The sequence below is a fragment of the Mauremys mutica genome, chromosome 6 (assembly GCF_020497125.1).
Source record: "Mauremys mutica isolate MM-2020 ecotype Southern chromosome 6, ASM2049712v1, whole genome shotgun sequence".
Taxonomy (NCBI): domain Eukaryota; kingdom Metazoa; phylum Chordata; order Testudines; family Geoemydidae; genus Mauremys; species Mauremys mutica.
Genome location: NC_059077.1, coordinates 26,540,359 through 26,612,447, shown reverse-complemented (window position 1 = coordinate 26,612,447; position 72,089 = coordinate 26,540,359).

Sequence of the window (72,089 nt, the reverse complement as noted above, 5' to 3'; positions counted from 1 at the left end):
TCCATTTCACAGCGTGCTGAACTCACAATGGCAAGAAACGTGGACGGCGAAACTGAGATTGCTGGGAAGTGAAGCGATGCACCACGGGGCGTTGGAACAGGAAGCGGAATGACCCACACACTTCCTTCCCCTTCCCACAATACTGAGCGCCAAAACGGCGCCAAAACGGGATGAGGTGCTCTGTGGGATAGCTGCCCACAATGCACCTCTCAGTACAGCGCTGGAAATGCTGCCAATGTGGCCACACTGCAGCGCTGGTAGCTGTCAGTGTGGCCACACTGCAGCGCTGGCCCTGCACAGCTGGATGACCAGCGCTGCAAACTACCAGCGCTGCAAACCGTAAGTGTAGCCATACCCTCAGTGCTATTGTCTGAGTCAGCCTACAGACTCCAGCAGATGTGCAAGCCGCATCACTCACACCCACTTCTCACTTTCAAGCTTTTTGTCCCAACCAGCAGGGCTAGAAATGTCCTTTTTTAAAAAAAATGAAAGCTGATACTCTGATGTCATGACATGACTCTAGAATCCAGGGCCTTACACAAAAGACTAACCTCTATGCCTTAATCCAGACCTGGTTCCGATGCTTTTTCCAGAAAGGAGTTGCTGTTTTGCAAATATGAGAAAATAAATGAAATCCTTCACCCTTGAACTTGTATGCCTGAAGTTACAGCCAGAAAACATTTAACAGGCTTCCAACATCAGAACACTTGACCCACACAATTATCCTTAACACCTGTGCTGGCACTGGTCCTTTTTCTCGCCCAGTTTTCCAGGCCTAAGCCATAGAAAATACATCAACATTATACCTATATGCAGATACTTCTAGTGATTATGCCTATGTGACATGACTTGCACAGCCGAATGGGAGAGGTGCCTCTGATCCCTCCCATTATCTGGGGAATCGTATGAGCTAGTTCAAAAGAAAGCTCTCACCATATTTTTTAAAAACTGAAATGGCTGATCCACCCAGCTGGCCATCTGCTCATGAGGTGTGCAAGCCTCACTATGGGACAATTCATAGCACCTTGCTTATTTCCCCCTTTTTTAAGGTGAGAAATACACACACCAATCTAAACAGCTCTAAAACCAGCAGTAAAATAACTACCATCATTTGCAAGAGCAAGTTGATATTCATGTATATGTATACATATGTACGTGTATATACATGATAGGGAATTTTGCCTGTGTAGAAAGCAGAGTACTGGGGCACATACATGGTGACCTGTGTTTTTAAGAAGAAAGGGTTGCTGCTTTTTGTATCAGTTAGAACTTTTCTATGTGTCTTCATTCCTAGATATAGCAAGGGATGTGACTGCAACTTATTCTGGAGGGCATCTGCCCACATACAATTAGGTGGATGATCAAATAGCCATGGCACAAGAAAGCCCATTTATTTCCATCTGAGACTAGTCAAAAGATTGGTGAGCCCACATAATAGATAGTGTCATAATGATCCATTTATCTTGGACCTCTAGGCTTCATTAATGTGAATGGGTAAACCTGTGCGGTGGCATATCAAAGTTAGGCATAGTGACTAAGCCCCCTCAGTATGAGTCAATGTGATCAGCTTTTCAGAAGGAATATAAATATTTTGCAGACCAGTCAAAAGGTTAACAAGATTCTCTTTTCCTTCATCTCTTCCAGTCACCCACTCTCTATTCTAATGGGAGCATTTTGTATGGTGCCTGGAAGCAAAACAAAAGATATAATGATGAAACCATTGGCCTTTTTCCTCTGTTATTTATCCGGGCTAAAGCAAAGAAAATTCAATATTGCTCTGTTAAAACAACATGATGGTTCTGGTGCAAACTATCAAAAACAAGAAAATGTGATGACTTCTGTTCACTCACCCTGTTGTTGTGAACATGTTAACTTTGTGTTCTGTTCTCTGCAGTGGCTGACACCGAATGCAAAGTCCAAATCCAAGTCTCTGTCCTATTATTCAATGCCCTCCATGGTGTTGGCCCTAGCTACCTGAGAGCTTGCCTTTCCCTCTCATGAGTCATGGTTCATGACCTCCCATCCACTGGAACTGTAACAGGATGGCTTGCTGGGGCTAGCTAACCCTGATTACAGTATGAGCTACACCTGGCAGAGGTCAAGATGATTGCTCTGTAAAGAGCAGTAGTTCAGCAAATGGTAGATTGCCAAGAAAATGAAAGGATTCTGCAGGGAAAACCCTGAGACCAAGGAAGCTGCAACAATGAGGACCCTCAGTTAGCAGAAGGCTCCTGGCAGAGGCCCTGATTGAGAGAAGGGTTTGGGCCTGAAAACCAGAATCACAGGGCTGAGGAAGGCTGAGCTTCAGCCCAATCAAGCCTGGGAGTTGTGGGGCCCATATCCTGCTAGAGACCCTGACAGGGAGAAGGGTTTGGGGGCCTGTAAAACAGATTGCTGTGCTCCAGACAGGTAAAGCCTGAGTGACTTTGAACTGGGACTGGTAAGGAGTGCTGGGATCTCCCTGGTTAAAGGGAGAAACTGAATGGGGCCTGTATGTAAGGACTCAATAAATGGGAACTAGGAGGGGAATGTTTTAATTATCTATGGACTGTGAATCACTAAGGGGCCCTGCAGAAGGGAAAAATTGGTATCAAGGCACCACAGAGTGACCTGTGGCCTTAAGGGGATGCTCAGGCAGCAGAGAACTTCTATAGGCACTGCTCTAAACTATACAATTCACTCCCTCAAGAGATAAGAGTGGCCTTAAAACTCACCATGTCCAGAACTAATCCAAAACCCATCTCTTGACCAGATTTTCCTCAACTTCTACACACAAGGACAAAAAGAAGCCTGAAAAATCAAAGTATTTATCAGGGGTGGGGAAGATACATTGTTATTTCTATTTTAAAAGAGAAGGAATAGGGGGTTCTCAGATATTACAGTAATAGGGGCAATATACATACCTAGTTAGAGTAGGAATATGGATAACCGGGTGCACTAGGCTGCTGGAGATTCAAAATGTAAAGACAAGTTCCTGACTGTTAGTGGTCACTAAAAATCCCCTGGCATATTGCATGGCAGTAGCTATGGTGCCTTGCCTAAATCCCTATAGGTTATCTGCCCAGACTTGTGCATAGTGGTGTTGTATACTGATTAAAGGGGATGCCTTCCAACTCAGATGTCTGCCTCTTCATGGTGTGAAGTGATCCTTACAAAGTCAAGCACTTGAAAGATAAGAAGTGTAAGAATTAAGGTTGCTCTTGCAACTAGCAACTATACTAATTTTTCTACAGGCTGGATGGTTCTCAGTGAATGAAACAGCTGCTGAATATTTCTTTTTATCTTTGTTGTTCAATGTGTGGCACTAAGCTGTATTTATTACCTACCATCCAAACCCTGCACTAAATACAGAATTATTTATTTCCCCCATGTGCTTTCCTACAATGCCTTGCGTGGTAACAACTAATTTATACCCCATCATTTAGTATGTATAGTTGGGATTATTTTCTCCAATGTGTATTACTTTCCACTTACCACTGAATTTCCTCTGCCATTTTATTGCCCAGTCACCCAGTTTTGTGAGATCTCTTTGTAACTCTTCACAGTCAACTTCAGACGCAAGTAATTTTGTGCCATCTGCAAATTTTGCCACCTCACTATTCACACCCCTTTTCCAGATCATTTATGAATATGTTGAACAGCTCAGGTCACAGTACAAATCTTTGTGGGACCCCACTATTTACCTCTCTCCATTGTGAAAACTGACATTTATTTACGGTCTTTGTTTCCTATCTTAACTAGATACTGATCCATGAGAGAACCTTCCCTCTTATCCTATGACTGCTTCATTTGCTTAAGAGCTGTTGGCAAGGGACCTTGTCAAAGGCTTTCTGAAAGTTCAAGTACACTGTATTGACTGGATCACCCTTTTCTGCATGCTTGTTGACTCCCACAAAGAATTCTAATAGATTGGTGAGGCCTGATTTCACTTTACAAAAGCTATGTTGATTCTTACGCAACATATCTTTTTTGGGTCTGTCTGATATTTCTGTTCTTTGCTATACTTTCAACCAATTTGCCTGACACTGAAAATACCTGTAATTGCCAGAATAACCTCTGGAGCCATTTTTTTAAAATAGCCCTATATTAGCCACCTGTCAGTCACTGGTACAGATTTAAGTGATACGTTATAGACCATAGTGAGTTGCTCTGCAATTTCAAATTTGAGTTCCTTCAGAACTCTTGGGTGAATATGCTCTGGTTCTGGTGACTTACTACAGTTTACTTTATCAATTTGTTCCAAAACCTTCGCAACTGATCTCTCAAACTAGGGCACTACCTCAGATTTGTCATCACCTAGAAAGAATGATTTGGATGTGTGGGTCTCCCCCATAGCTTCTGCAGGGAAGACTGGTGCAAACAATTCATTTAGCGTCTCTGCAAGGGCCTTGTCTTCCTTGAGTGCTCCTTTAGCACTTCAAATTGCCCAGTGGCCCCACTAACTGTTCGGCAGACTTCCTGCTTCTGATATTCTTTTAAAAAAATGTTGTTACATTGTTTGTCCTTAGCTAGTTGCTCTTCAAATTCTTTCTTCAGGTGCCTTATCACACTTTTCCACTTGACTTGCCAGAGTTTATGCCCCTTTCTATTTTCCTCACTAGGATTTGACTTCCAATTTTTAAATGATTTCTTTTTGCCTCTAACCACCATTTTTATTCTCTTGTTTAGCTGTGATGACTTTATTGGTCCTCTTACTGTTTTTATTTGGAGTATACATTTAGTTGAAACCTCCATGGCATTTTTAAATAGCCTCCATGCAGTTTGCAGGCATTTCACCCTTGTTTCTGTTCCATTTAATTAGCTTCCCCCTTTTGAAGTTAAATGTTACTGTGGTAGGTTTCTTTGGCACTTTTTCCCCTAGCAGGATGTTAAATTTAATTAGATTATGGTCACTATTACCAAGCACTTCAGCTATATTCACCTCCTGAACCAGATCTTGTATTCCACTTAGTATTAAATCAAGAATATCTCTCCCCTGGTGGGTTACAGGACAAGCTTAGTTACAGGACTCTTAAAAGAAGTCATTCAATGTGTCTAGAAATTTTCTCTCTACATCTCTTCCTTAGGTGACATATACCAGTCAATATGAGGATAGTTTAAATCCCCTATTATTGAGTTTTCTCCCTTTGCAGCCTCTCTATTCTCCCTGAGCATTTCACAATCACAGTCACCATCTGGGTAGTATAATTAGTAGTATATTTCTATGCTAATTATGGACCATCACAAACCTCCCCACCTTCCACTTCAATTGCAAGGTGCACTTCTTTGACCTGCCTTCTCTAATATAAACATAGAAAAATATACTTTAAAAAAAAACCTACCAAAACAAAATGCTCTACTGCATCCACAATTCTTCCCCTGAGGAGAGCATGACAGAAAGAATAACCACAAATGACCGACGTTAGTCATATCACTTAATGCATGACTGGAAGGTGCTCAGATATAGCAGTGATTTAAGAAACTTTATAGAATAAAATACAGTTCTCTAAGGTCACTAAAGTCAACTGATTTAACCACAAGGCCAAACTTTCTCTTCCCACAATCTCCTGCCTCATTTACTCCTCACCTTCTGACTTCTACAACTTTGATTATGAGCCAAATCAGCTGGGAGGAAGCATTCAGTCAAAAAATGTGAATGATAGTTAGGAGCCATTTAAGAACACTTACTACATGCTCAAAAAGCCACTGTCCCACAATTGAGGAAGAAGGCCATACTAGTTTAAAATAAAAATCAGTCTGGACTAAAGGCAGCTCTAAAATATAACAAATGGAAGAAAGAGAATGTTGATAATAATGAACATAAATCATATTCATCAAATGAATATAAATAAGTTAGGAATTGTAGAAAATTGACAAGGGAAACAAAGGGACACAAGGAGAAACCTATGGCCAGTGAGTGAAGAACAATAAGGAGGAGTTTTTTAAATATATTAGGAACAAAAAGAATCCTGACAATGGTATTTGTCCATTGCTAGGTAGAAAAGGCAGAGGTGTGCAATAAATATTTTTGTTCTGTATTTGCAGAAATAAATAGATGATCTAGTCTCATCATATGGGGATAATACTCTCTCCATCACACTAGTATCTCCTGGAGGATGTTAAACAGAAGCTAATAAAAAGCTAAATTTTTTAAAATCAGTAAGTACAGTTAGCGCCTTTAAAACTCTTGGATAAAAGCTGACTGAGGAGCTCACTGGATCATTAATGTTGATTTTCAATAACTCTAGGAGCACTGGGGAAATTCCAGAAGACTAAAAGAATGTGTTTAGGGTAAACCAGATGACACATGTAATTATAAACCTGATAGATAGCTTAACAGCAGTCCTGGTCAAGATAATGCAGCAACTGATATGGGACTTAACCTAACTAATGCAAATCAACATGGGTTTATGGAAAACAGATCCTGTCAAATTAACTTTTTGGGGGGGGCTAAGATTACAAGTTTCGTTGATAAATGTAATAGCATTGATATAATATACTTAGATTTCTGTAAGGTTTTTGATTTGGTACCACATTTTGATTAAAATACTAGAATGCTATAAAATTAACAAGACACATACTACATGGATTACTAGATAACTGAAAGGTCTCAAAAATGTAACTGTAAACAGGGAATCAAATGGGTGTGTTTCCAGTGGGGTCCCACAGGGATCAGTCCTTGGCCCTTAACATTTTTATCAATGACCTGGAAGAAAACTAAATCACTGAAAGTTTGCACATGACACAGAAATTGGGGGAGTATAAAAAAAGAGGACAGATCACTGATTCAGAGCAATCTGGATTGCTTAGTAAAGTGGGTACAAGCAAACAATACACATTTTATTATGGCTAAATGCATACAACTGGGAACATAGAATGTAGGCCATACTTACAGGATGGAGGACCCTATCCTGGGAAGCAGTGACTTTGAAAAAGATTTTGCTGTTGTGGTGGATAATTAGCTGAACATGAACTCCCACTGTGACGTTATGGCCAAAAGAGCTAAGGTGATCTTGGGAGAATCAAGGGAACCTCAACTAGGAGTAGAGAGGTTATTTTACCTCTGTATTTGGTACTGTGGGACCTCTGCCAGAATACTGTGTCCAGTTCTGCATATTACATTTCAAGAAGGATGCTGAAAAATTGGAGAGAGTTCAGAGGAGAGCTAAAAGAATGATTAAAAGATTACAAAACATAAATATAGTGATAGACACAAATACCTCAATCTATTTAGCTTAACAAAGAGAAGGGTAAGGGTTGATTTGATTACAGTTTATTAGTATCTATACGGGGAACAAATATTTGATAATGGGCTCTTCAATCTACTGGAGAACGGTAAAACACAATCCAATGGCTGAAATTTGAAGCTAGAGAAATTCAAACTAGAAATAAAGTGTCTATTTTTCACTGACAGAGTAATTAACCAATGGAACAATTTATTAATGGTGATGGTGGGTTCTCCATCACTGACAATTTTTAAAATCAAGATTGGATGTTTTTCTAAAAGATGCACTCTAGGAATTATTTTGGAGAAGTTCTAGGGCCACAAAGGTTAGATCAGATTATCACAATCGTTCCATCTGGCCTTGGAATCTATGCATCAGCAGGGTGAGAACCCAAGAACTTCATCACTGCAGCACAGACCTGTGTCACTTGAGCTAAAGTACACCTCCATCAGCTGGTGTCAGAAGTATGTTAATCTCTGCTGATCAGACATTAACGGGGGAATGTGTTACATGCTGAAATGTGAAATTAGGCCTCATGGTCTCCTGGCTGCCAGACAAGTGTGCCTTCCTACCCTGAACCATGGGTTATCATCAGGAATAGGATTCATTTTGTCTGTGCTCCTAAAGTGCTGGAGCTCCTTTGAAAAAGTTAACATTGGCAATACCTTCTCTTTTCCTTTGACCTCATTCTGAAAAACAAAAACAAAAAGTGGCACTATTCATTGGAACAGTTAAAAATATCCACTGTGAGAGAGCAACCTTGGAAAATGCCCTCCAAACAGTTATAGCTTGGAACCAGGGAACGAGGCAACCTTAAACTAGGGGTTACTACCAATTTTCCTCTAATATTAATTACCATTAATACTATGCATTATATGGAGATATATACACACACTATATTAAACCTGAAAATTTGATCTGATATTCATACATATATTGGCTAACTTCTCTTTTTCCCTCTTGTCATAATCATGAAATAAGTGACTTTTGGATGGGAAATGGGGCACAAGTGAAACTTGACATTAAAAGGGGATAATTAACATATTAAATGATTTTTCCCACTCTGTTCACAATGGAAAGAATGAGAACTAACAGGGAAAATATATCATTGTCATGGCTCATTTCAAGGGCAGGAAAGCAGAAGTCCTCACTAAACAGAAATAAATCATTAGGACCAGTTGGAATTTCTCTCTAGTTTTATCTTTTGGGAAGACCAGAGAAGAAATTTATGAGACAGCCGAAAGTGAAGAGTCCATAAGTGTAAGCAAAATGCAGGCAGATTTAAAATGAGTAGACGCACCAATACATTGAATTATGGAGCCATCATCTAAATAATATCGATAAACCAATAAAGGGACTAATCACAGGACTTTGATTGCTATAGAAATAGAAGACCTGTAACTGCTTAGCTAATGTTGGCCCAACCCAAAACCCTGAGGGTTCCTTAATGCCCAGCCTGGATGAAATTTGGGAAAGTTCAGATCTTGATCCACGTCTAAACTTTGCAGATCTCATCTCTGTACTTGCAATCAGAAAAAAAAAATCTCATCTCATCTCTCTGCCTCACCAAAAAAAGCCTATAAAAAGAAAAAAAACCCTGGCTAATGATTCTATGTACAGCTGTGTGCTTGGTCTGACTGCATTGCAATGCAATCTTCAAAAATGATTCAGAGAGATAGGGAGGCTGAGTTTGAGGTTAGATCAAACCATTTCTGAATTTCTTCATCTGTCTCTGATTACAGTTGTAAATCCTTTTATCTCCATAAAACACGCACGCTAAACCCATAAACAAACTAAGTTGTGTGAAAGGAAGGATGGGATATGTATTTCCGGTTCACTGACCAGATGCCAAGTAGAAAAAACTATTTCCTCTGCAATTTCAAATAGAGACAGGTTTTTTTTCCTTCACCTCTTTCCCTAGGCTGATGAGTAACATGCACTGTTAAATATTGTCATTTCCCACTGCAGAGTTAGTCGTACTTTGTTGGCTGATGAAACAACTAACAAAATAGCCCAACAAAGAGCAAGAGTCTTGTTGTCTGTCAGATGGTAATGACTTCAGTCCTTTACCAACCTGGGCTGAACCAGTGACCTAGGTGTGAATAATGTACACCTTCCTGTGCTCAGGCAATTCACCCACAGGGCAACAACTGGCAGTGTCACCCCACTCTTTGGGGACATTGCCACTGTCACCCCGCTCTGCCCCTGAAGGGGTTAAATCAGCCCTGGAGAGGGCTGTGGTGGGGAAAAGCTAGGCTGATTGGGGGAAGCAGCTACAGCTGGGGCCATGCCCCAATCAGGCCACAGCTGGCCCTCTAAGAGGGCTGAGGAGACACTTTCTCCAGCTCCTTAGAGAGCGAAGGACCTGGCTGCCAGGGAAGCTGAGGAGGGCAGTGCTGGGGAAGAGCAGAGGGAGCTGGAGAGCTCCAGCCTAACAAAGCCCCAGGCTGCAGGCCAAGCTAAAGGCCCACAAGAGGGTACTAGGGCTGCAGAGGGGCAGCCCAGAGATAGGCAAAGGCAGCTGGTCCTAACCCCTTTGCCGATGATGAGTGGTTTACAGACTGCCGTCTGCCCCAGTGAGTAGGGGCTAGATGATGACTGGCAGTAGCCACTGAGGCAAGGTGGGTTTAGATGGTTGGGGGTCCCCCTGGGAGGGGAGACCCAGAGCGAGGGGGTATTGTGGTGGGCAAACCCCTGGTAGGGACATGGGGCTAGCAGAAGGTGAGACAGCAGCCTGCAGAGGGCGCTGTGGGCTGGAAAGAGCTAATTCCTGAGATGACTAGCAGGAGGCACCATGCCAGTGGATCCTTACAGGGGTAGCAAATGTAAGTGATAAGTGGGTTCCACAGCATCTGGTATGACACATTGTCTACAGGAGATATGCTGAATCAGAACATCCCTCGTTTGCCATGACCACATCCTCTTCCTTACCAGCATTGCCAACTTTGGCGGCAACGCTGGCTTCTGAAGACACCCTAGTTGAGGAGAGGAAGTAGCAGGATTCCACTAGTCCCTTCTTGGAGGACTTTACAACACTGGGCTCAGTGCTTGTCTACAGAGTTGCAGAAGTGGACATAGACCTCAGAAGGCATCAGTGCTGGAGATTACATTACTGTGGGTACAGAAAGACAGACCACAACTGTAAGGATCATAACACAAAATGAATTAAACAGATGGACTGTCCTAAAACTTAAGTGTCTTAATTGAAACTAAGCCTGGTAAATTGAGCAGTGCAGTAACTGACGGGCTGATTAGGCAAAGCATGTAAACAGGACTGGATGAAAACAGGAGTTTTCCAAAACATTTGTCCGATTGTTGTAAAATTTCAAAAAACAAAAAAAAATTTAATAGCTCTACATTTAAACAAAGGATGTGTTTTGAACTTCCCTGGACAGTTTAAAGGATTCTGTAATTGCAGACATGTATTTGAGTTTCCATACACATATGTAATTACTGTTTAATGTAATGGATAATGATCAAGTCCCTCCTGTAAATTTCAGTCCAGAAAAAGGTGACAAATTCAAGATCATTTTGGTTTCCTGAAAAAAAATAAGTTACTGGCAAGTGTTTCCCATGCAAGAGAAATTTCACCATTTATATCCCTGTAAAAATGTCAGGTAATTTAAAAAAACCAACGTACACACACACACACACACAACCAAGTATCCAGATTTAAGTATCTAGTAATATTTTGACATGCATCCGATGAAGTGGGTATTCACCCACGAAAGCTCATGCTCCAATACATCTGTTAGTCTATAAGGTGCCACAGGACTCTGCTGCTTTTAGTAATATTTTGTGTCATGGGTACTATTTTTTTAATCAAATGACAAAAAGTATGGTTAAAGTTAGAGCCTGATGAGGCATAGACAATTTACTTGATGCCCTCAAATTGGGCAAAAAAGAGATGGCATGTCCGTCTTCTGGCTTTATGGTGAAGTAGGGAAGTGTGATTACTGCATACTACCTACCTACTCCAAAAACTTCAACACAGGGAAAGTTGCCTATGTACATTCTCTATTAATCATTGAAAATCCAGCAAGTCACCCTTAAACCAACATTCACATCCACAGCAACTTAGACTCATATGCCGTAGCACCCAACACACACAAATTCCTCCGCTCTACAGCTAAATCCTGTGATTGTTTGGATTGGAGTGCAGGAAAGGGGAGCTTGGCTCAGGTACAGGGATGGGCAGCGGAACTCCTCACTGCCTCCCTGACCCCAGCTGCCAGCTACACAGAGCCCTGCTGCCTAGAGAAGGTCCCAAAGCCCAGCTCATCTCTCCGTTTTTATGTCCTCCCTTTCCTCTACCCTACCTATTCTCTCCATCCCCCCCCCATCATTTGTACCAACCCCCCATCTTTATTAACTCATTTATATTGCGCTAGTGCCCAGAGGCCCCAATCTGATCAGGGCTCCACTGTGATATGCTCTGGATAAACAGAGAGATATAAACTCTTTGGAAAGGGGTTGTAACATAATTTAATTCAAGACACAAGTGGGCATAATGAACAAGGAGTGGGAAGTAATAGCAACATGTATTCTGTGAGCAGTTCATTATGGTTTTTATGAATTGTAGGCACTATGAATAGACCTGAGAAGAAAAGAAGACTTTGGGCTATATTAACATGGCAAAGGGCTCTATGCAAGTCTCGGAAAGATAAATCAGGATTTGATCTGGCTCCCATTCACAGCAATGGAGAAACTTGAATGATGGAGGATCAAATCCCTAGTGCATTTCTCAATGTTTGAATTTCCAAGAGAGATTACAGGGTAGGCTCATGGAGTATTTATACACGATCTAAGATTCATTTCTTTTTCCAGATGGAACCAAGAACTAGTATTTAGCTCAGCCGTTGGTATAAACCACAAAGTGCTGTGTACACTATTGGTGAAGAAACTTTAATTACATTACTTTTTTAAATTAATGTTATGAAAACAGCCACACTTGTGAAGTTCACATTGCAAAAGCAATGGGAGATTGTGTGAAATGAGGAAAAAGTGTAAATAAAGAGCAGGGGCGGCTCTAGCCATTTCGCTGCCCCAAGCACGGAGGCACGCCGCGGGGGGTGCTCTGCCGGTCGCCGGTCCCGCGGCTCCGGTGGACCTCCCGCAGACGTGCCTGCGGAGGGTCCGCTGATCCCGTGGCTCCGGTGGACCTCCCACAGAGCGCCCCCCACAGCATGCCGCCCCAAGCACGTGCTTGGTGTGCTGGGACCTAGAGCCACCCCTGATAAAGAGATTCATTTAATGTTTAATTTCAGCACAAAGGTTTGTGATGGAGTTGTTTCATTTTGTATTTTTACACCGTTAAGACTAATTAAGTGAGCTGGGTTTGAATCATGTGAGGATAAAAATTTATATTTTAAAATAGAAAGTGTTTCCATTTTTTAAATGCATGGGTAACTCAGATGTCTTGATTTTAAAATAAACTTGCCCTGGACTTTAGTTCCTGGTAAGGTAAGGGAAAGTATTTGAAATTGAAAGAAGAAACTTACAGATGTCTGAAATCATAACTTTTTTTTAATTATGCCAACTTTGACTAATTGCAATAGCAGATCAAATATGTTCATGCATCTCCTAATGCTCCTAGCACAGGTGTATACATACAACCATTCTCACATTCTTTACTGAGCTTTACTGGAGTTGTGGACTAATTCAAAGCATGATCCTGCAGTTGGAACTATCTTATGCACACACAGTCTCATTGACTTCCAAGAGGCGCCACAGTTTGCAAGGGTCTCACCAGGCAGATCCAGCAACAGGATCACAGTTGATTCAAGGACATAGGAGAATTACTGAACTTCTTTTTCACATTCTAAAAGCACAAGCCCTTTCCACTTTGCGTACTCTCAAAGAAAATTATTTCAGCACCAACAAATATATTATGCATGAGAGTCTATATGAAATACAATGCTATTACTGACAACAGGAGTGAATAAAACAGACTGGATTTAACACTTTTACTTTCTGCGGGTGAAATGAGTTGTAGTTGCCTTGTTTATTTGTAAGAGCTTTACTATCCTCCAGAAAGAAAGATACTAGGACTCCATTCTGCTAGGATTTACACATGTTCTTAACTTTATACAAAGAGTGTAGTTCCATTGACTTCAAGGCATCTACTCATAAGGTAAAATCCTGACCCCTTTGAAGTCAATGACAAAACAAGCACAACTTTGCAAGATTAGGGCATATAATTAATGCTAACTGGCTGCTTATTCCCAACACCATCCTCACTATGCAGAATCCAAACCAAAATGTGGATAAAAGTGAGTGAATTTGTGAATTCAAAGTTATAGCACAGAACAGGATTGCCAAGTATCTACAATGACAACGACACCATCTAGTGGACTCACAAGAGCTATACAATTTGAGTACCAACTGAAATTATTAAAGGAATCTACAGGTCACCTGGAAAAAGAAAATAGAAAAAGCTGTATCCTTTCCTCTTTATCTACTCAGTCTGTGGTTTGGGAGTGTTTTCCTACTGGTTTTGGCTGCTCTTTGCTGAATAAAGGAGGATACACAACAAAAGAAGTACGTTTCAGAGACTGTCTTCCAGTTCTACTATGCAGACACCTGCACAGCAAAACAAAACAGAAAAAAGCAAGATCACACTTACCCAAGAATTCCCCAAAAGGGGATGATCACTCAATCTTGCAATACAGTGTTGTTCTGATGATAGCAAAGTTTTCAAAAAGTTTCCTAAACTGCACTTTTGTTATGCAAAATATTCAGAGACTCCCAAGTTAACTAGACAGATTAAAAATGAAGTTTCAATATTACCTGTGATAATCACAGATGCCAGAAATCACTGTGCAAAACATGCAACTGATAGCATTTGTGATGGTATAAAAAAAGATTTGAGGACATCTTCTGTAAGTGCCATGATAACGTGAGAGAGGGAAAAGGAAATAAAAACTAGGTTTGTTAAAACTTATTGCTATGCTGAAAACATCCCATGGTTGATCAATAAGGGCATGCAGCATATGAATCAGTGCTTGACTCCATTTTAGTTTTGCAGTTTGCCTTTAAGCAAGCCTTGGGGAGAGGAAACTCCCATTATTGAAACACTCTCTTCCTGGCCCCTACAATAAGCATGAAACTTGACTTCCATCTATTCATCCATTTGTTTTACTACATTTGACTCCACCATCTCAACTGCAAACGTGTTCCAATTCTTCATCTCTCTCATATTATATATATATATATTACATTACACGCGCATCTCCCTGGAAAGATGGTGGAGAGAGGAGAGAGAGAGTGTGTATTATTTTGCTGGATTAACACCATCTTTCCAGGGAGATGCATTTTAATCATTTAGGCAAGGAGTGGCCTTAGAAGAACTAGCTTGATAGTTCTTATTTGGGATTTAAAGGATTGCTATAAATAGTATGTCTGGATAGGGTAGAAGCAAATGGGACTGAAAACACAGATTTCTGCTGGCAGGTGACTGGGATTCTCTCTCTTGTCTGGCCAGCAGATTTTTCTTTTGCTCAGGCATGAATTGGGTTCATCCTGAAAAATTCAACTTTTACTATGAAAGAAAAAAGTGCCTTGAAAAAAGAAGAATGTTTAATTGGCTCTGACCCTTTAAAATTATTTGATTATATAAGGAGAAAAGTAAATATTGTGGAGAGATCTGTTATACAGTCCAGAGAAGAAGGTGAAATATACATTTTGATAGTTAAAATGTACCTTTTGTTACAAGTATAAAGCATATTTTGTATAAAGCATAATCAGTGACAGCCTGAACACTGGAACATGCTCTCCTGGCACTTACACATCCTCTTTATTATAACAGAGGTATGCTGAACCTGGGACTTTTTCTACTTTGGAAGTTTGGTGAACCTTGACCTTAGACTTGTGGTGTTCTCAGAAATGTAGCTTAGCAATCAGATGGCCATTTTGTTACAGGCACTTTTGTTTATAAGTAGGTTAATTTGTGGACATGTTCTTTAATAGTTTGCACTATAAGATATTGATACCTGGTTAGTTTTTAATCACATGTAAATTATCTGACTGGTTTGGCTTGGTTTTTGATAAAAATAGAAGAGAATTGAATAGCTAAATAGACATCTCCCATTGGGCAGCCTGGTGGTAGTATGAGAATCTAGATGCAGGTGTGAGCTAAAGCCTAATATTGTTTGTTTATTATTTGTACTATAAAGGTGCCTAGAGGCCTAGCCAAAAATCAGAGCCCTATCATGCCAAGTGGCTGCCTGTGTTCTGAACAGTTTGTAATTTAGTAGGCAAGACAGAAAAAAGGTAGGGGAAAGTAAGCATAATCCTAAAAGGAAATTAAGGCACAGGGATTATGCACACTGAAGGTCTGTGGCAGAGCTGGGAATTAAATCCAGATTTCCTAGTCCCACTCCAGTCCCTTAAACATGGAGGAGGCAAGGGGGTTTTTTTGGTTGGTATTTTTTTCCCATTTTTTACATCATTTCTAGTTTTGATTCAGTCCCATCCATTGATTAATGTGCATAGGCTGATATTGAAAGCAAACAACTCAGGGGGAGTCATTTGTATGAAAAATTATTGCACATGAGATGAACTAATCTGTAAAACAAAAAAATAAGGCAAGATGTTACTCCCCACCACACACACCTACCCTATTTCAAAATTAAAGCTGTGAGGTTCTAAGATGTTCTAGAAACTTCATCTTGGAAAATCTGTGCATTTCTAGGTAGGCCTATTTTATTTAGGTTCTTCTACTGCCCTCATCCACTATGGTATGAGAATACCTTCTAGTCATGCATTAAGTGATGTATCCAGTTTTGAGCCCCACACTACAAAAAGGATGTGGAAAAACTGGAAAGAATCCAGCAGAGGGCAACAAAAATGATTAGGGGGCTGGAGCACATGATTTATGAGGATAGTCTGAGGGAACTGGGATTATCTAGTCTGTAGAAGAGAAGAATGAGGGGGGATTTGATAGCTGCTTTCAATTACCTGAAAAGGGGGGTTCCAAAGAGGATGGAGCTAGACTGTTCTCAGTGGTAGCAGATGACAGAACAAGGAGTAATGGTCTCAAGTTGCAGTGGGGGAGGTTTAGGTTGGATATTAGGAAACACTATTTCACTAGGAGGGTGGTAAAGCGCTGGAATGGGTTACCTAGGGAGGTGGTGGAATCTCCTACCTTAGAAGTTTTTAAGGCCCAGCTTGACAAAGCCCTGGCTGGGATGATTTAGTTGGGGATTGGTCCTGTTTTGAGCTGGGGGTTGGACTAGATGACCTTCTGAGGTCCCTTCCAACCCTGAGATTCTATCATTCTATGGCTAATGTCTGTTTGTGGTTTGTTTTCTCTCTAACCCTCTCCCCCATGAGGAGAATTGTGTGCGCATTGTTTTGTTTTGGTTGCAGTTTTTAAATATCTATGCTGCTGTAAGTTTGTTAGAAGGCAGTACAAAGAAGTGTGTCTTGCATTTGGAGCAGAAGGCGGTAAAAGTTTAGTTCCTGGGTAGCACTAAAAGAGTGCATCAGATAAGGTGTTGTGACTGTATTTCTAGCCAGGACTAGGCCCAGATCATTAGAGATTCTGTTCTTGTAAAATTTCCACTTAGTTTTATAGACTCAAGAGGGTCAGATAGTTCATACAAGCAGCCAAACTGAACTCTTAATAACTTGAGTCTTTCCTATCACTATATAAACAATGGGCCACTATCTACTCTCAGCTGTCTTCTATCTAAGCATTGATAAAAGTCTGTTGACTTTTGCATATAAGCATTTACTCTGCCTGTAGCATGCACCTCTACTGCATAAGAAATGAGGTTGTGTGGGTATGGATGAGCAGAATCTATCAAAATCTGGCCCTGGCATTTGCCAGTGGTGATAATGTTTGAATTTCTGGAGTATGACTGGCTGGAATTCTTTTCTTGTGTAACTAGCTAACTTACAGCCACCAAGTGCTGCCACTAATTGTCAATTAGCTTTGTATGCAATGTATAAAAGGTTAATATTTTACAGTACCAAATGAAACCCCTAGGTGGTATCTTTGGATAACCATGATTCAGATTGCAGTTTAAAAACATCATCATGATGCTATAATTTATCTGCTCTTTTTATAGCAAGTAGAATATACTTACTGTAATTCTACTTCATTCTGTGTTGTTTGCTTAAAAATAGGTCATAAAACATGGAGTTATTGAAAGTGCTGTACCTGAAAGAACAGAAACCCATTTATAATTCCAGATCAACAGAAATCTACAATGTTTCTTAAAGATTTGCATTGATACTTTTAAAACAACGAGGAGTCCTTCTGGCATCTTAGAGACTAACAAACTTATGTGAGCATAAGCTTTCGTGGGATATAACCCACTTCATCTGATGCATGGAGTGGAAAATACAGTAAGCAGGTATAAATATACAGCACATGAAAAGATGGGAGTTGCAACACACACCAAGTGGGAGGTGTGACGTTGCTCCCCATGATGCTTTATAGAAATATGTTTCTGAGTGTAAATATGACATAACTGGAATATGTTTTATGCTAGATATGCCATGCAACATATCTTTGCAAAGGTTATGATCCACTGAATATATTCATCCTATTTGTATGCATATATCATTTTTTATCTGAAGTTATGAGTGTTAGCTTTATGCTCGTATTTAAAGTGTTTGCTGTAGGAAGCACATAAGGCAGATTTGGTCAACATAGTGTAAAGGGGTTATTCAAGTAATTGGGACCACTTAACTAGCAACGGACTTTGGGAGCTATTTGAGCTTTCCTGGGAACGGTCAAACTAACATGTAAACAATGGCATCGGCCTGCAAAAAGCTGAATCACTCATAAACATGTGACTTGCCCAGGTGGCTACATATGCCATCTTGTTGCTGTGATTTTGCACAGGAGAACACAGTGGTTTCCACCCTGAAGAGAAAGAATATAAAAGACCCTGGAAACCCCTCCATTTTGTCTTCAGCTGGCTCCACCCCAAAGAGATGCCTGAAAGAAACTGGAACAAAGGACAGTAACTACAGGGCTGTGAGTGATTGCTCAACCCAGACTAGGAAGGAGTCTAGTCTGTGAAATAAGCTTATTGGAACATCTGAGGGTGAGATTTGCTTGCATTTAGTTTCCTACTGTATTAGGCTTAGACTTGTGTGTTTTTGTTCAGTAATTTACTTTGTTCTGTCTGTTATTACTTGGAACCACTTAAATCCTACTTTTTATACTTAATAAAATCATGTTTTGCTTATTAATTGACCCAGAGTTAGTAATTAATTCCTGGGGGAGCAAACAGCTGTGCATCTCTCTCTATCAGTGTTATAGAGGGTGAACAATTTATGAGTTTATCCTGTATAAGATTTATACTGATATATATGCAACATGAAGGTTATCATGGGCATACAGTAGCCTACTTGATGACTGTCAGGCTGGCTGTGGTTCATGAAGTTAAAATGGTTTGAAAAGATGTAGAATATAAGTAGGTAATTGTGAAATATGCAGGAAGAAGAGATGTACGTGTATGATCATGAGGAATATATAACCACAGCAAGCCGAATACACTGATGAGATGAGAACCCAAAAATAAGTAGGGGGAGCCAGACCATCTCTTACTGCTTAAACAGTAACATAAACATGCACATGGCTAGGCTTGATCCTGCATCCAGATCTGCTAGAATGGAGCCCTTGCCCTGTGGAGTTCAAACACTCTCCTCTAGCAGATCCACATGTAGGAGTAGGTCCCTAAGCTTCACTTCTGCCACTGGCTCTATGCTGGTTAATGTCTGTGTAGGATGGAAGAAAACACTGAAGGCAACAGGGCTCCATGCAGGTGCAGAGATCACCCTCCATGGCTGTATTAGCAGAAGAGGGGCCCTGGCTAGTAACTGTAAATAGTACATACCATGATTTTCATACATAACTGTATAATGCACCATACAGGCACCAAATAGTTACCTGTGCCTAAAGCATACAGTTTAATCCAAAACAAATTTCCATTACAAAACAGTAAATATATAAGAATAAGCAATTCACAGTAAGAGACATTTTATATATATATTTTTACTGATGTTATCAAATAACTTTTCTACCATACATCAGTTATTAAAATGTAACTAATCCAATGGTCACTTACATTTAACACCACAATAGTGTATATTGTTCAAAGCATAAAGGAACTTGCTGACTGTTTTGGCACCAAAGTGATGGGGACAAAGTTCAGCTAAATTAACAAAAGAAACTCAATCTTTTCTTAATCCTTTTAAAACCCAGAATCCTTTAAAGCCATAGCTGTTCCTTTCTGAAGTTGTTGAAGGCTGTTGTAAACGTTGACCATATAAAGGATCTCTTCTATAGGTCAGAAATGCAGGCTCAGAAATAAGGGCTCTCAGTAGGCCTCTGCAGATGCTCAACACCTTCCAAGATCAGGCCCTTTGTCCTCTTATATCTTTCCAGTGTCAAAAATCCACCAATTAAGTTCAGTAAAACCCATTTGGACTTTGTATTTTAGCTGTCAGATAATGAGGAGATTCTTGGACTGCAGTCTGAAGGAGACAACCACCACCAGAAGAATGAGAGACTGATCCTCCAACCTTCATTTTGTATCTTAAGTTGCACACCCAAAGACGAGACAACCAAAATCAGAGGCCATGTCTGAAAGTTTGAGATTAAGATTAGTCCAAAGTCATAGATGATTTGACAGAGCCAGGGAGAGAGCTCAGGTCCTCACTGCCAGTCCAGTGCTATACCCCAAATATTAGATACAGATGTACACTGCCCATTGCCCCCTTCAGATTCTGCAGAAACAGAAATGTTATGATTTATTTGGGCTAGATGCTGTAGCCCTTACAGTGAACACTTCTTGAATAAACTCATTGGGCCCCAAGTCTGATACTTATTCAAACTGAGTACCAACTTACTCTGAGCAGTGCTGTTGGTTTCAGTAAGGATATTCATAGAGAAAAATACCATTCAATAAGAGTTAGGGTATTGGAATCTGACCTTTGATTTTTAAATAACATATTGAGGTCTCTTTTTTATAAAGAACCAAGAGCAAGAACAAATTTTATGAGCTCTTTCAATAATATGTACATGGAGGAAGTACATAGCTCAATTAAATCCATTGGAGTGTACAGAGTTTCAGCTTATTGCCTAGTTTAATTTTGATCAAATACAACTACTATTCAACTAAATTAAAGGGTAAATCCAAATTCACATTTCTTAGAAATTATTTGCTCAGACTGTAATAAAGAGGCCTTGTTGAAGAACGTTAGGGACACATACAATGGTTATATCTAAATAGCAGGGAAAATACTAACTTGGAAAACAAACACATTACTTCAAAAGGGATATTGCAGATGCACAGAGGAAAAGGAGAGAGAGATGACTCAAAACAACCAGCTCAGTACAAACTGCGGACTAAACTGTACCGCTACCCCAAAACAACAGAATGACGATGCGGACTCTATGACAATGTTCCCCTCAGTTTCTTACAAATTCTTCCCCAAGGGAAATGTTTTGTCCCTCATGAAAGGAAATAGAAAGCCATAGGAGTCCAGCCCCCAAATCCTGAGATCTTTTGGGATACACCGGAAGTGTAAGGCCATCCACTCTGAGGTCCTGATCCTCCACAATAGCTCCCACTGTGGCTCTGCTCTGACTTCCTGGGTGTGCAGTCCACTACAGCTATGGTTTCCACCCCAAGAGAGTTCCTGTCTGTGGGGCTCCACTTTGAGAAGCCTCCACAGGAAATTTAATGCTTTCCTCTGTATGCACCATAGGGAATGATGCATACATCTCTAGCCTTGCTCCTGCTCCTTTCCATTGGTGGAAAGCTCTCTGCAAGGCACAGAGGCTGGACGGACACATGGACTCCTACCCCCTTTCATGCATGGAGCCTGGGATCCATGCATGGAGGGATCCCTCTGCCTGCAGACTTAACAAGGTTTCAGCATAAGATAGGGGTATTTTCTACCCACACACTGAATAATCTTTAAGGTTCATAACCTTCATAAGTGTGCTAGAACTGATTCTGCATTCCTATTGAAGGTAGTGCTGTTAATACACAGATCATATCAAAGATTGCAATGCATCTAAACAACATTCATGATGTTTCAAATCATCCCCTACATGAAGAGAATCGGCATAATGGACACAAAAGTCAGTGACAGCTTTCACCGAATTGTTCCACCTGGTGGAAAATGGATTCCCCAGCCCTAGAATTGGCAAGGTGTTCAGCCATCCTAGCCCAACAATTCCCCTATCCACGGAAGCTCTATGTTTTTAGATCCACCCCCTATGGCAACATATTTTTCTGCTCTAGTCACATTCCTATAGCCTCCACCACTGGTGTCAGCAGATACTTGTAGGAGTGCAGCAACTGCAGATCCCGGTATCCTCTGCTCAAGGAGGGGACAATACAATGCTTCCGTAGGGCTTAGTTATTCTGTGGGGGCAGAAATCAAGTTTAAGGCATTGCTAGAGACTTGCACTAAAACAGAGATAATGTACAGGGACTGATGAACCACTGATCTGTCAGGTTTCTGGGAGCTTCAGCAATCAAGATCCTTCTCCAGCTCTCCATGAAGAATCCAGCTCATTCCCTGCTCTGATATGCTCAAACATTTGAGCTGTTAACTGTGTGCCTGATTCAGAGTGAGTTTTGAAAGTGTTAATTATGTGGTCAGAAAGACTAGAGCACAGCTCACCAGGATGGCTGAGAGCTGCCTACATTTTAGTTGCTTTTTTCTGAAAACCAGGTAGGAAAAGAATATTGTTAAGCTCCAATTCAGTCTGGCAGCTCCCAAGCACACGTGTCCTGGTTACTGTAATAATATTTTGCTTTTTCATGGGCACACTGTTAACATATTCTATCCATAATTTGAAACACCTGGGAATCCCAATTTAGTACCTGATCTTATCCAGGAGAGAAGCTTCAGTTCCTCATTCCAGATGAATACTATAATAAAGAGGGCAAGTTGTAACTTCATTGAGGATAAGGACAAAGGATCTGTTCCTATGTTTTTCCCAGTTCCTGTAACCCTTTGTCTGCTACAGACATCAGTAGATTAATGTCCAAACGGAAAGTTCTACTCTATTACTTGAATGTAAACCTGGAAAAACTGCATTTATTCTAATGACATTACCCCAGCTTTACACTGGTATAAGCAAGAGCAACATGTAGCCTGAAATACACCCTTTGTAGCCCCACTGAATTCAAGACATGGCAGGATTTGACCCAGGGAGGTACAATTTTGGGCTTTTTCTCCTTTACTCAAAGTGAGCAAGTACCAGACAGTGAACAATGCTATTTTTATGGTAGGGCACATAGTACTACAAGTTTTTTCTTAGTGACCAAATCTTTAGTCTTCAGGAATCTGATCACAGCAATTTCTCTGAAGAGTGACTGCCTGCATACTGTTTGTGACCACCACTGTTCCAGGACTCATGTGAACAGTGTAAAATAAACAAGTTGCACTAAGAATATACCCAGACTCTGCACCACTGATTTCTCCTCCAATCAGGGGCGGCTCTACAAATTTGGCCGCCCCAAGCAGTCATGCCCGGGAGGCGCCCCCGAGCCGCAGGAGCAGCAGACCTCCCACGGGCATGACTGCGGAGGGTCTGCTGGTCGTGCAGCTCGGCTGGACCTCCCGGGTCCGGTGGCTCCGGTTGAGCTGCCGCAGGCATGCCCGCGGGAGGTCCAGCCGAGCTGCCGGACCAGCGAACCGTCCGCAGTCATGCCCGCGGGAGGTCCGCTGGGGCCGCCGGCCGAGCGTCCCCTCCGCAGTCATGCCTGCGGCAGGTCCGCTGCTCCCGGGGCTCTGGTGGACCTCCCGCAGGCATGACTGCGGCCCAGCCTGCCGCCCCCCCGGGAAAGGGCCGCCCCAGGCGGGTGCTTGCCCCGCTGGGCTCCGGAGCCGGCCCTGCCTCCAATAGGAAGCAGACCTGCAAGGCCTGACATTCCCTCTTACTCAGTTGAGGGACAATTTCATATTACTGTAGTACTGTGATGAGGAGACTCTCCTCTCGTGAGCACTTCCTGACAACTGGGTGTGAACTCATTCACTCTCCCTCCCTCCCTCCTGTGGGCTGTTGCCATCATCAGGCAGGTCTTCAGTGGCTCAGCTCTCTGGCCGAGTTTCACATAGTCTAAACACATGAAGGAACCCCTTCCGGGAGGAAGATCCAACAGGGCCTGTGCCCTTGTTACCATCTTTAGCCCTGTCTCTGGGCTCAGCCCTCAGCCCCTTCTGGGCTAGCTTTAAGTCAGTGTCTGCCCTATAGAGCAGTACCTCCTGGGCTTTCCCCCAGAGACTCTAAATCCTACCCTTCACTTGGGCCTCTAAATAAGCCTTATCCCCTTTTCAGGGCTTATGCCACCCTGCCAGTGGGAGAACCCAGGCTTGCCCACTATTATGAGTGCCAACCCAGGGACCCTATAAATAGCAGCAACACACTGCTTCCTGTAGTAGTTGCTGATACTATTCCCTGGGCCACTTTCCACATAGCTCCTTCCTTTTCACCGTTACCGGAGGGCTCTCTGTCTGTTCCCTGCTTGAACAGGGTCTCTTCCAGGCCTCTTTACCTGTGGAGTTTGGTAGCCTTTCAGTCCTTCTTCCCCCTTCTGGTCCCAGCCAGCAACTGATGTGCTCAGCCTCCGCAGCACCTTTTATCTGAGCCTGCTGTGCTCCAATTGGCTGCTTCCCTGCAGCCTTTTTAGGCAGGCCTGGAGGACCCACCTTCACTGCTCCTTTTCCTGGGGCAGGGTGTGGTAAGATTGCGAGGCCTCCAGCAGGGAGCCTAAAAGGGCCTGGTGCACCCCATCACAAGCACCTAGAGTCCTCAACCAAGATTGGGGCTCCATTGCACTAGGTGCAGTACAGATACATAGTGAATCCCAGATTTAAGTAGTGTACGGTGTAAAAATAAATATTAATTTATGAAAGGAAATTTGAGATCATTGGCATTTTACTAAAACCTAGTGGCATGAGTCACATGACTGTAATGTTAAATAGGGTGCATCCAGTGATTTTAAATAAGATAGAAGAGCAGAGGGATGGCATTCTACATTAAAGCAGGTAAGGGTACCTTTAGAGTTACTGATAGGTCAGGGGGACTGGACCTGGAATGTTTATGGATCAATGTACTAAGTGATAAATCACAAGAAGGTGTACTGCTGGGGATCTGCTATAGACTCCTAAATGAGACAAGGGAACAGGGTTAGTAAGCTGCTCATCTCTAGGTATAGAAAGAAAAAACTGCATTAACAGGGGGTTTCACTCTGGGATACACATGCTGAAGTTTCTATATTGCTACTAGATCATCATCTTTGGAGTTTCTAAAAATTATAGGTAACTTTCTAAAACCAGAAGTGTTGTAATAGTTTTATATTAGCCCTCTGCTGGAAAAGGTGAATTGATCACTGAGTTACAAGTTGATGGTTGCCTAAATGCAAGATTACAATATAATCTCCTTTGCTATGTACAAACAAAATATAGTTCTTGCTAGTATTATATTATACACACACAGCACTTTATAAAGGGCCTATGTGCAAACTATTATAAGCATAATTGAGTGGGAGGAAGTATTTAAACAAAAATGTGAATAATTGGAAATTGTTTAAGAATGCTTAAACACAATTCCACAGTTACAGAAGGCAGCTTTCCTTAAAAGTCATCTTGATTAGGAAGGGAAGGAAAGGCTGTATCAACACACTCAGAAATATGGGGAAGCTGATAGCAATGAGTACAAACTGGTAGGAAATAAAGACATATAATAAGGAAACTTAAAAGGTACCGGGTATTAATAAAAAAATTATTCAGTTGAATTAAGAACAATAAGGAGGAATTCTGTAAACACATCAAGAATATATGAAATACTAGAAATGGTATAGGTCTCATACTAGACAAGGATGGTAAAATTATCAAGTATGATATTTGACAGCTAAGATGCAAAAAGTATTTAATAAATATTTCTGTATTGGACTTGGAAAGAAGCAGGATATTGCATTCATATCTCACAGTGAAAATGAAATTGGTTCTGTTCCATCAGTAATGAGGGAGGATCTGAAACAGCAACGATTAAAGTTAAACATTTTGAAACTTGCGTCCAAGAGTATTACAAAAATAGACTTAGGAGCTCTTTGAATCATTAAGGTTGATTTTTAACAAATCTTGGCACACTTGGAAAGTTTCAGAGAGCTGGAGAAAAGCTAATGTTGTGCCAATATTTAAATAGGGTAAACAGGATGATGTGGGAAAATAGGCCAGTTAGCCTGACAGATTCCAGGTACAAGTCACGGAAAGGCAGATATGGGATGCAGTTAGTAAGTAATTAAGAAATGGTGGCATAGCTAATACCAACCAACATGGTTTTATGGAATATAAATCTTGGCAAACAACCTAGTGATTGTTTTTTTTTTTTTAATGAGATGATAAATTTGATTGAAAAAAAATCTGGCATTTGACATGATCCCACATGGCATTCTGATTTTTAAAAAGTAGCACTATACAAAAATCAAGGCAGCCCACATTAAGTGTATTAAAAACTGGTTAACTCAGATTGCAAAAATTAATTGTAACTGGGGAATAGCCATCCAGAGGGGGTGTTTCTACAGGGGTCCAGCAGGAACCTGTTCTTGGCCCAATGCTACTCAATATATTTATCAATGAGCTGGAAGAAAATATAAGTCAGTATCGTCTGCAAATTTTATCAGTAAATCTTGGAATAGTTAAACTTGGACACATGGGGATGGGTCAGTTATACAGATAGAATTGGATCACATGGAAGGGTGGGCAGTCACGTTAACAGAACCAAATGCAAGGTCATACATGTAAGAACAAAGAATGCAGGTCACACTTAACCTGGGGACTGTACCCTGGAATGTAGTGACACTGAAAAAGGGTATAATAGCTGGCCAACTGAATGTGAGCTCCCAGCAAAATGTGGTAGCTAAGCGGACAAACAATCTTCATATGTTTAAGTTTTACCTCTGTATACAACATTAGTGAGACAATTACTGGCATACTGTGTTCAGCTTTGGTTTCAGCTCTTCAAAAGGGAAATTGAAAATCAGAAAGTGTTCAGAAAAGACTAGAAGAAAAATTCAAGGTCTGGAAAACAAGCCTTGTAGTAAGAGATTAATGAAGCTCAATCTATTTAGTTATCCACGAGATGATTAAGAGTAAGTCTGCTCCAAAAAACTTCCATCAAAATGTTTTTCACTTTGGCCACGGACTCATGTGGGAGACTGTGGTGCGTCATGGGTGTAGTCTAAGTAGGGATCCCGACCTATATTTAATGGGAACTCAAGGCACCTGAACTACAACTCCTGTGAGGAACCACAGCAGCATTTCCAAAGCAAAGTTTGTTTTGGAATTTCCACTGAAAAAAAATCCAAAGCTTCTGTGAAAGAAAAAAAAAAGTTTTTTTCTATCAGCTCTAGTTAAGAGGTAACATGATCACAGTCTAGAAATACCTGGGGAGAGGGAAGAGGGGAGGGAAAGAGATTTCTGATAGTAGGTGGCTCTTTAACTTTGCAGAAAAAGGCATAACAAAATCCAAAAATAAAGGATTTCTCCCTTTTGTGGCCTAGTTGTAAAAATGACAGCAAGTATCACCAAGTTCACTTTGTGGACCGCTCAAGGAGAAATTGCAGAAATGTTAGTGCAACTGCTGCTCTACTTATACCCCATGCACACCCATAGAATTTGTTTTTACTATAGATTTTACATACATACCCTTGAAAATCCCTTTAAAGAAAACGTAGAGGACTTGGAAAGTCAAACATAACCTAAGAGGTGCAATAAAGAGGGTGACTACGCTCTATGAATTATTTCAGGAATGTCCTATACACCCTGCATTATACAGGAGGTCAGATTAGATGATCACAGTGATCCTTTCTGGTCTTGGAGTCTAGGAATCCCTCTGTATAGGCAGCTACTTCCTCTGCACCTCACCCAGGTCTGCCCCTTATCCTGCCCCCCAGTGTGTAGTTCCTCTTCTGTGTTCTCCAGCATGCACCTTTCCTCGGCCACCTGAAAACAGAATATTCTAAACTGCCTGACAGCCAATCCGTTGCTCTAATTTCTAGGCAGAGTCACTGTTTCTATCACCTCTCCAATGCTGTCCTGCCCACTCCTTCTTTCAGGAATCTTTCCCACTCTTGGTTACTGGGAGAAAAATTCAGAAGTGAAGGATTTAAAGTGACATATTCATAATATGCGAGCAGGTACTCATGTGGCAATCCTTTCTGCAGGGACTAAAGGCGTGGTAGGTGCTTTTCAGACCTCCAAGACAGACTAAAATAGAACTTTGTTTTCTTCAGGGCCTTTGCTACTCAAGATCCACAACAATTTAGCTCATTTATATGATTAAGTCCACATAGGGCAAATGCACCTCACAATAAGCAAATGTAACATAATTAGTGTTAAATAGGCCAAGTTGTTGTATATTAAAAAGTTATCCAGTGTGTTATTCAAAGGATTTGAAGGGTTATTGAAGTCCAGTCATTGATACCAGTCCACCAAAGTTTAAACAAAAAAATAATGTTGGGTTTGTACTCTGGTGAGCTCCCTTCCCAGGCAGGATGAATTCAGGTCCCACCCAAGCCCCTCTTGGGTCCTTCCCAGAAGGCATAATTTACTAATTCCAGCACAAAACAAAGCTATGCCCCAGAGCAAAACAGGCTTCGGGGGGCCTTTCTTCTGTACTCCCTGAACCACACCCTTTTCTATAAAACTCTGCTGAATCATTGTCAAGATCACAGTGGCACACAGACCAAATGCAAAACAGAAGAGGTGGTGTAGAGCTAAAGTCTGCTCTCGGTGTACAGATGTAAATCCAAAGTTACATTGATTTACATCCAGGGTAACAGAGAAGAATTTGGTTCAGTGTGTTCAAGCACCAAAAGTAAGTATTTTATTAAGAACAGATACTACGGGGGGAAAAATAATCTTGGCAGCAGTAGCACCATCTGCTAGCAGCTTTGGAAAATGTATTAAATTGAGATGAAGGAGGTCTTTCAGCTAACAAGAGTTGGAGGACCTTAAGTAAGTCACTTAGACCCACATCCTCAAAGGTATTTAGGTGTTTCTCTGAACCTAAAATACAGGTAAGACTTCTTTGCCTCCAGGGGGTGCTGTGAGGCCTTGTACATTAGTACAGCAAACAGAAATTCTTGAGTAGCAGGTGCAAAAGAAAGACTCAGACTTTAAGGTCAGAAGGGACCATTATGATCATCTAGTCTGACCTCCTGCACAATGCAGGCCACAGAATCCCACCCATCCACTTCTATAACAAACCCCTAGCCTATGTCTGAGTTATCGAAGTCCCCAAGTTGCGGTTTGAAGACCTCAAGCTGCAGAGAATCCTCCAAAAAGTGACCCGTGCCCCATGCTGCAGAGGAAGGCAAAAAATCTCCAGGGCCTCTGCCAATCTGCCCTGGAGGAAAATTCCTTCCTGACCCCAAATATGGCGATCAGTTAAACCCTGAGCATGTGGGCAAGACTCACCAGCCAGCACCCAGGAAAGAATTCTCTGTAGTAACTCAGATCCCAACCCATCTAACATCCCATCACAGACCACTGGGCATACTTACCTGCTGATAATCAAAGATCAATTGCCAAATTAATTGCCAAAACTAGGCTATCCCATCATACCATCCCCTCCATAAATTTATCAAGCTTAGTCTTAATGCAGGGCAGGAGAATGAAATCAGGTATAATGCTAACTGAGACATAACATAAAACATATTACAGTAGTCACTGTCACGGTTCAGGGCAATTGCACCTCTATCCCCCATCCATGGTCCAGCAAGGGCACCCACCCTCAGGTTTCTGGCTTCCCAGCTGTCACCTCTCTCAGGTGGGGAGACACATCTCTCTCCCTCCTGACGGAGTTATTTCCAGGCTGCACATTTCCCTGTTTACACTGTGAATTCCCTAGTAAGACAGCCTGGCTAGACAGGCCTGTTTTACCTTCTCCTCAGAAACTACAAACGGTGTAACTGCCGAGTTAAGATACCACACAACTCTTTCTACACAAGCACATTTACTCTTAAGGAAAGAGCATTACAGAGAAAACATACTAAGAACAAGGAAAAAATCTGCATGCATGCTAATAATCTTACCAGCAATCACCCCTTCCCCTTCCTTCTCCATAAGGGCTGTGCATGGTGGCCATCCTTCCAACCCTTCCCTAAGGACTGATGGGCCCCGCCTTGGACAGATCGTCCACTTGCTGGGTCAGAAAGAAGGCCCATAATCAGCTTAATCTCCGTCTATGAATCCAAAAGTGCTTTCTTTGTCCGCTGGTCTTTAGAGTATCCAGTTTGAACCAGCATATGCATGTCCCTCTAGGTATTGGTAGGAGGTGTTAAACCTGAGTGAATTTGCCTACTTACCACCCACTGTTCTTAGTTCCTGGAGCTATGGTAATTACATACAATCCCTGGCCCACAGTGATACATAAACTTAATACAGTAAGACTGCATTTAATTCAATAAGGTTTCCTCCAAGGAACTGCAGGAACTTGCCATACCTGTCACAGTTGCTAACAGAGCAAATGCAATTACAGTAAGTATCTAGCAACGTGTGTGTTAATTAAAAGTCTGATCAATAAAAAATTGTCACAATATTTTAAAGATACAAACTATAAATGTAAATGATTAATACATTTAAGTGTTTTTATAAATGGCTTAAATTGTAGTGAGTCTAAGTGCCTAATAGGTTGCTTATATCTATATTATGTAACAGTGATGTGCATTAAATTGCTGCAAGTACAACTCCTCCTTCCAACGTGTATTAATCATTTATTAACCCTTTATAAACTATTATAAATGTACCCTTACCACTGACTGTAACACATGTTTGGCACCAATTTATTGGTGTTATCGGTTTTATGGTGTTTCCCTTAGTGTATTTGTAGGTGTGGCAAAAAAATATATATTTTTTTTAAGTTTTCATGGTTACTATCAATGTTTATTTAAGCATTTTTTTCAGTTCTTATAAATTTACATTTTCACTATTGTGGGAATGTGTCTGACACTAATTTGATGACAGTAGACACAGATTCAAAAAAGTTATAAAGCTTTGTAACTGTTCAATTGCAAGTTGTCAACATCGCATGCCAAAATATACAAAGTAAATATCCTTAAATCAAGCTCTAATAAGCTCTCAAGCAGCATTTTTCTTACTTCACCTATGTGTAAATTGTAATGATCATCAGTGGAAATATTTTTCATCAGTTTGTGTATATGTGGTGAAATCGACGTTTACAGACATTTGCTGATAAAACGCTAACCTTTCCATGTCTATGTATATGGTATCTGCTACCTATGCTCACGGCTCAGAGTGAGGTAAAGATGAGAACATACGGAAGCATCAATTCTACTAGTGTGAGGCTGGAACAAACAAAGTAACATGAGTTGCCCCTTCCAAATGTTCCATACTCTAACTTGCTGTCTGAGACTATTATGTGCAATATTGCAGTGATTTTCTATGATGAGTTTAAACTGTGGGTTCTTCATGCTGGGATTTGGAATGCCAGTGGCATTTTCATTGCTTACATTTAAAAAACAAAAAACAAAAACAAAAAAGGCAAAAACAAAAACACAAAAACCACAACACTAACGCCACAGAATTACGATTGCCTGCTACATACTCTTGCTTATCACTTCTAAATCTCTTCTCTGTGAGACAAGAACATGAGTGCATGCTTTTCACATATCTTTTAAAACAAATGGATTTTCAGATTAACAAAAAAATGGAAGAGAACATATATTTTAAAAAAAAATGTGAAAAGGCTCGTTAGTGAACCTTCAGAGGGAGATAACAGGAAGGTTTTCCTATCCAGGAAAAATTATCTGCTGAGAGTATACTCACGTGATTCTCAAGAGGAAGGAAAAACACTATTTGTTTAAGGTCACAATTCAAGAAATAAAGCAGCTGATGTCTGTACTTAGAGATTCTCTATTTCACACACACAGTTTCAGCTAGTGGCCCACAAAAACAAGTTGCATTGAGCTCTTGAGGTAAGCGTAATTACGTATAACTGCATGTGTGTGTCACAAGGATATGAAAAGCCACACTTAAATGTCAAGTCAGATTGTTCCTTGAGGCAGTGAACTGTTAGCTATGCAACACTGGGTGTCATAAGGTAGGGATTCAAGTTTAACATTAGCCATTGTATTTATTAATGAATTAACACACACAAGGAGTAACATTATTGGAACTGGATTGTGAAAGAGAACTATAAAAGCTAGGAAATTCACCTTGAGGGCACTGTTGGGCCATATGTCTCCTCACATAATGGCACAATGGGTAACATTAGGGAAATAGTTCTAATCTCACAAGTCACAGTTATACTTTGGAACTTAAAGAATTGTTATATTTAAAAATAGCTGCAAACTGTTTGAGGAACTTGCCTGGAAACATTTTGGTTTATATTTTACACTGTGTCTCATGTATGGATTTTAGACAGTTAATATATATTCCCTTGATGGAAGCAAAGCTTCATTCAGTTGCATATAATTCTTCTTATACAATATAATTCTTCTGCATATATTAGTTCTTAAGTCCATCAAGGATGCTCTGGTGACATCATGGACTGCTTGAGAGATTTAGTAACAGCACCAGAACGTAAAGTAGAATTAGCACTTTATGCCGTATATGGAGTTTTGGTGGATGCTGCACTGTTTGGTAAATAAGGACTAAATGTTTTCATTGGTAATACACCAATTAAACATTGAGCCAGATCCTCAGCTAGTGTAAATAAGCATAGCTTCCCTGAAGTCACCAGCTTAGCTTTACACTGGCCCAGTATATCACGATCAATTTGAGGACTCTGCAAGAATGACAAAAGTACAGGAGAACTAGGCTGACGATGTTGATTAAAAAAATAAACTGCTATCTTTAAAAGTGTGCTCCTCACTTCATCCCAAAGCCAACTGAGGTGTTAATACTGTTCCTAAGCCACAGGCCCAATTTGATGCCTTTGATTCCTGCTCTTCTTGCAACACTGTGCAGTGACTAAAACAATATTCAGTGGAGAGGGTGGAATGTGGGACAAAGTCAGTGTAGTAATGTGGTCCATAAGGCAGTGTAGGAACATCCTCGGCACTTCAAATATCTGTAACCTCGTGACATTCTTCACATTTCCATTCTTGATTATCTGTCTCATTGCTAAGTGTCTCTTCCTCTGGATTCTCACTTTGTAAGAATCATTTGTCATAAGGAGGGCATCAGCATCCATAGCCATATGTTCTCCAATCCTGCTTCAATTTCATTTGAAGAGAGAATGGGAACCAATAAAGTGATTGAAGGAGGAAAGTGACATGATTGCAACAATGAAATCAGGGTCTCTGGAGGGACCAGAGAAGAGAAGCCAGAGAAAAGTTTTGAAGCAAGAAATGACCAAAGCCTACACAAGGGTTTTAGTACAGGGAATAGGGAGAAAGTGCAGTTTTTGTTTTAAGCAGCAGTAAGCAACAGTTCTTATCAAGGAACTCAATATGTGGATACAAGAAGAGAGAAAAGTCAAAGATGGCACAGGTTGCAAGCCTGGGAGACAAGAAGGACAGATGAGTTGTCAAAAAAGGAAGGCAGAGGAGATAGAGATGAAGATAAGACATTTAGAGGTTGAGTTTGAGAAAGCAGAAGGGCAACGAATATAGAGAAGAAGATGGAAATGCAAGATTGAAGAGAAGGGAGATATTGTGCCAGGTCTTCAGCTGATGTAAATTCATATCACTCTATTGCCTTCAATTGCACTAGCCATGTTTATACAACTGAAGATCCAGCCACTGGCTGGGAGAGAGGTAGGGAATCAACACAGAGATGAAGGAGTGGGATCTAGATCTCAGCCCAAACTTCATCTCTGAATGATGAAGCATCTCTGAATAATGAACTGAATATTCTTTCTGAATCCCTTACTCATGCTTGGATATGAACCTGATTTCACATCTCAGCTTTGTAACTGTCCCACAGTTGGTTAAGAATAGGGAAGAGGAAGAGTGTTATTAGGGCAAGATTTTTAATAATAAAATTGAGAGGCTCGACACGTCAAACAAGGAAGGGAGGAATGCATGTAGAAAAAAAAAACCTAGCATCCTAGAAAAATTTCCAGAATCATTCATTTTATAAATGTCAACTTCTGGCACCATGTCTATGCATCAGTGTAGAATGTTTAATACACACCATATGAGTACACTTTGATAACTTCCGGTCTCACAGAGCACTGAAACATAGTTAATATGACAGCTGAATCAAACGAGACTGAACTACATCACTACTTACTGTATTGTTCTAATTTATTTTGTTTTCTGCGGGTACATTTGGCAGCTTTGACTGTTCTTGGGGGAAAGTTTCCAAAAGTCATTCTCTCTCTGCAAGCCTAGTGTTTATACTCACCCTAGAAACTGAAATCAGATATCAAGTATTGTGAAAGTCAACAGGTGCATTGTCTCTTAAATGGAAGAGTCAATGAAGAAGACAGATGCACAGAAAATTAATTTTTTTCTTTATTTTTTGTCTTATTTTGAATGTAGATTCCAATCTTTGTTCTACAACGTATGGGAATTTGGGTTCTTGGTAACAGCTCAGCAGTGTACACTAGATGAACATTGTAGCAACATACAACATAAGTTCATTGATCTTGGAAAACAATGATCCTACCATTGAGCTGTAGCTTGAAGCTCTGTTTCACTTTTTACTCAGTCCTTATTCAGGCAAACTCCCATTGACTGGAACTGGAGTTTGAATGAGTAAGGACCTCAGAATAGGAGCAAGTTCTCTCCCAGCACTCATTCTAGTTGTTCAACAGGAGGAAAGGAAGGAATTTTTCCTTCCCATGGAGTGGCAGCAGAGCCACTTTGCATTAAGTATCATCACTGAGGTATTATTTAGATTGCAACAGTATCCTCACTGTACAGAGGACAAAAGCCGTGCCCCAAGAAGCATCTCGGCCATTTTATGTGGAGTCCTGTTAAGGTTTGTCACCTTTCCTAAAAAAATAAAATAAATTATCTTGTGCTTAACTTGATACTATGTTCCTTGATTCAGCTTAGCAGAAGGCTATAAAAGTCCAGCCATCTTATTTACTCAACTAGAAAGCACCACCATTTTGGATTCTAGAGGTAACTGGTGCCTTCAGGAGTCACATAAGAGCAACAGACAACATTTATTGGTGAATGACATAATTCCACAGAAGTACAGCTTCCTTGAAGTAGTATTACAGGAAAAGCCACAAATGTAAGCGTCATCACTAATGTCCACCTGTTGATAGGTGAGGGGTATTCCCCTCATTATTATTTAGATTACAGTAGCACTTAGGAACTCTAATTGTGGAGTGCTAGGCACTGTACAACCAGAACAAAAAACACTATCCCTGCCTCAATGGGTATATCCTCCTTTGACCACTCCAATGTTTAAATATATGCTTGACTTAAGGAGCAGAACAAGGACATCACCAATTGGATTTGAAAATATAAACATACTGATAGATCTTTGCTCTATTCATGAGTAATTGTAAAAGATCCAAGTGTATTTTTCTTCACAGCCTAGGAACCTGTTCTACTGTTGATATATTATTACTTTAGAACAAAGAAAGCTGATGACATAGACATATCCTTTTCCCAAGCACATGGGTTGTGTGTGATTTAACCTTTAACTCCCGCTTGTTGATGTAGGTGAGATGTCAAATATTTCTAGTGAGCTTTTGGCAAGGGTTTGAATATGTTTTCATCACTCTTCCACTAAGCAACGGAGTTTGTAATCAGAAAAGTAACAGTAGAGCTGCTTCCCTCCCCCCACTATCCTGGCCACTTCCTTCAGGCTGAGACAGGAAAGCCAGGACAATGAAGAGGGATCAGCCATGTACCCACAATAAATCTGTAATTACTTGAAATGTCACTTCCTGTTTTTGAAAGTATACATTGGAATACTCTCCTGCACTGCATTACAAAGCCAAAAGGCCCAGTGCACAAGAGCAACGCAGAACCCCTGTTGCTGAGCCAAACATTCTGAAGCTTCCAGTGATGAGAAACAAACCATACTCTGCATGTGTACATTGTAAAGTTCATTTGAAATTAAAGATTTGGGGACTGACAAGTATGGGCACATTTTCATTTAAATCTAAGGCCCCTTTACTACTTTGGCAATGGCCATGTTTTTGACTAGTGATGTACAGTAAGTTACGGCACCAAAAGAATGAGCTCCCACTGTTGTGACATAGTAAACTAAATTTCCATTCTGTTTATGCAAAAGAGCTTTTCTGTGTAATATCTCAAATGTTGTTCAACTCAGCATAATCAGTGATTTCACCTTAATTGTCTCCCAAACGTGTCAATATCGAACGTGCTTAGAAAAAAATTCTTCCTTTGTCAACTAACTACAACCTCAACCTAGGATCTGAGAATCAAGCTGGGCTCTTCACTTCTCACAAATCATCATCAATAATAAAGATGATGGGGAAATCATACTTTTAGTAGTACCTATGAATGTCATTATCTTACTAAAAGGCAGCTGTGGAACCCCACTACCTTCAATGATTTTGCAAAGATGTAATGGCTTGGCACTTCAGGTGGAACTTAGGAAACAATTCTTTATATGATAAACAAGAATAAACAGAACTCAGCTCATTCTGTTTTAGCTGTGGCTACGTCTACACTACCACTTCCATTGGCAAAACTTATGTCACCAAGGGATGTAAAACAAAAAAAACAAAACAAAACAAAAAAAACCCACACCCTTCAGTGCTCTCTCCCATCGGAATAGACTGGCTGCATAAGTGATCTTACAGGGGCCCGGCTGCATCGGTCCAGCTATTGCTCTGTAAGGTCTCTAGTGTAGACATAGCCAGTGTTGACTCTGCAGGGCTAATGGGAGTAACATCCAGTAAGCCTTTTTATCACTAAAAGGAGCAGATATGACTGAGTAAAGGCAAAGAACAGATCTGTTGAGTAAGAATTATTACCTAGTCTATTTTCAGAGAACTGCATTTTAAGTCAATACCTTAAAATTTGAGGAAGGCATTTAGGAACATTTTCTGAACTTCATATCCACAGGAATCATGTAACATTCACCAGTCACCACAGTCACTCCTAAGGAGGACTTCTGATCTTGATCATTTAAAAATAATCCCCAAATCTGTTCCTTGTTAACTTAACCTAAATGGCCATTAAAAAGGAGAAAAATACACAGAGAGCTGATTGGAAAATATTCCCAGAAAACATTCTCATCAAAATTTGCCAGTACATCAAAATATTCTGTGGAAAAAGTTTAATTTTGACTAAATTCTGACTGAATCCAGGCAGGTTTGAAAAATCTCTCTCAATTTAGATACTATCTAAATCTACAATAGGGTGACCAGATAGAAAGTGTGAAAAATCGGGACGGGGGTGGAGGGTAATAGGCACCTATATAAGAAAAAGCCCCGCATATTGGGACTGTCCCTATAAAATCAGGGACATCTGGTCACTACAATCAATTATCTGTGGGCTGATGAGGATCCAAGAACATGGAAGCTTTGGGAACCCCAGGTCCCAGGTTCATGGCTCCTTGACAGCCTGGGCTGCCAGGGTTTCCAGGGTCTGCAGCTCCAAGGCAGCCCTCCAGGCAGACTGCCTCAGAATCAGGGACCCCAGGGTTTACATCATCTGTGGCTTTGGGGCATCCTTCTAGCCAGACTGCCCCAGAGCTGAGGCTCCATTCCCTTTTATGAAAGATTTCAAAATGTTTGGTTTTGTTCCAAATATCAAAATCCTCTGCAAAACAGAATTTCCTTTCTCTGCCCAGCTCTAGCCAGATACACCCCCATTAACCAAAACAATCTCTACAGCTACTATTAAACTAACCTAAATGTATAATGAATTCAGAAATACATGGTGGACTGACTATTTTGTATGTACAATCACCACTCCACTTCTCACAGGTTTCAGAGTAGCAACTGTGTTAGTCTGTATCAGCAAAAAGAACAGGAGTACTTGTGGCACCTTAGAGACTAACAGATTTATTTGAGCATAAGCTTTCGTGGGCTACAGCCCACTTCATCGGATGCATAGAATGGAACATACAGTAAGAAGATATTTAGACATACAGAGAACATGAAAAGGTGAAAGTACCCATACCAACTGTAAGAGGCTAATTAATTAAGAGAAGCTATTATCAGCAGGGGAGAAAAACTTTTGAAGTGATAATCAAGATGGCCCATTTCAGACAGTTGATATGAAGGTGTGAGGATAGATTTTACCCTCAGCCATGCTGGGGAGCAAGGACACATCTTTTCCTACTTGGCCCTGCTCATATTGTGACTACAGCCACAATATGGAGAGCAGGGGCTATTTCAGTAGGAATTCATGAACGTTCAACACTTTTGAAAACCAAGCCTGTGACTTAGGAACATAAATCAGGAACTAGAGGTCACACTCTAGGCTCCTATTTTTGAAAATTTTGGTCTAAAAGTTTTGACTGAACCCTTATCCCCCTATATGCTTTACACTACACTGCACTGCAGCCCTGCACACAATCAGGAGAAACTTAGGCCCATGTAACTGAGCAGGTCACCTCTCTGTGATCAGGGCTAGCTCTACAGCATACTGCCTCAGTTTCCCCTGTCATACAGAAGCCCCATCCAGAGCACCCTTGTGCTGCAGGCCTTGGCATGGCATGTCTGTTTCAGTTTCCCCTCTCAGGCAACCCAATAACTTCACTTCAGACTTTCTTGTCTCTATACTTCTCCTGCTTGGAGCTGGAACATTACAACAATGTAGTCCATAACAAAAGTCCCAAACATGTAGTCTATTTCTCACCACAGTACAAGCAGTTATTAAAGCTCAAGACATCTCACTCCTTGGTGGCCCACATATCATACAGCAGTGCCTTCAATCCAGACTCTCTGTCAGTCCTCTTCTGTCCTTGTACAGGACAGCCACCCCAGCCCTTCCAAGTGGAGTGCAACCCCACTCTTACCAGCAGGAACCCCCATTGCCTGTCTGCTAGGAGCCTCCTTCACTCCTGCCGACCATCTCTTGGTTCCCTGGGTCCAGCTCCCTAGCTCTGCAGATATCAGCGGGTAAACTCCGCTTCTGCTCCCAGACTTCAGCCCTTGAATCCAGCTTATCGCTGACAGACAACTCTTGCTGCCACCACCTTCAATCCTGGCTCTCTGGCTTGAGTATACCTGCCAGCAAACCCCTCTTGCTGCTCTCCTACCTTCAGCCTTCTCCCAGGAAACACTTTCTGCTTCCTTCCAGGGCTCCTCCTTTCACCAGCTTTGCAAGTGATTCTTTATAGTCCCCAGCCCTAGGTGCTGCCCCACTGTCTTAATTAGCCAAATAGGAGTACTTGGTCTGGCAGGGGGCACTGGACCTGCTCCATTTACTTGGGCAAGCCAGCCTATGACACCCCCTTCCAGGGGCGCACAAACCCAACTATCCATTCACAGCCCTTCACCAGTTCTGGGTTACTAAATTAACAAACATTCAAAATAAAGTTATCCAGCCCCTCCATTTACCTCCTTTCAGGTCACTCCCAGGCCTTTCTTGCCTGTAGTCTCACTCTCCAAGTTCAAGGTTTCTCTGCTGGAGCCTACTTTCCCCCAGCAGCCTCCATTCTCCCTGAGAACTTTCCCACTGCAGCTTCCTGCAGATCCCTACTGAGGTGTAGCTACCTAGTAACTAGGGTTGGCTAGCCCCAGGCCTCTTGCCCTTAAAGGGGCAAGTCACCCTGTTATAGGATGCTTCAATATTTGAATGTCTGGCCTGAGACACCTTGGGCCTATTTATCATAGGTGACAAAAATCTGCAGCTCCCATTTACCTCAAATGGCATTCTATATGCTCAGCAATGCTGAAATCAGGCCCATTGTATTCCAAATTAAGCCACCAATAAATGAGGAATCCAAATGAGGTATTACTGTTAAAAGCTGAAAATGTTTGTAATGGGTGGATACAGTGCACTTAGAACTGGTGATTTCTCCAATTATGATAAACTAGAAAAAATGCATAGGGTCTGATTCTCCGCTTGCTCTTTAGGTAAGCACTGCAATTTAAGTCGAATCCTTAAAGTTCTTGTGGAGGTATTTAGGAATATTTTCTGAATTTCGTACCCACAGGAGCCATGTAGGATTTGCCATTCACCCCAAAGAGAATTTATGCGTAAATACTTGGAGTTCTGTGGAATTAGTGCTGATTTACATTGGCATGAGAGTAGAATCAGGCTTATTGGATTCAATAGCCTACAAGGCCCAGATTCACAAAAGCATATAGGCTCCCAATTTTGACTAAAAGCAGTGGAAGTTAGGAGACTAAATACCTTTGTGGACGGGGCCCAAGCTCTTGTTGCCACACATGTGGGGTAATGGGCTCAAATTTACACACTGGACTGAACTAAGGAATAGTAGTTGGTTCAACATTGACTTGATATTGGCTCAGTATTTTTACTCTTATACTAACTCGGATTCTTTGTTTTTCTAGGTGGTTTTATTTATTTATTTATTTATTTTTTTAATGCTTTGATGGGAAAAAAAGCACATGAAAAAAATGAAGGGGGGATTAACTTTGAAATCTCCCATGCAACAGTCAAGGTCATTGCCAACATGACACAGAAATACATGGCCTGAGCAGATCAAAGGGAACCTTTTTGGGCAGTGTAATATGTTTCTAATACTAGTAAATCGGAACCAGGACTGGTTGGATTTTTTTAAAATATAGGCAAAAAATAATCAGAAATTTTCCTGAAAAATTGTCAATAAAAAAATATCTTGACAAATGGTAAACATTTACAGTGACTTTGCTGGTTTTTCTGGCTTTAAACTGAATGCACTTTGGTCTTTGAGGGCATCCAAAGCAAACCCCCGTAAAAGTAAAGTTTCAGGTTCCCTTTTCTCACCTGAATTCTTCAGGACAGAACCAATTTGTATTATATCTGGATATGTCTACACTGCAGTCGTATATAGGCATCATGTGCAGGCTTGATCGAGCTAGCTCACTAAAAAGCCAGCATGGCATGGGCAGTGGACATCTGAGTACAATCCCACTCAGGACCCTGGGTCTGTACTCAGGCAGCAGGGGCGGCTCTAGGATTTCTGCCGCCCCAAGCAGGGCGGCACGCCGCGGGGGGCGCTGTAGCGGTCGCCGGTCCCACGGCTCCGGTGGACCTCCTGCAGGCATGCCTGCGGATGCTCCACCGGAGCCGCGGGACCAGTGGCCCCTCCGCAGGCACGTCTGCGGGAGGTCCACCGGAGCCGCCTGCTGCCCTCCCACTGGGACGCCGCCCTAAGCGCGTGCTTGGCACGCTGGGGTCTGGAGCCGGCCCTGTCAGGCAGCTAGCCCATGGCACAGTCTTGGCCACTGCTGCTACACTGCTATTTTTTGGGAACTAACTTGATCATAATTAGCTTGGGTTTGCCTACATATCATGCAATCATACCTCCCAGTGTAGCCATATCCGTAGATCTAAGATCTATTGGGACCTCTTGCACTGGACTGTGACAATGAAATCAACTGACTAGCTAACTCAAATTAAAGAACATAATCAGATATGCACCAAGTAGAAAGGATGGAGGCTTGGGGTCATTGACTGGAATTTATTGGAATGAAGACCTTTAAAAGAATTTTAATTTCTTATTCATAATGTCATGCCTAGGTTGCACAGGTCTATTAAGCTAGACCAAAACATTTTTCACTTGGGAGGCAAAAAAATCTGATTTATATTTGGTTCAACATTAATTTTTAGGAGTTTGACCAAACCTGAATCCAAACTTTAGAGCATTCCCCTAAGTCTAAAAGTATGTTCATTATCGGGTATTGTTGACTCTTCAGAATGAAGTTATTCTGGAGACTGAGTGATTCAAGGGGTTGGTCACCATTTTAAAATATGAGCATTAGCACTTGTAAATAAAGTTTTACTGCAGTATTCCTACAGTTAGAATGTTCAATACTACAAATACAGCAGTAAATATTATGTTTTTCATGTTAGCTTCAGCAAATGGACATAGAAGCTTTCACTTCAAGACCACTGCTCTGTATTTTGTTCAGGTCAGTAATGGCTATCATTATTGTCTGATGTCAATTCAAAGGCTTATTAACTGGCCTCAGTCTGACCTCAGTTCAGGAATGCACATAAGCACTCAGCTTTAGCCACATGCTTAAGTTGCATGGAAGTCAAAGGGACTTACGTGTGCTAAAGTTAACCATGTGCTTAAGTGCTTTCTTGAATGGTGGCCTCATTTCCAAGTGGAGTGGTGTCCACACTGTGCAAACCATAACTAAAAGAGACATTTAGTTGGCAGTCTCCATAAAGATGCCAAGCATTGAACAGGCATTGACAGGGTCTAGAGATTACAGGCACAGGGAAAGATGTAAATGAAGCACCTACCATACCTTTGCTGTTTCCCCACTACTACTCTCTCAGTTTTCCCTATTAGTATTTGAAAAGAACCTTGTTGTGCTGGAAAGTTATCCTAGTAGTAGCAGCGGTGCAGAATTCCGAATTAGTGCCAGAAGAGCTTATTTTTTTATTTGGTATCAACACACTGTTTTTGAACCACTTTAAATTGCAAGAGATTGCTCCTGGCGTTTCAGAATTTTCTAGGAAGGATCCCTGGGCTCCTCAGGAATACAAAGTAGTGAGCACTAGAGAAAAATAGATGGGTTACATAAGTTACTAAAGGTCACCATTACCAAGCTTCTCTTTCTCCACTTACCCAAATCACCTTGATGGCAACACTTGAGTTGACATGTAAAACATTGTGTCCATACAGGGAAATTACACGACATATTTAATTAATGTCAGATGAAAGTTAGAGTGTAAATCCCACTCACAGGGGCACAAAACCATGGAGTTCTTACAGTAGCTAAATAATCAACAGCTCATGAGAGAGAGTGACTCAAGAAAACAAATGTTAGAATCTACAACATCTCTATCCATAGTCCCTATTAGAATCATCATGTATAAAGGTTCAAATGCTTTGAGACACCTCAAAGATGTGTGGAGTGGTTTATAACAGAGCTGCTTCAGCACTATGGCAAAACCCCCAATAAAACTGCTGGTCTTTGGGGGTATATTTTATCATTTTTGCATTATCCTTTAAAAAATTAAGGCTATTAAGCACACATACACACAAATGACATTGCTATTCTGGTTTTAAATTTACAAAATCAAATCAGTTCCGAATGGATGCACTAGAAGTCCTTAATTCACTAAGTAATTTAATTATTTCCTGTGAGGAAGCAGGCAAAAATGCCAAAACAAAGGCATGACCATGGTCTGCACATAAGATAAAAGTCCAAAACCTACTGGCCAGATGTAGGCCAATGTAAATCATCACTGAAGCCAATGGAGCTAAGCTGATTTCCCCCAATTAGGAACGTTTATAGCGAGGCTAGCACTAAAAGCAAGTAACTCAGCACATACCTAAGCAATGTGAAAGTGATTCACTGCCATTATGTGAAGCCTAGTAACATAAATGTTCTTTTTTGTTTAAATCCTAATATGGGTGTGAGATTAGGTGAAATGCAGCTCTAGTTTAATTCATGTTAATGGAGTTATATGAGGGTTAGACATTCCATGTTATTTCAGACATGCTGTTCTTTCCTTACCATAAAAATATATGAATTCTTTATCCTGTGACACAGGTGTACTTCTGTAACATGTTCCCTAACTGAGATCCCTAAGTAGGCACTTGCAGCGACACCCGGTCAGGAATACAGTGGCTTTGTCTTAGATCAGTTCTTTCTGTAAGGCACAGATTATCTCACTTGTTTTCATGTCAGCAAATGTTTGTTAGGCATAAAGGTTCAGATTCCGCTCTCACTTACCGCAAGTGTAAAGTCCAAGTGAAATGAATGGTGTTTCCTTTGTTTTAAACCAGTGTGAAAGCAGACTCAGATCAATATGGAAAGGTAACCTACTTTAAAAGGAAAATGACATTTAAAAATAAAGTTTCTATTTATTGTCCATTTTATTTCTTTAGTTTTGGCATTGCTAATATTCTTCAGGAAATTCAGTGATGTCATTTCCTTTCAACGGCCTCGTTACATAAATGCTGGAAAACAGCCATTTCAAACAGCCTTCAAACAGATGGCCATGTGTGTAAATGCCAGAAAGTGAGAGCAGCCACTTGCAGTAAAAAAAATGTTACTCCACACATGGTACCGGGTTTATTTTATAACATCTCTCATGGACTTACGTGGCTCATTCTTCCAGGCACGAATCCCTTTAGAATACCAAAATACAACAATTACAATTATGTAAATAAGAGAACTTGAGCATAACAAAGCTTAGTGACTCAATGGTTATTAATCACAACAGAGAATTGAACAGTGTTTCATTTGTTTTGTTACTCCAGGACTGAATTTTAAATACTGAACCAGTGACGCTTAAGAAGACCTGATTCAAATTGCTTCATGCAATTAAAAAAGGAACTTTAGTGAGACTTTAAATAGTGGTGTGTTAGTTGGATCCCTCAAACACAAACCTTGTAGCAAAGGGGTGTGGCTTCCCTCAGAGACTGACAGCGAGGGAGAGCCAGCTGCCCCCTGGTGGGCAGAATCTGGAAGGTGTAGGCCGCCACACCAGAAACAGAAGGGTGGGACAGGAACAGGAAGTATAAGAGGTGGGCCCTGAAACTCAGTTGAGGAGCAGTTGCTGAGGAAGGCAGATGCTTCCAGCCCACTGCTGGAGCCGGAACCTGCAAAAGACTTCGGCTGGCCTGAGGAGACTGCCCAGGTACAAGGACTGCCTGACACGCCAGACACTGAGGAGTTGCTGGGACTGCTGCTCGCAGTGAACCCTGGTGAGATGGAGGATGACCCTTGGATGCAGGTACACCCGAGGGGGAGTAGAGGAAGCAGCCCAAGGGAACTAGAGCCCTGTCTGGCTGTGGTGCTGCCAGAGATACGGTTAGCATGTTCTGGGTGAATTCCCTGCTGACCCAGTGACAGACTGCTCTGCTGCTGTTAGGGCCCTGGGCTGGGACATGGTGAAGTTGGGTGACCCTGTGTCCATACCCTCTGCCATTCCACCCCTGGGGAGGCAGTATTCTTCTCTCCTTAGGCCAGGAGGCCTGCACTCCTCGGACACCCCTTGTGGTGCCTTCCCTAGACTGCTTGCTGGGAGTCACAGGGCAGTCACCTCGAGCTCAATGTTCCACTGTGCATGGAGAGGAGGAGAAAAAGAGAAGCACAAGGAGGAGCGTGGTCCTTAAGCCACAGAAAACGGGAGCAGAGACAACACTGCATGATTCACCCTTCCATGGGTTCATTCATGTCACCACTGCAGAGTTTGGAGCTATATAGGTTTGGAGGTGCATGTTAGATCACAGAGGGATGGTGTCCCTAGCTCTGTTTGCCAGAAGCTGGGAATGGGCAATAGGGGATGGATCACTTGATAATTACCTGTTCTGTTCATTCCACCTGGCACCTGGCATTGGCCACTTTCGGAAGACAGGATACTGGGCTAGATGGACCTTTGGTCTGAGCGAGTATGGCCATTCTTATGTTCTTATAGGACATGCTGCCCTCCAAACCCAGTGAAAATACAGCCAGCAAAGCTGTTGGGTCTTAATGCTGCTTATCTTCCACATGTTACCTCACACACTCTCAAGGTAGAAGAACCAGGCATCACAACCCTTTAGTGTGCTGTGCTACCAGGGAACCATCAAAGAGAAATGGGGCACAAGGAACAGCATGAAGAAAAAGGGCCAACTTGCGGAATCAGTGAGGTCAGACCTAGAGTTCTTGGATCACACCACTTACCAGTGCCAAAGCCCTTCATTTTAATAATCCCAAATATGGGATTAAACTACATGTGGGACTTTCAAAAGGGTTCAATTGGCCTAACTCTGTTATTGAAGTCAATGATAAAAGCCTCATTGACTTCAAAGGGAACAGTAATAGGCCAAAGCTGAGCACTTTTGTAAGTCCCACCTTTGGAATGTTCTGACTAATTTTTCAGTTAATTTATATGAAAATACTATTGCCTGTCATTGAACACCAGACTCCTTGCACCATGCAGGTCAGCTTCATGGTGAGAAATCAATGATATGGAGTCTGGGTATATCTTAAGTATTATTTAGTTTATTTACACATCTACACTAATCCTGGAACTGAGGCAGTCATAAACAACACAGGAATTTCCTCTTCCAGAAACCCTGGCACACACACAAATGCCCAGTTCCCAGGAAGTTATTCTGTCCTGAGAATTGCCTCCAAATACTAAGAATAGGGCTCAAACTTTCTGCAATCTGTTACAGCTTCTGTCAAAGGACCACCACCTAACAAAACTAGCAACAATACAGCATTTCTTCAAAGACTAAAAACTTGCTCACATGTTAGCAAAAAGAAGTTGTAGGATTACAAGTAACAGTACCATTTGGTAACTCCTGCCATAACAATACTTACTCCATGAACTCACTGGAACAATCAGCAATGTATGTTAATTATGCATAAAAAAATTAACAGTAAATTTTTAAGTCTTTTCATCATCAGGACCTCAAGCCCTATTCCTGTCCCACATACTCTGCAATCACACTGCAATGGAGTTACTCCTGACTTACACCCATGGACATGAGAACAGAATAAAGCCTGTAATCTTAGTTGTAGATATTTTTAAGTAACTGATATTTGACCAGTTTTATCTGTACATTTTAAAAAAGTTAATAATCTTTCCAGAAATAATATGGTCTTGTCGATGTAAACATTAATCTCCTTGCCCCCCCACCTTTATTAAAAACATCTGGTGAATGTGCCCAAAGAAGGGGCAAAAAGAAGCCATTTTATCCCCTTGTGCTGGCTATCCATATCGCAGGTAGCAACATGAAATGGAGAACAGTCTCCATGGACTGCCTTCCCACTGACCACACAGTAGTGAGGAGTTGAGAGTAGGTGGAGCCAGGTACCAGGCTGGCAGCAGTTACTTCCCTGCAACCCTTACCCCAAAGCATAACTCAAAGTCACATTCTGGCTCCTTGTCTTCTCCTGAGGCACCATAACTTTGCAGTCCCTTCCTCAGGACTTCTGACAAAGCCAAAGTTTAGCCGAAACTAAATAATTTTTGCAGTTTCCCATTCAAATTTCACACTTCACTTGTTATTTAAGTGTGCAAAAGAAGGATACCTTTGTTGTGCTATATGAAGTAGGACTCAATTGGAAGAAGGTACAAGCAGGTGCTGGATAACTGCAGTTCAGTTGTTTCTCTTTTCTGTGGCAACTGTCTTTTTTTTCTTCTCCAAGGAGACTAATTGATCCTCACTGTCAATGCACCAGAGATACAGAAACACTGCACTGAAACTGTGAGTTGTAGTTCCCAGATACAACTTCAACGTATGCCACTAAAGAGTGCAGGATCAATGTATTTAACCAGGGGAATGCTGCAGCGAAGGGCCACATGTTCCAGCCATTGTTAGGGTTGAAATGCTACCTTTTTTAATCCTACGGTGTGTTCCATATGTCAGTTTTTCTGACTGTGTTTTCAAAGACAAGCATCCACTCGTGATGTTTCTCGCAAGTATTTTGTATGTGTTTGATCGCAAAAGGACAGTTTTAGAGACTTTGTTACCTTAAGGTAGGATTGTGTCCTTGAATGTTTTTATGCTTATTTTGGGTTCTGCTGCCTGAACTCCACCAAATAGACTAATAAGTTCCATATGCCCCCCCCCCTTTTTTTTTAAGAACACATTTTCAAAGCAGCAAATGTTTTGACGGATTGGCTCACAGAGAGCCTGAATACTGTTATACACATCGTTTAGCATTTCACAAGGCCCCCACTGTTAAATTCTGGGAATGTGGCCAGACTGACCTACCTAATACTGCACTAACTAGCTTAAAAAAAAAAGGAGAAAATTCTTAACCATTGTGCTGCACTAAAGCATATTTGGAATTTGAACATTGGTGTCTGAGGTTTGTGGGAATTGGACTGGCACCTAACTGGACTGAAGGAAAGAAAGCTTTGTGTAAAAACCAAAAACATCTTTTTAAAGCAGCTCAAACACTTCATCTACAGCTTTAATGTGGGCCCCCATCTGACAGACTGCTAAACACCACCTGAGAATTAAGCCCCTTACCCAACTGAGTTCAAAAGGAGTTAAGTGTGCCCAGCAGTAGCCAAAGAGGCAATCAGCAACATAGGCAGTTAATTGTGAGCACAATGCAATATTTAAGAGGTATGCAATAAAAACAATGTGCCTGTAATGTAGCTATATATGGTCTATGTATCAGAGATTGAAAAGAAAATGCCCTGTGTATTTTTGGTTTAAAAAAAGTGTCAGATATTTTTAAAAGACATTATCCCCGCTTTTCCATCCAATTTCTTTTGTACGGATTTGTTCAGTTACACGTATGTTGTAGTCCCAGGTCAGGTATTCTGGGGAGCAGGTATAATTCTATTATTTCCTTTACAAGTCAAAGACAAGCAGAGATTGAACTAGCCAAGAGACCTGAATGAACTGAGAAAGGTGTGGTCAGTGAAACAATGTGGAGGTAAATTCTGCCCTCATACCGTTCATCTCAATTTAAGTCAAATGTTGCCCACAGCATTTTTAACTAGGGAAAGAAAGAAGAGTATTATACTGTACTGGTGTATTAACCATTGCTAATAAACAGCTAACCTATTCATACCATATGCTACCTAAAAATGCATCCCAGATACACACGGACCACACTAAGGAATTGCTTTTCAAAACAAAGGGAAGTACATTCATGCCAAGAGTGGCAGGCAAAGTAAATTTACAGCTTTCACCCATGCAGTTATTCTAATACAATGGCAATATTAATTTTACTGCTACAGTAACTGAAGGACAGAAGTATCCTCCTTACCTGCCTATTCTCTTAACCCCACTTTGTATGTGCAACAATAAGAGCCATTCAGAAAGTCCTTTGACATATGTCAACTGCTTTGGGCTGAAGACCAAACTAATGTAACCCACATCTAAAGTACGGAGAAGACTCAGGGAACTTTCCTTTCTCTGGGTTTATGAACACAGACAGGGCACGCACAACCCTCGCCACCCACCACCCACGGTTTTAGCTGAGCTTTCATTTTAAAGCTGGATGGGTGGTTAAAACCCTGTACACCACTTTTCAAAAATGATGGGATGTTTTACTGAGATCGGGCCAGTGCAAAGGAGCCAGAAAGGAGCAGAGCTCCCCTCACGAGGGGAATGTTCATAGGAAGCAGAGGATTGGCATAGCCATCTTCTACACTACCCCATTCAAATCCCATTGAGGGGGCTTTGGCTAAACCTCACCCTGTTTCTGTAATTCCTGGCTGGTGGATGGCCTCTCCAGGTCCATAGCCAGCCCACTCAGCAGAGATTAGAGCAGCTTCCCAAGCTGTTCTGATCTAAGATGACTCTGGATTTGAAACAGCTCCAGAATCAGAAAGGTGCAAGTGGGTCTCCTCAGTGTCCTCCACGGAGCTAGGCCCAGATTCTCAGCTTCTGCTGGGTATTTCTCGAAATGCTTGAAGACGAGGAAAGGAAGATGGTTTGATTTTATTTTTTAACTGAGTACATACAAGATTGAAAAAAAAAAAATACATAATGAAGGAAACATTTGAAAGCTAGCACAGGATATTTATGGACCAGTGATGGGGGTTGGGGTGGGGGGAGAGATGGGGAAAGTGTTTGCTTTACTACAGTAGCAAAATTTCAGTAAGATGCAATTCTGTCATTATGTTGTCTGCTATTCGTCAACCAAATGCCTTTGCCATTCTGGGAATTAAGTTTCACCAGATGCTTTGCCAGTAGTTTCTGTTATCACTGGTAGCAAGTGTATGAGCCATTCATAAAAGCACCCAGTTCTGGGTGGAGATAAGCACCCTCATCTCACGGTACTAACAGACAGAAAACGCTTTGCAGAATAAGGCCTTTCATTTCAAAAAGTTATTTGTACTTGTTTGGTTTGTACAGTTGGTTTTTCTGCAGAAAGACCAGCTTTAATAATATATTTGTCAATGTCCTTTACAACAATGCATGGAGCATGTAAGAGAAACCAAACAGGATCTGTGTCCTCCGTGGCCTGTTTTATCAGGGCGTTCACTTGGTCAAAATTTAATGTAAATAATGGTGGCTTCCTCTTGCTGGCAGCTCTGAGTGTGTTTCTGCTTAATCGGCAGCAACAGAGGAAAGAGAGAGACCAAGTGATCAGGTCACCGAGAGAAATTATACATACTTTACTGCCCAGGAACATCAGGCCATCAAAGTAGATAATAGAAGTGTTTGTTTCTTGAGCATTTTGGGCCTAGAGATTATCTCAGTAATAGAAGATGCACATGCAGTTACCTATAGCACATGCGAGTGTATTGATTTACAGTGTGGGGATGTTAGAAGCAGGACTCCATTTTCACCAGTGTGGCAGGCCAGTACAAGGCACATTGGACCTCTTAAACTTTGCAAGCTGGGCTCAACAGGGGGAACCATGACTGGAGCAGTCATTCAGGGAATAGAAATAGACTGGTCCAGAAGACGATTTTGGTGGCAGGATGGACGTAACTATGCTGATCTGGTGACCCAAGACCTTTATATATGGGGCACACAAAGGTAGTGGTGGTTCTTCCAGCCAATTTGGCTGGAATTACAGCTGTGGAGGGGCCATGTCAGAGCATAGATTAGAAGAGTGACTAGGACCCTGCTAAGATTCTCAAACAAAGAGCAATCCCTGACATGAATAAACTTCACTCTGATTGCCTACATGCTGTGTGATATGAACTTTCAATTTGCTTGTGGGATTCAACTCTGTTGTCCCTAGCCTTAGCATGGGTGTGCAGGAGGGCTGGGTGCAAGGAGCTTTACCTCATCACCCTGCACAAGGGACAGTCAGTCACAGATTCTGGGGGGTGCAGGGGTTGCTTTCCTCTGATGTTTGACAGAGATAGCTAGTCATGCTGCAGGGAATAGGCCATACCTCCCTGAAGCACAATCCTTCCTGGAGCTCTACAGTGAAATATGAATCCATATCTCCCCTACTCAGAGATGCAGCTAAGTACCACAAAGTAGCCCTCCATTTGTATTCTAAGCATCACTGCTGTCTGCATCACTGTGAAGTCTTTTGAAATGATACAGTATGCTAAGGTAATAACGTTAGAAGAGAATTGAGATGAGAAAAATGGTTTCCCAGCAGTAAAGCAGAGCTGGGTGATGGCATGGGAAAAGTTCTGAGCCTATCCTGAAAAGCTCTGCTCATATTCACCCAACTTAACCTGAATATATCAGGCTTGGGTTAACAAATACATATCTATCAAGACATAAACTCACATTGCAAGAAGTGTGTCAAGATACCAACATCAAGATATAACCACATTGTGACACAAGCCAAGAAAAGCCCAGCCACCAAGAAAGCATTCCCAGAGCACGGGTGGCCTGAAAGAGGTCTAACCACACAAAGATGCATCCAGCCAAGAAAAGCTGTGTGCACAGAATTCTAGAGCACAGGAAGAAGGGGCAAGCTGCTGCTTGCCTATGCACGGGACCCATTGGGATGGCATTATGACACCATTGCAGTACTGTTGTCACGCAGCTGGGATTCCATTTCACCTCAATTCAAATACGGACCCAAACTTTGTAGGGTGTGCTCCTCCCTTTGTTGGTGCTTTTCTCTCCCTCTCCCTCTTTCTCTAATTAATACCCTCAACCTATTCTAATTCCAGCAACTAACATGTAATATGTTTTGGCAGATGATCCATCAGTGACAAAAATGTAGTTGTTGGTATATCTTACAGGTGTCAGAGCTTCTGCTTGCCCTGTAGCAATCCAGGAGTCACATTCCTTGGGTGATAATAAGTAAGTAAGCCCCCTAGTTTACTACTGTCCCTCAGCAAAAACCATAGAGCTTTATTATTATGTGGAATAAATACTCAGCTGATTCTCCTGCCTCTCCTTTCCTCCCCTCTCCTTCCCACTCACTCTCCCACTCCTCCCTGCCTTGACTCTTCCTTTGTTTGTTTTGGAGACTCTCATTAACATGTGCTAACATGCCACAGAAATTGGCATTGACATGCTGCAGGATTCTAAGAGCCCTGGAAATAACTCATAAATGTTGCAAAGGAGGGGAATGCTATCCAATTCCAACCCAGCACTAATTACAACACAATTAAAAATTCATCTCCATAATAGACCTGGTGCATGAGCCAGAGTCACTACTCTCATTCTCTAGCACTATCACCATCCATCCCATCCCCTGATTCTGAATCTCTAATATCCTTCAGCCTTCTCCACTGATAGCTGACAAATAGTATAGAGTAGGAGAGAGAGAGAGAAATTATCAGTGGTTCACAGTCAAGCTGGAAGGCCATATCGAGTGAGGTCCTGCTGGGATCAGTTCTGGGTCCAGTTCTGTTCAATATCTTCGTCAATGATTTAGATCAGGGGTCGGCAACCTTTCAGAAGTGGTGTGCCGAGTCTTCATTTATTCACTCTAATTTAAGGTTTCGCAAGCCAGTAATACATTTTAACATTTTTAGAAGGTCTCTTTCTGTAAGTCTATAATATATAACTAAACTATTGTTGTATGTAAAGTAAATAAGTCTTTTAAAATGTTTAAGAAGCTTCATTTAAAATTAAATTAAAATGCAGAGCCCCCGGACCGGTGGCCAGGATCCAGGCAGTGCAAGTGCCACTGAAAATCAGCTCACGTGCCACCTTTGGCACGCGTGCCATAGGTTGCCTACCCCTGATTTAGATAATGGCATAAAGAATACACTTTTGAGGCTGATACCGAGCAGGGAGGGGTTGCAAGTGCTTTGGAGGATAGGATTATAATTCAAAATGATCTGGACACACTGGAGAAATTGTCTGAAGTAAATAGGATGAAATTCAATGAGGACAAATGCAAAGTATTCTACTTCAGAAGGAACAATCAGTTGCACACATACAAAATGGGAAATGATTGCCTACGAAGGAGTACTGCAGAAAGAGATCTGAGGGTCATAGTGGATCACAAGCTAAATATGAGTGAACAGTGTAACACTGTTGCAGAAAAAAAAAAACCTTCTGGGATGTATTAGCAAGAGTGTTGTAAGCAAGACACAAGAAGTCATTCTTCTGCTCTACTCCGTGCTGATTAGGCTTCAACTGGAGTATTGTGTCCAGTTGTGGGTGCCACATTTCAGGAAAGATGTAGACAAATTGGAGAAAGTTCAGAGAAGAGCAACAAAAACAATTAAAGGTCTAGAAAACATGCCGTATGAGGGAAGATTGAAAAAATTGGGTTTGTTTAGTCTGGAGAAAACAAGACTGAGAGGGGACATGATAACAGTTTTCAAGTACATAAAAGGTTGTTACTAAAAGGAGGGAGAAAAATTGTTCTTCTTAACCTCTGGGGATAGGACAAGAAGCAGTGGACTTAAATTACAGCAAGGAAGGTTTAGGTGGACATTAGGAAAAACTTCTTAACCTTTAGGGTGGTTAAGCACTGGAATAAATTGTCTAGGGAGGATGTGGAATCTCCATTATTGGAGATTTTTAAGAGCAGGTTAGCCAAACATCTGTCAGAGATGGTCTAGATCAGTGGTTCTCAAACTAGGGCCGCTGCTTGTTCAGGGAAAGCCCCTGGCAGGCCGGGCCGGCTTGTTTACCTACAGCGTCCGCAGGTTCAGCCGATCGCAGCTCCCAGTGGCCGCGGTTCACCGCTCCAGGCCAATGGGAGCTGCAGGAAGCAGCACGGGCCGAGGGACATACTGGCCACCGCTTTCCACAGCCCCCATTGGCCTGGAGCGGCGAATCATGGCCACTGGGAGCTGCGATCGGCCGAACCTGCGGACACGACAGGTAAACAAACCAGCCCGGCCTGCCAGGGGCTTTCCCTGAACAAGCGGCGACCCTAGTTTGAGAACCACTGGTCTAGATAATACTTAGTTCTGCCAAGAGTGCAGAGAACTGGACTAGATGACCTCTCAAGTTGTCTTCCAGTCCTACAATTCTATGAATTCAGCCATCAGCAAGGCAGCAACCCAGATGCAAGGTCCTGAGTTCTGCTGACAATACAACAGTCCAGGGTCTTGGGACTGTAACAATTCACTAAGTGAAGGATGAAGAGAAAGTAACAGGCTTCCAAGTTCCAACATTGGTGCTATTCAATGGTATGACTGAGTACTTAAGATGGCAGCAGGTACTCACTCTGTCCCATATTGAGGAGTATTTCTCAAGTGGCATGGGATATGAATCGCTCTGGTGGCATGGGATATGAATCAGCAGCAGCACAAGTAGTGAGAGCGTGCTTGTCTGAACACAGGTTCAGGTAATGAACCAGAAGAACAAGAAACTATAGGCCCAAATCTCCTGCCTCTGAAATCAATGGGAATTCTTCCATTGGCTGTAGCCAGGCCTCATAAGAGTAGAATCCTTATGAGGGTCTGTGGTCAGCTTTCCTCTTTTAATTATATAGGTCTGAAATTTCAGAGGGTGAGGGTCATTACACACTATTAGCTTGTGGCAGCATGTTGGCAAGATGCAGGACTGGACACACAACATGATATTTGAAATTACAACTCCTGAGGACAGAATATAGACTGAGGATCAGGTTCTCCATAGCCCTTGTTAGGAGGTCACACGAGTCTTCTACCCAAGGGCCAGGAACAATTGCAGTCATTAAAATCAGTGAGCTCAGGGACTCTGCATCTTTTGCATGCTACTAAGATTCAGCAGAAAAATCCCAAATGATTTAATTCACAGAGGTATTTTGTTTGATATAGTCTTGTTGACCCTTCTCCCAGGTGCTCTCTCATTTTTCAGCACTGTTCATTATAATGGAGCTTTATTATCTTCACTAATGATGTGGAGGATGGCATGGATTGCACCCTCTGCAAGTTTGCAGGTGACACTAAACTGGGAGGAGTGATAGATACGCTGGAGGGTAGGGGTAGGATACAGAGGGACCTAGACAAATTAGAGGATTGGGCCAAAAAAAATCTTATGAGGTTCAACAAGGACAAGTGCAGAGTCCGGCACTTAAGACGGAAGAATCCCATGCACTGCCACAGATCTGCAGAAAAGGACCTACAGTTACAGTGGACGAGAAGCTGGATATGAGTCAACAGTGTGCCCTTGTTGCCAAGAAGGCTAACAGCATTTTGGGCTGTATAAGTTGCAGCATTTGCCAGCAGATCGAGGGATGTGATCATTCCCCTTGATTCGACATTGGTGAGGCTTCATCTGGAGTACTGTGTCCAGTTTTGGGCCCCACACTCCAATTTTTCCACATCCTTCTTGTAAAGAGTCCAGCGGAGGGCAACAAAAATGATTAGGGGGCTGGAGCACATGATTTATGAGGAGAAGCTGAGGGAAATGGGATTATTTAGTCTGTGGAAAAGAAGAATGATAGCTGCTTTCAACTACCTGAAAGGTGGTTCCAAAGAGGATGGATCTAGATTGTTCTCAGTGGTAGCAGATGACAGAACAAAGAGTAATGGTCTCAAGTTGCAGTGGGAGAGGTTTAGGTTGGATATTAGGGAAAACTTTTTCACTAGGAGGGTGGTGAAGCACTGGAATGGGTTACCTAGGGAGGTGGTGGAATCTCCTTCCTTAGAGGTTTTTAAGGTCAGGCTTGACAAAGCCCTGGCTGGGATGACTTAGTTGGGGATTGGTCCTGATTTGAGCAGGGGGTTGGACTAGATGACCTCTTGAGAGGTCCCTTCCAGCCCTGATATTCTATGATTCTATTAACATAACAAAAATTGTAGCTGGATGTTTTTTGGTGACAGTGCTATGTCGTATCAAAGGATCCACAAAATCTGGTGCATTTAGCAAACAATAATGCCTGGTGGCATGGGATATGAATCAGCAGCAGCACAAGTAGTGTGACATTCAAATTAGGGAGATAATTTATCCACAGACCACAGAAGACAGAGGAGAGGGAGTTTTCTGCCTTTTGTAATGTTCAGAAAAAGACTCCGAGGTAGCCCGTGGAATATGGACAGCAGAAAAGACAATGAGTAACTTTCGTTTCCTGTCCAGAGTGTGAAGAGTGAAAGCAGCTCAATAATTGGACAAGCTTCCTATAATAACAGTCCTGCTAGTCAGCCCCAATCAGATAGATATACAGTGCTTTTTCATAGGGAAGGATAAGTGTTCTATTATTCTTTACTCCTGATAAAGCTGTAATGAAAACATTCCCCAAGATTGATTGCTCTCGCCCTATATAAGGCCCCAATTCAGCAAAATGTTAAGCACTGAAGTCATGGGACTGGTTAAGGGTTTATGTTTAAGTACTTGCTCAATCAGTGCTTAAATTAGGGTTTACTCCATATAAATCAATGGAGGTAAAGTCTGTATAAAACGGATATGTTGGTGAAAGGGGTATCTGGACTCAAAAGTGTTTAAAAAAAATCACAGGTTTTGATTTTGCTCACATACACTGGAATAACAACACTGAAATTAGTGGAGTCATACTCGAATAAAACCAGTGCGAGATCAAAATCAGGCCGATGGATTTTCAAGAAAGAAAGCTATCATAGCAACTAAAATTAAAATGCCTTTGCATGAACGCTTCTTTAGTCATTCCTTGAAAATGGGAGTTTAGGCATTGTCGTTTTCGTAACATTTTTCAACTTGATACCAGAAATTAGCTCTTTCCAGCTTCTCAAATTGAGCACTTAAAAAATAATAAGCTGGCACAATTAGAGTCAATTAATAGTAATAATCACCTGCTTCCAGATTGTTTTGAAATACTAAAAACAATTTTTAAATGTTTTTCATGTCTTGGGAAGTATTCTCTGACTCAGCCAAGAGCCCTCCAGGTTAGCAATATTTATCTAATTTCACTTAACATTATTCAAGCACATCATCATGCAGACTGCTGAAAAATCATAAGGAATGTCCTAGCAGGGCTGGCAGGATGGGCCCTCCTGTCTACTGGAAAGAATCCCTCTTTGAATACTTAGAAAAACAAATCTTGTATTATTTTTAACAGCTGCACCTATATTGGCCTGCTGCAAGAAAACCCTGGCTGCTTTTCAGATTCTTCAGAGGCAGAACGTCTGCTTTTCATTTTAAAATATTTTTTACCAACTTGATGGTAAAATAGACAGTCTAGGAGCCATTGTGACACAAATCCCCCCAGGTCTGGACATTAACAATTATAAATTATTAGAGAATCTAGTCAAAGAGCTTAGAAACTAGTCTGAACCCTCAGTTAACTATGACTACCTATCCATGCCTCCTGAGTGTACTGGTAGCCTGGGGATCTGTTTCTGGTAAAGACTCTGCCATCGACTTGCTGTGAAACTTTGGGCAAGCCACTTCACTGCTCTGCACTTCAGTTTCCCAATCACATTGAGGTATATAGATGAAAAGTGTTATTGTGACCAAATGCACCCCTGTATTCACACCCTACACACTATTGTAATAGTGTTTGTGCAAAATATGCCTTATGAGGTATCATTTGAAAACTAGTCACTGGTCAATAATACCATGGTGAAATGTTCATAGCAACATTATATGTAACGTTATGACCATAAGCTGAAATTTTAACTGAAATGTTTTTCCCAGACAAGTCAGGGGGAGGAAAGGGAGGGAACCAGTTTCTCCAAGACAAAGGACAAGCTGATGCCTCTAGCCAAGTGTCATCAAAGTTAATTGACAATCACCTGTCAAATGGCCATTCTATGACAATGAAGGGGCAGGAACAGATTGATGAGCATTTTAGCAAACAACAACATGGAACCTCTTTCACCCGGAGGCTCCATGTCTGCATCCTCACAGCAGGAAGGAACTTTATCTAGGGGTTACCCTCAGGAAGATACATTTCAAAGGGTGCTGGACTATAAAAGTGAGGAGCAAAACCACCCCAGATTCTGGCTCCCTTTCTTTCACATAAGAAGACAAAGGAGCTAGCCCTTTGACTTTGGGGGTGCATCCTGACTCGAGAATTTGGTCAGCAATGTTGCTGGGAGCAGGTGGGAAGGATTTTACCATGAACCAAGTCTAGTTTGTTACATTTTAGCTACTAGAAAGTGTTTTATCTTCATTTCTCTCGTAACCATTTCTGACTTTTAATACCTTATACTTGTACTCACTTAAAATCTCTCTTTGTATTTAAATAAAGTTATTTTATAAATCTAAACTACCCCAGTGTTGTGGTTCAACTGAACTGTTTGGGTAACTCCAGTTAAAGTAGCAAACTGTTGGATATTGACCCCTTACAGGGGCAATGGTCCTATTATATATGGACTGTCCAGGAGAGAGCTGAACAGTGCAGAACACGTTTTAGAGGAAAATTCAGAACTGGGAGTGTGTTGGGGTCACCCTGCAAGTAGTAACTAAAGCTGCTGGAAGCCAGTGTGTGGCTGGTGTGTTGCTGGTAAGCTGCTGGGGCCAAAGTTGCTGGACCAGGACTGCAGCTATACAGACACTCAGAATGTGACCTGCATGCTGTTAGCCTATTTGCGAGCAGTTTGGAAGCTACAGCAGAAAAGCATTGTGAGGCACCCAATGTTGCAGAGCAGGTGGTGACACAACTCCGCACTGGTTTGATTGTACGGATGGTGATAGCTATGCACGTCCAGGGGCGGCTCTAGGCATTTTGCCGCCCCAAGCACGGCAGGCAGGCTGCCTTCGGCGGCTTGTCTGCGGAGGGTCTGCTGGTCCCGCGGGAGGTCCTCTGAAGCCGCGGGACCAGCGGACCCTCCGCAGGTAAGCCACCGAAGGCAGCCTGCCTGCCGCCCTCACAGCAACCAGCAGAGTGCCCCCCACGGCTTGCCGCCCCAAGCACGCACTTGGCATGCTGAGGCCTGGAGCCGCCCCTGTGCATGTCCTAAGTATTATTGTAATTCACCTTTAAAGTACTTGGAAGCGGTGACATAGTTCAAATCAGGGCCGGCTCCAGGGTTTTTGCCACCCCAAGCAGCAAAAAGAAAAAGGGGAAAAAAAGCCACGATCACAATCTGCAGCTCTACCGCCGCCACTTCAGTCTTCGGCGGCAATTCGGTGGCTGGTCCTTCGCTCCGAGAGGGAGTGAGGGACCTGCCGCCGAATTGCCACCGAAGACCCGGACATGCGGCCCCTCACCGTTGGCTGCCCCAAGCAGCTGCTTGCTGGGCTGGTGCCTGGAGCTTGCCCTGGAATGACAATTACTGAATTACCCTATTAGAATTAAACCCTGTTTTCTTCACTTACTCAGCTAGTCCCACTGAGACCAGTTGGGCTCCTCATGTGAGGAGGGAAAACAGGATTTGGCCATGAAAAGAAAGTGGCACTTCATAAACCTCTAATAATGCTTTTAGCTCCATTGCTCAAAAGTTTGTTTCCGTTTAAATAAATAAAATGCCATTTTCAGTAGAAATCTTTGAGTTTCAAGATAGAGGAATAATAACTGGAAGTGGTAGGAGGGCCTCATTCTCTCCTATATCGGAAGAACCCATATATGGACATGGAAGCTCCTGGAGGTTTAGCTTGGGAGGGTTATTTGAATTCTTCTGACAGAGACCAACTAGCCCCTCAACTAGGACTTACTCTTCCATCTTTTCTCAATCCTAGCACCACACTGTGGGTTTCCCTAGTACTTGAACTCAAGAATTCACCCTGTCATTCCACCACTATATATAAAAAACATACAATGGTATCTACAGCCCACATTTCTACCTTCTCTTTAAAATTTGATAGCCCAAAACACATAAAAGGTAATAATTGGAGATATACCAATCTCCTAGAACTGGAAGGGATGTTGAAAGGTCATTGAGTCCAGCCCCCTGCCTTCACTAGCAGGACCAATTTTTGCCCCAGATCCCTAAGTGGCCTCCTCAAGGATTGAACTCACAACCCTGGGTTTAACAGGCCAATGCTCAAACCACTGAGCTATCCCTCCCCCCAAAACACTACAGAATCACTGCTGTAGTCTGTAGTGTTCTGTAACATTATAGTTAAATACTCTCATGCTTTTTACCATAGTGATTTGCCACATCAGCTGGCGAACTGCAGGGTGCAAGTATAAGTGAAGATTCAGAGTAACACTGGTGCTCAGTGGCGACAACACTAAAATAGCTCTGGGGATCCTGACTCAAGTAGTACCTCTGCAATGCAGTACTGGGAAGCCGAAAGATTAAGTGCTACTTTCATATATTTGGTCATTTTGCTTTTAATTGTTCTTTATAGTCTTTATACAAACATTAAAAAGGGGTGCTGTGTGGGGGGGGAGAACCAGTGATGATAGGCCATGTAATTGGCAAACCTATGACTGATACAAGGATATATTTATAAAATTACAGAGGTGATAATCTAATCCACAGATTGCTCATCCCAGTAACCCAGAGAAAATAATTATAATAAACAAAACTACCAATTCCCCAATTAAAACAATTACTAGGTTAAAAAAAAAACAACCCTGAAGTTGTTAGCTTATTTGCACTTTCACTGGATTCTGCATAATTGTTAAAAATAGCTCATGCATTTATTTTCAGATGTCTTACATTTTTTCCATCACTAGGTCATCCCAGATTTTATTAGACCCTGCATCCATGTTAGGAACATATAGATTGTGCCAGGCACCAGCAATGGATACACGGGTTGTGCTCAAGAGAAATCTCAGAAAATAGTCTGCTTTTACTTCAGAAGATTATTTACAACTGACAGATAGACTGGGCCAAATTCATTTCTGGTATAACTCCAGGAATGAATCTAGCCCTTCGACACTGAGTGTAAAATCCCATATTTTCTGTATTTGTTGGCAGTACATTGCCAAGCCTATATTATATCTGGGGGATATAATATGGAACCTGTGTCAGTTTATTTCCAGTTCAACAACTTTGGCATAGCTTTGTGGAGCACATTGCATATGTGGTGTTGAATGTTCAAATGATTTGTACATAATAGAGAGACAAGGTAGGTAAGGTCATATCTTTTACTGGACTAACTTGTGTTGGTGGAAGATACACAACTTCTTCAGGTCTAGGGAAAGATATGAATGTACATAATAGATATTTTCAAAGTAGCTTTCCAAATCTTCCCATCATATATATATTAGATCTTTCTGTCAATATTACAAAATCAATTTCCCCTTTTCTTAACATACTCCTTATTCTGTCAGTTTATGGCACTTACTGTAGTGGTATTTTTTAGTATTTGATGTCAAGATTTTAAATACTAGGTGCAGTTAGGTTCCTTTGGTAAAATCTGGCCCCACTGAAGTTAATGAGAGTGTTGCCTCTGACTTCAATGGGGATGGGATTTCACCCCTCCTGCCTAAATAAGATGCCTGATTTTCAAAAGTGCTGCCCACCCAGCAACCTGATTAAAATCTGTGGGCCAGATTCTAAACTGATGAATGGAGCTAAGCTGATTTGGCTCTGTGAATTTTCCTTCATACTGTCAAAAATAAAGTAAATCCAATTCCAGTCCTGTATGTGCTTAAACAAATAGTCATGGTGTATACAGTATGTTGTCCTATTGAAAGTGTTACACTAAATGGACTGCTTTTTCTTTTCTATCTGTGCAACACTGATCCAAAGCCATTTTTTATAAAATGCAAAATTGACAGAATCTAGCTGTTTTCTTTTCCCCATTGTTTATATGATGGTAAATATGTCCCACAGGAGAGCGTAAGTTAAAGCAGAATGAACTTTGTTAGTTTATATTTTCATTTCCATGCAACTCCAAGCCCAATCTTCTGTTACATTTACATTATATCCACATCCCCAATTTGTCTGTTTCCTCCACCTGTTGTATCTATCATAAACCTAGACTGTGAGTGCTCTGGGACAGGGACTTTCTTCTTATTACCTGTTTGTACTGCATATAGCACAAGGGGGCCTTGAAACATGGTTGAATGGGACTGATCACATAAGTGCAGTTATACATGTGTGTAAGTGCTTGCAGGCCTGCGGTCTTACACACTAAGTATTGGAGACATGAACTGTACCATTGTACAGTGCCTAGCACATTGTAGGTTTTGCCAGAAATTAAGAATACAGTTCACTGTAGAATTCTGGCATCAGCTACAATTGCTAAATAGTACCATCCTATAGTGTCTATCAGTACATCACTTTCCACCAACTCCCATAAAAGAGAAACTACAAAAAAAAAAAAAAAAAAAAAGCCTGACTCTAAAGCAACAGTGACATTGGCATGTGTATTTGGACTGCAACAGTGAATAAGCTCTTCAAATATTTGTTAACATCATTGAAAGCCCTCATACCACAGTGTTACAATAAGGAGGAGATTTTAAATTTCCTCTTAGCAATAATGACATCATATGACATATTAAGCAGATATTGACTTCAACTGAGGTGATTAAACAGCAAAGTGTATTGACTGGAGAGGTAAATACTGACAGACGATGAAGCCAAGGTCAATATTTTCCTCAAGGGACACTGAATTTTGATGGTCAACAAAACCTGAAGTAAATCAGGGGACCCTGATTATCATTTCACTTACATTGTGTAAATTTTAACTCCATTGAAATCAATAGAGCTACCTAAGTTTTAAACAGGTAGATGTGAGAGTGGAATTAGGCACAATATATATAATTTTACACATTTTGTCTTTGTCCTCAGAAGAAATATATTTAAGTCTCTCTATTATGGCCATGAATTTAAGGGTAGCTTTAAAAAAATGTACAATTTACAGGTCCTTAGATGCTACTGGTGAGCACTAATAAAGAAGAAGAGCTATGAGTATGTGTTGTGACTGCCCTGAAAAAATAATGCTGGGGAAATTATTATTGATTTTTTTTGCACCCTTTCCTGTCATCTCACAAGTTCATATACGATTGGAATGATCAACATAACATACTTCCAGACCTCAAGATCAATGGCCTCTATGGAGATATAGAGTAGAAACTCGGGACCCAATTTAAAACCCTTACTGTCACTTGTGAGCAGCTACTCCCATGGGTAGTCCCATTGAAGTCAATAAGAATACTTGTGAAGATAACTGCTCACCAACTGGGAGTAAGGGGTTCACAATCGGTCCTTTACTATCTAATCAATCAATGGACAGATTTTTTTTCTTGCATATAATACAGGAAAACTGATTTTTATGAATGGCTGGTCTGATTCATTACTGCATTGTTCTAATTTTACACTGGTGACTTCAGTGGTTACACTGGCATAAACCTGAAGTAACACAGTGGTCAATAAGGCTCTCCATTTCTATAAATCTCACTTTTACATCAAATGCCTTTGTTTCCACAGCCTAATAATAAATTATTGTATTTAACAAACCACCAATTTCATAGATGTCCCCAAGAGATTTTCTCAGAATTAAGGCTTTCCTGTAATCAATAATACATCAGGATTAAGTGCAAAGGGCAACCATGGAGGATTATTTCAACATGGAAAAAAAAATCCATCCTTGACTTTTTAAGAGTATTTCAAAATATGTTCTATACCCAGCAAACAGCACACATGTGCAAGAAGCAATTTATTATCAGATATCAGCAAACACCATGTCTAAATTATTTCTAACTCTGATCACACCACCACTTGGAGTGTCATGGGGTTATCCCTAACTACTGAAAAGACAAAAAAAGAGGAGGGGGGAGAGGTTATCATGTCCCCTTCCTTATATGTAAGGAAGATGGCTAAATAGATAAAGATTTTGCAATTGCTTTTCCAAGCACTAATGAGGAAGAACAACTATTCAGATTCACAACATCAACGTGTATGTAGGACTTTGATACGAAACTAACTTGCCTGATGTAACCTCGAAATCCACAGTGTAAAAATAAGCAAGTATATGATGTTAGTGTTGGCAATGAGTACTGCTGAATTGCAGAGAAATACAGGATGCTTCTGCTGTTTCCTTTTTGCCAAATACATTTTCTAGGCCTCTTGGAACAGTTCTCGTTAGGCATATTCTGCAAATATAAGCTGTCCAATGTGAATGAGTTGTTTACTGATCTGACCATTTGTTAGATAGCATTTCTTTTTGCTGAATCAGGAGCAATTGCTTCTGAGAAGCACACATTGAGAATAGTGATACTGCAATAAAGTGGTTTTAAGTCTTGAAAGTTGGAACAGCATGTATTACTAATAAAGGGTCATGCAGTTTGGCATGTCCCTTCATGTAACCTTAAATTAATGCTTAGTCTTCCTCAGAGAACAATGGAACTGAAATATTCCAAGCAGCCTTTTTATTTTCAGTGGGAATTTGCCTCCATGAAGGACCACAGAATTTGTCCCAAAGTAAATGAACAGTGTTCTTGTAAAGACAATCCTACCTAAAAAGAATGAACTACATCACAGCACATTCTAATTCTGGCCCTTCGAGTACTGTAAGAATTCTAGTAACCAATCCCTAATATCTCTGTACTAGGTCTGTCTATGGAATAATTAGAAGGGGAAATGGCATGGAATGTAGCACTGAACTCACAACTGTTTTACCAATGAAAAATTCCCATACCAGTTGAACAGGGTGTTTTTTTTTGATTACCCGAAGAGAAAGATAGCTGGCATCCTCTTAAACAATCCTCAAAATACAAATAGAAATGTTTGTACCGATAGACCACCTTTCATCCATAATGAGCTTTATCTTAATTAATCCTTGCAACCTGTGAAGTCACTAATAAATCAGTCCTTTTGCGGACTAAACTCCAGTGCAGAGCTCAAGGGCCTGATTTTACAGAGGTGCAGAGCACTAAAAAAATCAAAGGGAGCTGAAGGCACCCACCCCCTGTGAAAGTCATGCCCTAAGAGTATGTCTACACTACAGCTGAGAGTGAGCCTCCCAGCCTGGATAGACAGATTCACTCTAGCAGGGCTCAAGCCAGCATGCCAAAAATAACAGTGTGAACACTGCAGGTCAGGCTGGAGCCTGGGCTCTCAGATTGAGACCCCAGGTCCAGCCCAAGCCACAGTGTCCACACTGTTAGTTTTAGCACACTAGCTTGAGCCCGCTGGCGTGAGTCTGTCTACCTGGACTAGGAGGCTCACTCTTAGCTGCAATGTAGACGTACTCTAAGTGACTTACTCTAGGTCACTATAACCCAGAGGTCTTAACTCCCAGTTTTGGACTTTAGCCACTGGACCACCCCAATGAAATATTACATCCATTTAGTTTGTTTTTGTACTCTCAAGGCCTAATTCTCAGATACAGTGAGTGTTTGTGTATACACAGAAATTGCACCTATTGAACTAAATCCATATCTAAATCAACTTTTGTTAAGTTGATGCCATCTCCTTAAATGGACATAGATAAATTGCTTTTAGAGTGGCTAATATCAGTTTATCTTAATGAGTCTGAAACCTTTTTAAGTATTCACACATGGGGGATTCCTATGTGTAGACTGGGGGGCAAGACCCCTGTACATCACTATGGCTGTGTTAGTGAGTGTAAATGTAATCAGAGTAGCATAAGGGGGTCCTGGTGTAAATGAAAATCTATTTTTTCTTGCTGTATATTCAAAGAAAAGTGAATACATATTTTGATAAGTGTTCATAATGCAAACTAGTTCTTATACTGGAGGAAATAAAAAGGGCTTTTGGGTTTCTTTTCTTCTTTGCTTTTAAGTTTTTTGTCACATAAATAGTTACAAATAACACACATTCTGTGAATATTGTAAAGATAAATTAAGAGAATGCCCAATGGATATAATATTATTTATTACAGGATAGCAGACTGCTGCTGCTATGCATATGCTGAGCAGGCAAAGCTGAGGTGTTTATGGAAAATATATGTTGAAGCAAAGATGACAAGTTTATTTTTAAAACAGGAGACAATGTTCCTGCAACAACATTCTGCTATAAGCATTTTGTTTCTGTTATACCATAAGGGATGCTGATTTTAAATATTCGATCATATGGAATGTTGCCGCTACAGAATGAGAACAACTTACTATTGGTCACATTGTCAAGTACTTTGAGCCAGTTGGTTCATGTCAGTAGTCCAATTAACAGCAATAGCTTATGAGTGAAGTTTACTCACAGGAGTAAGGGTTTACCACATCAGGCTCTAGGGACAGGTTGTGCCTTGAAGAGTTCTGGAAGGAACTGTGAACCAAGAGCCCACATATGTATCCAGAAAGATAGATCATATGCAGTATATTCTGACTTAACATGCTTCAGCTAAGCAGAGATGACCTCCATAAAAGAACAATTTTCCTAAATGCATTTTTTACGTTTACAGTTAAGTAGTTTTTTCTGCTGCGAGCAGCTGCTTGCATTCTGATTGGGTGTTGGAACAAAGAGCACTGGGCCTGAGACTGGTAATGTAATACAACAGCGCATACTGGACAAAACACCTGAAGAAAGTAAAAGGGCAAGTGAAAAGGTTGAGTCTGATGTTCAAAATTAAAAATGCTTTTGTTTCTAAGAATTCATTCCAAAACTATGGGAATACTAAGCGAAGGAACATTTCCAAATAAATTAAAAGTTATGCAGTATCTTATTAAATACATCTAATCAGTTTTGGGGTTTGCATTTTGTAGTTCAAGAACTGACCACAGTTCTCTGAAGCTTACTATGTGATTGGGAGTGCCCCTTTTACTTTTTTCTTAATAAGGGGATGCTTTTAGAAAGAGTATATCTGAATTCCTGTTAGCAAAGAAAAGGCAATGACCTGTACAAGTGTTTTCTTCAACACAGAATCCATCACCTCGAAAATTATGGCGTAGGTTACTTCTTCCCAAATCTCAGTCGACTCTGTTTCTAGTTGAGCTTTCAAAATGTAATTTGCACAGATCAAAGTTTCAGTTTCCAACCAGCACTCCTCTTTTTTTCAGACCCTTGATACACTGAGGAAACTTAATTAGGTGTAGGTGATTGCTAAGGAGATACAGAGTCTTTCACTTGTAGGTTCCTGTTTAATATCTAGCCCAAATCAGTAGTGACTGAAAATTATTACCATCGGATGACTGCTTGATGGCCTATGTGATAATGAATTTGGTGGTCTCATTCTCTTTCCTAGGTGTTCAGGCAACATGCTGGCTATTAATGGCTTGTGCTGCAGGGCTGGCTGAAAACCAAGACTTCCATTTCATAAGACTATTTGAGGTTTCATCATTTCCATTTGTTTTGCGTTGGATTCAAAACTAGAGCATCTGAACTTTTTCATGGAAAACCTAGTGTGTGAGACTGCAGCCCAGTGATTGGGGCACCCATGTGGAATGTTGGAGATCCAAGATTAAGCCTCTACTGTTTGATTCAAAGTACAAGCTTGAACCTTAGTCTCTCACATCCTGTGCAAGTGCCCTAAATACTGGGCAATACAGCTCATCTCAATCTCTTCTGTTGGAGCTGTTCCACTTTGCATAAAATGATTAAATATGCTGTCACCAAAAGACTGACTGACTATAGCCCAGGGGGTAGAGTACTCACTTGGGATGTGGGAATCAGGCACTGCAGGGACTTGAACATGGGTTTTCTACATCCCCTGAGTACATAACCACCAGGCCACGCTGGGATGAGAGTGCTCATTTTCCCATTTTGATCAGAAATTCAACCCAGGATCTGAGAAACTTTCCTGATAAATAACAAAATGAAACTCAGCAAAGACAAATGTACGGTGCTACACTTAGGGAAGAAAAAAACAAATGAACAAATACAGAATGGGGGATAACCGGCTTGGTGGCAGCAGTGTTGAGAAGGATCTGGGAGTTGTGGTGGATCACAAGCTCAGTATGAGTCAACAATGCATTGCTGTTGCAAAAAAAAAGAAGCAAATGCAATTTTAGGTTGCATTAACAGAGACCAAGCACGCAAATCATGGGAAGTGATAGTATCACTCTACTCAGCACTGTTTTGGCCTCTGGTAGAATACTGTGTCGATTTTTTGTCACCAATGTATACACAGAATGTAGAGAAACTGGAAAGGATCCAGAGGCGGGTGACAAAGATGATCAAAGGGATGGAATGCAATCCATATGAGCAAAGGCTGACGGAACTGAGTATGTTTAGTTTGGAAGGTAGAAGATTAAGGGGGGGGAGAATATGGATAGCAGTCTTCAAACATTTGAAAGGCTGCCATAAAAAAGATGGAGAAAAGTTGTCCTCTCTTGACACAGAGGGCAGGACAAGAGGCAATGGGTTCAAACTACAGCATAAGAGATTTAGATTAAAAAGAAAAAAATCCTAACTGTAAGAACAGAAGGGCAATGGAACAGACTGCCTAGGCAGGTTGTGAAAACTCCTTCACTGGAGGTTTTCAAAATGAGGCTGTATAGCCATCTGTCTTGGCTGGTTTAGACACAACAAATCTTGCATCTTGGCAGGCAATTAGACTAGATGACCCTTGCAGTCCTTTCTAACCCAACTGTTCTATGATTCTATGAAAAACTCCTTTTTATTGTCCTTCACTTTGCTGGTTATAGAGGTCTCCTTGTGTCCTTTGGCTTCCCTTATCAGTATTCCACAATTCCTAACTTCTGATTTATATTCATTACTATCAACTTCTCCTTTATTCCATTTGTTATATATTATTTTTTACAGCTGCCTTCACTTCCCCTCTAAACAAGGTTGTTGTTTTTTTTAACCAACACAGCCTTCTTCCTTAATTGTGGCTTTTAGAGCATCTAGTAAGGTGTACTTAAATGATTACTAATTATCATTCACATTTTTCTGATTACATTCTTCCTCCCAGCTAATTTGGGTCATAATTGTTTTCAACTTTGTGAAATTGGCCCTATGACAGCACCAAGTATATGTATTACTGCTGTCAACTTTACTAAAAGATAGCAGCACAATTAAAACTAATTGGAGCCTTTCTTGGCTGTCTCAACAGAGAGACAAAGGACTGAAACCTCATGATCTACCCTCTCTCCTGTTCAGTGTTGAGATATACAGTGGGGAAAGCTTGAGCTGCTACAATCCTTACCTGATCAAGAAGACGACAGTCTCCAAGGCTGTTAAGGGGACTCTTTACACAACCACTGCATCAACATAAATGTTTGAAAAGTCTTGAAATTTGTCTTTTCATTTACTCCTAATTCATCACCTTGGTTTCTCAGTTAGGAACAGTGTGCAAGTGAGATCAGCTTCAAGAGGACATAGCGTAGGGTGACAAATGACCAGATTCTTGGTTTCTTTCCCACCTCATGTTGTTTATGACCTACGCGGGGAAAAAAATCCTATTTGTGTTGCCTGTCAGACAAAATTTCATTACTTCAGCTTCATTCTATTATCCTTTTTGCATGCCAGTCACCAGGTTTGCACCCTGCCTTCCTTCTGATAAAAAGAGGGGTTTTTAGGATTCCTGAAGATGGGTATATTTTCAGTTCGGCTGTGCTTGGGAAGAGGGGAAGAGAAAGCAGTTGTTAAACTACTGCCATATTCTCCCTTCCCCCACTCTTTAACCCTCCTGCATTTTGCAATCCACTATCACTGTTGATGTGGTCATTTCTGGTCTATCTGACCCTTGCATAGTGTATTTAATCAGTAGTCTTAAGTTACCGTTTCACCCTAGCCATGAAAGCAAATTGTTAACAAGTGCCTAAGAGTCTCTATAATTGCTGACCTTCAATAGTCTATATAATGTGACTTTAGGCCACTGAGTAATAAATAGACTGGTGTAATATTTACAGACATGTCTGGAATGCAGTGAGTTACTGTCTTCTCTTACTCAAAGTCATTAATGGCTCCGTTAGGAGTCAGACTGCAACTGCTCAGGCTCATCCACCAGCAGTTTTATCTCCTTTGCAGCTAGTGTATGCTCACTCCTTCTATTTTATTTTGATTTGTTGTCACCTGGTATGTTTCCCAAACTTTAGGATTCACATCTTGTTGGAAGGAGTTAAGTGATTTCAGCTAACTCAGTCCCAATCATGGATTTCCCAGGTCAGTAATAAGGACAGCTCATAGAGACAGTGTTTCTCAATCAGTTACTTCATTTGGAAGGGACCACATTGCTGGGCTAAAAAGAAATTTTCCTAGTGAAAGTACACAGCTAAACTGTGCCTCTCTTTAGCAGCCAATTTCCATTGCTATGAAATGATGAATACTGAAGCAGAAAAACAAATTAGGAAATGTGTTCTGTAGAGTAGAAGCTAAAACATATGAGAAGATCATTTCCTTGCTTCTAAGACAAAAATCTAAATGCAAAATTGGGTTCTGAAAACTTTGCAGCATTACATGAAAGAAACAGTTATTGCCTTCAGTGTGAGTCTGGTCCTTGAGCTTTGCCAAGGACACAGGATTTACATATAAGAAGAGTCGAGGGACCATTTCACAAAGAATAAAAATCTGCTCTTTCGAAGCAACGGATCAAATTCATAACATTTCAGAGTTCCATTAAAATGTATGGTAATTGTTTGCAGCTGCTATTAAACTATTTCCTTTCAATTCCATGGCATAAAAGGCAGAAAGAAAGAGTCTTTATGCCAATTTTTATGGCTCATAAGTGTTGGCTGTAAACCTCTCTACTGCGGTCTCCAAACCAATTTTTTGTTTTATTTGTTTTATTCCAAATACAAAAAAATGCATGAAGTTGTTTTATGTTTAAAAAGCAAACTAAATAATAAAAAAGCATAAGAACTTAGTGAAATAGTTGCAAAAGGGGAACAAAAGGACTAACATTCTGAAAAAAACCAATGGTCCATTAAGCCTAGTACCCTCTGTCTGGCTATGGCTACTTCTTCATAGGAAAGAACAAGCCCCCATAGAACTCCTTATCATGCAAGACTCTACAATGGGTCAAATCTCTACCTGAGGATTGGTATCCACTGTAGTTTTTATCCTAGCTGTGGTATGGAGTATGTAATTCAGCAGAGAACTTTGCCCTTTGGGTATATTTAATGTGACCCTGAATTTAAGACTTATTTGCTTTTTAATGTTAACATCATGAAGCTAAACTTGACTTTCAATAGAATGCTTCTATATTTCACATAATTACTTCATGCTATAAATGCCCACATGACATACTGTTTCAGAAAATAACAACATTAAATAACAGGCTACGGCTGCTTGGACGCAACACAAAGATGTCTGCTCCAAACAATCTGTCTGCCATCCACACACTACGTGGAACAAAGAGTGAATGGAAGTCTCCTTTTTTTAAGGGTTTTCATTTGGGGTCAGTACAAAACGGGCTATCGCACTTGGTTATTTTTGCACAATGGTAAATAAGGAAATGTGAGAAATCTGTCTTATGTTATCTTCCTCTGATATTGGGCAAGCTATTCTTGGATGAATTCAATGCATTCTTCCCTTTCCATCTCTGCATGTGTGTAATAAATGTGTGTTAAGATAATGACTTGGCCCTTTGTATCCATTTCCTATTTGGGGAATGCTGCTTTAAAAGGGAGGCAACAAGTGGCAGAATACTAGTATTGATTCTTATTTATTATATAAAATAAATGTATGTTTGGAGGTAGGGCCAGCCTTAGAGAAAATAGCTAGAGCCCGGTGCGGATACAAAATTTGTGCCTGCATACGATCTGCGATCTGCAAACATGGTCTGCGGCTATCCACACATTTGCAGGGCTCTAAAAATAGTATCCTGGGTGGACTTGTATTTTGATGCCCCTGGCCCTTGCTGCCTCTCTGAGCTCCCCAACCACCCCCTCAACCGTGCCTCAGCCCCCACTGCCTCTCTGGGCTCCCCACAAAGGGTCAGCAGCCCAAGGGGAGGTGCAGCTATAGGAGGGCACCAGAGGGCTGTGGTGGCAGAGGGACATGGTGACCTGAGAGCCCCAGAAAGTGGGGAGGGAACCAGAAGAGTACAGATAGAGTCTCACTGGAGTGGGGATGCAGGGGAGGAGTGCAGAGACATGGGTGCTCCAGAAAGACAGATCTCTCCCCACACCCCACTACTGAGCATCCCCAATATTCAAGTGCCCCTCCTCGATCCCAGGGTAGGTGGTTTATTGGGGGAGGTTAAAATACAAATGCTCCAGTGTACTGGATGTAGCTAGGGTAGGTGATGATGGTGGAAGTTTCACTCCTGAAATATCCCCAACCCCCTGCACTGACACCTCCCTTTGGGATGAGAAAGAAAAAGGGGGAGCTGCTGAGAGCTGGGTAGTATGGGGAACTAAAGGGTCAGAGTGTGGCACGTGTGATGGGGACTTTAAAGACCTGGAGGACTCCCTGAGGATTGGGGAGAATGGGGAGAGCCCTGAAAATGGGGAGGCGGGAACCTGGGGGGGAAGTGGGAGCGGTCTCCCGGGAGCTGGATGGGCATGGAGCGGGGCTGGGACCTGGGGGCAAAGGGAGGGACCCCTGGGAACTGGGGTGTAGGGTCAGAACTCCCCCAGACTTACTCATCTTTTTCTCTGCAGTTTCAGCTCCCTTCCCCTCCCAACCCAGAAGAGGCTGGCAACTTCCAGCTCCCATTGGCTGGCTGAGATGCCATGCTCGCCTTCCATTGGGCAGCATTGCTTTCATTCAGGCCACCCATGAAAGGAGGAATGGTCTGAACTGGGACAAACCCAGGGGTTGGGGAGAAGAACCCCACTGGCTCTCAGAGTGCAGAGGTGGGATTAGGAGCTGGGCTGGGAAACCAGGTAGAGCAGAGAATAGGGGACCTCTGCTCAGGAGCGGGGAGGCGGGTGCTCCTGCCATGCCGGGCTGCATCCCACAGGCAGTGAGGGGAAGCCAACCCCCTAGCATCGTCACCACAACACACACACACACACAACACACACATGCAGTCGCCCAGGTCGCTCACCCTTAAGGCCAGCCCTGTTTGGAGACCTATAACATCACAGATGGATGAGAATGTGAGACAAACCATTCTCAGTCAAAGAGGATCATCGATGGAATGATCTTCTAGAAGTCAGGCAAACTCATAGTCTGGCTAACTTAAGGGCGTCTTGCAAAATCCTTGTTTATGACATGCGTCCCCATCATAGGCAGATTATATAAAGTGGAGAAGGAAAGAAAACAAACAAACAAACATATATTTCTCAAGCAGATCATCCTCTATCAGGGAAAGGGAAAGAGCAAAAGCCATCTGAAGTCCACTTTGCCATGTAGACCTGATATGCTTGGGATGTGCTGTAATACTACACAAAACCTAAGAGAAAGAGATTAGCGGACATGCATTGTCTGCACTAAAGAGTTCATAATCTTTACAAGACTC